The 72089-nt window shown below is 43.1% G+C and overlaps 2 protein-coding genes across 2 annotated transcripts in view; one reads left to right on the forward strand and one right to left on the reverse strand.

Moving 5' to 3' along the window:
* The first annotated feature begins 12079 nt into the window (after positions 1-12079).
* Positions 12080-46834, forward strand: CIMIP4 (ciliary microtubule inner protein 4). The gene is made up of 5 exons (XM_082265204.1): positions 12080-12200; positions 33370-33617; positions 33694-33847; positions 38106-38225; positions 46192-46834. Exons 1-5 carry the CDS (start codon positions 12182-12184, stop codon positions 46449-46451), a joined length of 801 nt encoding a protein of 266 aa, XP_082121330.1. The 5' UTR covers positions 12080-12181; the 3' UTR covers positions 46452-46834.
* A 17616-nt stretch (positions 46835-64450) lies between these two features.
* Positions 64451-72089, reverse strand: part of CSF2RB (colony stimulating factor 2 receptor subunit beta) — a 101903-nt gene continuing 94264 nt past the window's right edge. Inside the window, exon 14 of the mRNA XM_082265495.1 lies at positions 64451-65406. Within this exon, the coding sequence (XP_082121621.1) occupies positions 64659-65406 (748 nt within the window). The 3' untranslated portion in view covers positions 64451-64658. The remainder of the gene's footprint in view (positions 65407-72089) is intronic.

The following is a 72089-nucleotide window of genomic DNA, read 5'->3' on the forward strand; positions in this document are numbered from 1 at the left end:
TTCAGCCTTTGTGTATGGGGCTTAAGGGTCAGCTTAAAAATGAGGTTAAAGCGACATTAAATTCTGGTTTAAAAAAATGATTTAACCCCATGGAGCCTAAGTCTTTTTTTGACATACTGTATGTTACTTACCAGTTAAAATCAGTATTTTTTGCTAGAAAATTACTTAGAACTCCCAAACATTATATATATATTTTTTAGCAGAGACCCTAGAGAATAAAATGGTGATCGTTGCAATATTTTATGTTACACGGTATTTGCAAAGCGGTCTTCTAAAATGCAATTTTTTTGGGAAGAAATACACTTTCATGAATTAAAAAAAAAAAAAAAACAGTAAAGTTAGCCCAATTTTTTTGTATAACGTGAAAGATAATGTTTCGCCTAGTAAATAGATGCCTAACATGTCATGCTTTAAAATTGCACACACTCGTGGAATGGTGACAAACTTCGGTACTGAAAAATCTCCATAGGCAACGCTTTAAAAATCTTTTACCGGCTACCTGTTTCGAGTAACAGGGAAGGTCCTGTACTAGAATAATTGCTCTCACTCTAGCAATCGCAGTGATACCTCATATGTGTTGTTTGAACACCATTTAAATGTGGGTGCAACTTGCATATGCATTTGCTCGTGCGCGCAAGCACGGAGGGACGGGGCACATTACATTTTTTTTTTAATTTTTTTTTTTTTTTACACTATTCATTTAAAAAAAACATTTTTTATCACTTTTATTGCTGTCACAAGGAATCTAAACATAGGCAGTGACAGGTGCTCTTTATGGAGGGATCTGGGGTCTAAAAGACCCCAAACCCCTCTTCTGCACTTAAAAGCAGGGGTAGACCAATTATCGGCAAGGCCGATATAGTGGGGGGCTGATATGCACTTTCCCCGATATATCGGTATCGGCCCCGGAACTGGCTGCTATTGCCAATATTTTTGTGACGTCGTTCTGCCTTCTTAGACCGCCTCCCTTGCCTTGGACAGCCTCGTCTGGAGTCGGGACTATTCTCGCGGGAGTGTATCACAGCCATACACCCACCCACAGCAGCCCGGTGCCAGCCAGCCACCCACATCCACAGGCCCTGTACCAGACAGCCACAGGTACTGACTGTGCCAGTGAGCCAGCCAGCCACCCACAGGCCCTTTACCAGCCAGCCAGCCACCCACAGGCCTTGTACCATCCAGCCACAGGCACTGTACCAGCCAGCCACCCACAGGCCCTGTACCAGCCAGCCACAGGCACTGTACCAGCCAGCCAGCCACCCACAGGCCCTGTACCAGCCAGCCACCCACAGCCCCTGTGCCAGCCACCCACCAACCAACCACAGAGTGCCAGCCAGCCAGCCACCCACCACAGGGTGCCAGACAGCCAGCCACCCACCACAGGGTGCCAGACAGCCAGCCACCCACAGACAGGGTGCTAGACAGCCAGCCACCCACAGGCCCTGTACCAGCCAGCCACAGGCACTGTACCAGCCAGCCAGCCGCCCACAGGCCCTGTACCAGCCAGCCACCCACAGCCCCTGTGTCAGCCACCCACCTACCACAGGGTGCCAGCCAGCCAGCCACCCACCACGGGGTGCCAGGCAGCCAGCCACCCACCACAGGGTACCAGCAAGCCAGCCACCCACCACAGGGTGCCAGCCAGCCACCCACCACAGGGTGCCAGCCAGCCACCCACCATAGGGTGCCAGCCAGTCACCCACCACAGGGTGCCAGCAAGCCAGCCATTAAGCATTAAACAAAAATTAACATGTTCAGTACCAGATTTGTGTCAAAAATTGTCTTTATTTTTCAAAACTTTAAATGTACAAAATATCGGCCCATATCGGCCGATACCGATATGTTGTGACCAAAATATCGGTCTATCACTACTTAAATGCATTTAAAACGCCAAGTTTGGCTGTTTTGAATGCTATAATTTTTTTTTTTTTTAAATCTGGCGCCTTTAAAGCTTCAGTACCCAGAAGTGATGTCATGACATCGCTTTTGGGTTTTTACATTGGAGACCCGATCGGAGCCGAATTCGGCTTTCTTCGGGTCTTTGTCCAGCCGGCGGACATGCTGGCTGGTGGCTCGGGTCTCGCAGTGGAACAGGAGACCCTGCGAAGCCGCGGAAGGTGGCGGGGGGGGGAGGATGGGACGTCCCCTCCCACTCCTTGTAATGACAGCTGAGCGGCTGCTCAGCCACAATGGTTGTCATTACAAGAAAGCTCTAAACAATGGTACCGGGGTAATGAATCTAGCTGCAGGCATCACCCCAGTACAACCCCCTGAAGCCAAGGCCGCATATTTGCGTTCCGTCGGCGCTAAGGGGTTAAGTATACCTTCTTAACTCAGAACAATTCCCTCTATAGCTCTCACCCTCCTCCAAACCTACAAATATATTTAGTTATTTTTTTGCTGCTGTGATCTGACTTCCTGTTATTGGGTAGATATGTTGGTTCTCTATGGTCCCACTGTCTGTAGGAAGGTGGCCACCCTCTCTTGCTTGCTCCTGAGATGGACTATATACTATGGGATTTGTAGTGTGCAAACTTTTCTTTCCAAACAAATGCAAGCGAAGGGGGTAAAGGAGAAGTTTGGGAGCTCATGGAGGACATTACAAGGAGGCAGAAAAACACAATAGGAAACTATTTAATGGGAAATAGATTACAGGGCCATTAAGTAGTGGATGTACGAAGAGAATTAGGATATTTTTTATTGCCATGTAAATGTTATTGGCAAGGGCAAATGTAAAAACACTTTTTAAACAATTTGATTTTTGTGCTGAAATTAACATAGCTAAAAACCAAAGAACCATGGACTGACGTTAGCAGGTTATATAAAAGTATTCTTACATGGTGACAAGTGACCTTCTGACCGTTCCCTGCTCTATTGCAGTAATGGGTGACTTATACTACCATTGTGACAGCTGACTGCCATAGGTAAAGCAGTGAGCTGTAAAAGTGCCATACTCTGCCACAGTAACATGTTCTAAAACTGCTTCATAATGACATGTATGACAGAGTATAATGTTTTCAGACAGTGGGGTCTTCTATAATTCAAATTTACATATATTAAATGGAACCTGTTTTAACCCTGCATTCATTGATATGCCTTTAGTGTTTCATCATAATCACAATTATTTAAGGTTTCCCATTTTCCTTACTGAAAACACACACATTAGAATCAATACATTAAGGCAGCGGTGTCCAAACTGCGGCCCTGGAGCCGGATGTGGCCCTTTGCTTGCTTTTATCCGGCCCTTGAGGCATCATTCCTGCCACTGACACCAACAATGGGACATAATTCCTGTTACCGAACATCAAAAATTAGGCACTATTGTACAACAGACACCAACAATGGGACATACCGTAATTCTCACCACTGACAACCAAAGGTGGGCACTATTGCACTACTGACACCAACTATTTCTGCCCCTAATACCACTAGGCATAGTCTGGCCGCCCTAAAGTCTGAAGGACGGTAAACTTGCCCTTTCTTTAGAAAGTTTGGAGACCCCTGCATTAAAGGATAATTTCACCTTTGAATATAGATAAATAAATAAATGTACATATATTATTGCAGACAAAAAAAAAAAAAAAAAAATGTGCATTCAATTGTAGCACCCTCTAGTATGTGTGCTAGATGCTAGATGTAGTACAGGTTTCTGTTAGTGTAGGTACATTTATTTAGCTCAGGGCTAGGCCTGAACCGTGAATCTGGGTCAGGGTTCACTGACTCAGGGCTGGACGACTCATCTGGCAGCTCTCTCTTGGTGGGAGTTAAGAGGAGCTGCCATGCATATTTATGATGAGGCCTTGGCCAATCCCCAGCCCAGCAATGGGCCAGCAGGTGGTAGAGCTTACCTCATAAATAGACATGGGCCATTCCAGTAGGGGCAGTGGGGTGGAAGATGGAGATATAGTGCTGTGGAGACTTATAGATGCCCCCTAGTCTGGGGGGGGGGGGGGGAACCTTGGGCCAGGGCTAGGGTGCTGGAAGGATCTTGCCTTAGCACACAGAGGAAGCCCTTCCTGGAGGCACGGGAGCAAGTGTGAGAACAGTGCAGTGTGAGTACAGCAGCACTACTTGGGACTTACAAGGGGAAAGACTACCACATGCAGCCAGTACTCCAATCCCAGTTGAAGCCTTCTGAGGGAAAACGTATTGGTCGGAGCCAGCCGTGTTGTCACTACGCAGGGACCACACTGCAGGCAGCCGTGCTTCCATGTAATTGATGTCCGTGTTAAGAGTTTTAGTAGGTGTAAGTGCAATATTTTTAAATACATTATCGCATTATCGTATGCGGAAGTTTTATTCTTTTCCACCACCAAGCAGATATTCCCATGCTATCACAAGGAATGTTGCCCCCCCCCCCCCCCCCCCCCTTGTGATAGCAATAAAGTTGATAAAAAAAATTAATAAATACATATATTTCATTAGGTGTATATCAGTGTAAAAATGAAAAAGATTAAATAAAATAAAATATAAAACTTTTTTAAAGTGCCCCCCCCCCCCCATCCCTCCATGCTTGCAGGCAAAGGTGAATGCACGCATCGGTCCTACGTGCATATGTAAACAGCAATCGCACCACCCATGTGAGCACCAGATCTCCTGTCTAAATCCAAAGTGGTAACCTGTAAAGGCTTCTAAAGCATTGCCTATGGACAATTTAATGTGCCTTACTTTGTCATATTTAACGGGCATGAGCAAGTTTAAAGTGTAGGATGTTTGGTATCTATTTACTCAGTGTAACATCATCTTTTATATTTTTCCAAAATGGGTATTACATTGTGTTTGTGTGCATTAAAATTCATTAAAGTGTATTTTTTGTAGAAAAATGTGCATTTGAAAAAGCAGATCAAATACTCTGTGACATAAAATATTGCAGCACCCCCCCCCCCCCATTTTATTTTCTAGGGCCTCTTCTTAAAATAATATATAATGTCTGGGGGTTATAAGTAATTTTCCAGCAAAAAATGCTGATATTTACCTATATGTGAGAAGTGTCAGAATAGACCTGGTCGTAAAGTGATTCAGGTATAAATTGTAGTGCCGAAGCTGAGACAAAGATCTCTCCACCGGTTGCAGTGAAGGGAGCAGGTGCCTATGCACCATACAGTGGTGTAGAAGCATCAACTGAGAAAGCCGTCCCACATGGAGAGACATGGACTTAATAGTCCCTATAGCCCTCAATTAAAAATAAAATTAATTTAACCACTTTAAGACCAGCAGATAAAGGAAGGAAGGAATGAAGCTCACATACCAGTGCATGAATATGGGAATGAGTGTGGCCTCAGCCAGTGCTGCTCCAACCACGCCCTCCGACATGTTTCACCCCACACACTGGGGCTAGGTCACAAAGGTCACAGAGGTGACCAACCTCCAGTGTGTGGGGCGAAACATGTCATAGGATGTGGCTGGAGCAGCACTGGCTGAGGCCACACTCATTCCCATAGTCACGCACTGGTATGTGAGCTTCATTCCTTCTTTTCTCTGCTGGTTTTAAAGTGGTTAAATTATTTTTATTTTTAATTGAGGGCTATAGGGACTATCAAGTCCATGTCTCTCCATGTGGGATGGCTCTGCTGGTTTGTTCTGTTTTGTTTTTCAGGTTAGAAGCTGCCTGCTGTTGCTAAGAAGTTCTACCTCAGTTGTATATCGTCAGTCGTATATGTCCTCTGGACTCACCTCTGGATTATCTTTAGCCTTTTGAATCTTCTAATTTGCTCCCCCATGACCCTCCCCTTTCCTCTATTCTTTTCTCGTCGCAGTCAATCTTTATGGGGTAATGTCGCTCACTTTGTGGGTGGGAAAACTGTTATTTGGTTGGTGTAAGATAATGTTGCTTGAGTCTTGGTGACTAAGTATGTTGGTCTTTTAATGGTTAAAAACGGTTCTGTTTAAAATTAACCACTTCCGGAGCGCCTGCTGCATATTTACTGCAGCAGGGCAGCCCGGCTGCGCAAAATCACGAACATGAGGGGGGGGGGGGGTGCGCATGCACCGGAGCTGTGAACGCTTTGAAGCATTTGACGGAATGACAGAACAGCAGTCTGCCTATGCAAACACAGAGGCTAAGCTGAAAGCCACTCCCCCTACAGTTAGGGCTCTTTCACACGGTCCGCCTCCGTCGGCGACCTCCGTGCTGCTCAGCAGATCCCCGCTAAGCAGGCAAGTAACAGCTCCCTCTCCAATCTGTGCACAGAGAGGGAGGTGTCAGAGCCCCTTATTTGCCACTTATTGGCTCCCACTGCTGCCAGGGGGATGGGGGAAGAAGTGGGGGATTACACAAAGCTACTCGGATTGTCTGTACAGCAGCAGGAAAGAGAGATAGGGAGGGCAGGCAGGCAGGGAGAGTAGCACAGCCAGCTCTCCCAGCAGCACAATGCCAGCGAGTGGAGAGATGGAGAGAAGGAGGAACAGAGCGCACAGCCTGCTTGTCCATCAGCAAGCTACAGTATGATGGGTGTTAATGGGGTGTACAATCCAATGACATTCCCAGGACAAGCTGCTGCCGTGTACAGCCACCCATTGAGATTAGGGTTGCCACCTCATCCCTTTTAGGGATGATCGAACGGTTTGGGTCGACCATCGGTTCGACCCGAACATTGACTGTTCGAAATTCGGCCGAATTCCAAACTTTTTGCGGTAAAAGTTCGGAATTCGTCACCAGAACCGCCCAAAATGCAATGGGACAGGAACTGGGCTTTAAAAGCCCGTGATTGGACCAGAAACGTGAGTAAAAGCCAATTGAAGGGGCAGGAGGATGCTAGGAATGTGATTGGAGTGACTAGGGGGTCCAGAGGCCAATCAGTAGTGAATACGCCCCCCAGTATATAACATAGCCCCACCAAATCTCTAGCACTGTAATACAGGGGCTGTGGAAGAGAGTGGAAGCAGTTCTGTTACTCCTGCTGCTCCAGTGTCATTTAGCAATTATTAGTGTGAGGAAAGGGATATGCAGTGTACTGTAGATAGGGTACTATATACCACTATAGTTAGATTCAATAATCTAGTTTCTGTAGGGAAAGTGTCAAGTGTCAGGGTGACCGTAGTATAGTTTAGGGTGAACTGACTCTGACTGCTATGCCAGGGGGACCGAACTCATCCATGTCAGGGTGACCGCAATAAGAAAAAGATAATTTTTCTTAGAATTTTTAGCAGAGCAGGGATGGGGTTCCGCTCCTTTCACACCTGGGCATTTTTGTTTCAGGCGTTTATTGGGCTTTTTTGTGGACGTCTTTGGAGGCAGGCATGACATCTGACCTTCTGTGTAGGGGTATATATACACGCACACATATATGTATATATACACATACACACATATAGGTGTGAAAGGAGCGGAACCCCATTCCTGCGCTAATGAAATTATTTGCAGGGATGGGGTTCCGCTCCTTTCACACCTATATGTGTGTATGTGTATATATATATATATATATATATATACTGTATATATGTGTGTGTGTATATATACCCTATACAGAATGTCATGCCTGCCTCCAAAGACGCCCAAAAAATGCCCAATAAACGCCTGAAACAACACACCTGGGCGTTTTTGTTGCAGGCATTTATTGGGCATTTTTTGGGCGTCTTTGGAGGCAGGCATGACATCTGAACTTCTGTATAGGGGTATATACACACACACACACACACACACAGTGGCGTAGCGTGGGTTGTCAGCGCACGGGTCAAGTTAAGTAATTTGCGCCCCCCTACACAAACCTACTAGACCACTACACTGACACCTACACTGACCTACCTGACCACTACACAGACCTACCTTATTCCTACACTGACCTACCTGATTACTATACTGACACCTACACTAACCTACCTGACCACTACACAGAAACCTACTCTGACCTACCCTCTTCCAACACTGACCTACCTTATTCCTGCACTAACCAACCTGATCACTACACTGACCTACCTAATTTCTATACTGACACCTACACTGACCTACCTACAGAGACCTACCTGATTCATACACTTACCTACCTGATTACTATCCTGACACCTACAGAGACCTATCTGACCACTTCACAGACCTACCTAATTCCTGCACTAACAGACCTGATCACTACACTGACCTACCTTATTACTACACTGACCCCTACACTGAACCCTACACTGACATTCCTGATTCCTACACTGACCTACCTAACACCTTCACTGAACCCCCTACACTGACAACCCCCCTACACTGACACCTTCACTGACCCCACCCCCCCTACACTGACACCTACACTGACCCCCCTACACTGAGCCCTATAATGACCCCTACAATGAACCCCGTACACTGACCCCCCCTACACTGACCCCTTTACTGATACCCCCATACACTGACACCTACACTGACCCCCCCTACCCTGACCTGCCCCATACACTGCCACCTACACTTATCCCCCCACACACTGACACCTACACTGACCCCCCCCCATACACTGACACTTACACTGACCCCCCCATACACTGACCCCTTCATTGACACCTACACTGATTCCATGCACTGACCCCCCCTACAGTGACACCTTCACTGACAAATACACTGACCCCCCCCTACACTGACACCCCCTATACTGACCCCCCTACACTGACCCCCATACACTGACCTCCCCCAACATTGACCCCCCCATAGACTGACACCTACACTGACCCCCCTACACTGACACCCCTATGCTGACCCCCTCTACATTCCCACATACACTGACCCCCTACACATACCCCCCTTTACTGACCCCCTACACTGACACGACACTGACCCCCACACTGACACCAACACTGAACCCCACACTGACACCTATACTGTCCCCCCCATACTGACACCGACACTGACTCCCCCATACACTGACCCCCCCATACACTGACCCCTACACTGACACCTATACTGACCCCCATACACTGACACTGCTATACTGACACCGACACTGACTCCCCCATACACTGACCCCTACACTGACACCTATACTGACCCCCCATACACTGACACCGCTATACTGACACCGACACTGACTCCCCCGTACACTGACCCCTACACTGACACCTATACTGACCCCCCTACACTGACCCCCCCATACACTGACACCTACACTGACCCCCCTTCACTAACCCCCTACACTGACACATACATTGATCCCCCATACACTGACCCCTACACTAACCCCCCCTACATTTCCACATACACTGACCCCCCTACACTGACCTCCTTACACTGACCCCCCATACACTGACACCTACACTGACCTCATCATACACTGACACCTATACTGACCCCCCTACACTTACCCCCTTCACTGACCCCCCTACATTTCCACATATGCTGGCCCCCCACACTGACACCTATACTGACACCCCTACACTGACACCCCCTACACTGACCCCCCCATACACTGACACCTATACTGCCCCCCCCACACTGACCCCCCCTACATTCCCACATATACTGACCCCCCCTACACTGACCTCCCTACACTGACCCCCCCATACACTGACTCCCCTACATTTCTACATACACTGACCCCCCTACACTGACCCCCCTACAATGACACCCCCTACACTGACCCCCCCCCATACAGTGACACCTACATTGACCCCTCTACACTGACCACTGACCCCCTACACTGAACCCCCCCCCTACATTTCCACATACACTGACCCCCCCCTACACTGACACCTATACTGACCCCCCTACACTGAACCTCCCCTACACTGACACCTATACTGACACCCCCTACACTGACCCACCTCCTCCCCTCCCATGTCAGCTTCCCTGGGCTCCCGGGGCAGGCAGCACATCACTTACCTTGTTCTGTGTAAAAACACTAGCTACTCGAGGAGGCGATCCGGAGCGAAGGGGAGAGACAGCGGGCCGGCCCGAACAGCAGGGGGAGACTCCGGAAGCGGTGCTGCACATGCATCGAGCGACAGAGCATCTTCACCCACGACCAGCCCCGCCCCCTAGCCGCTGCTCGTCCTGCACAAAGTCAGTCACGGAGCCAAGAGGAGTGCGGGCGGGGGAGCGCTGGACACTATGATCCCGCGGATGGCGGCGTGGGATGCGCCCCCCTAAATGTTGCGCCCGGTGCCAGTGGCCCCCCCAGCACCCCCCACGCTACGCCACTGCACACACATATATATATATATATATATATATATATATATATATATATATATATATATATGTACACATACATACATACATATAGGTGTGAAAGGAGCGGAACCCCATCCGAGCGCTACTGAAATTATTTGCAGGGATGGGGTTCCGCTCCTTTCACACCTATATGTGTGTATGTGTATATATATATATATATATATATATATATGTGTGTGTGTATATATATACCCCTATACAGAAGTTCAGATATCATGCCTGCCTCCAAAGACGTCCAATTAATGCCTGAAACAAAAAACCCCAGGTGTGAAAGGAGCGGAACCCCATCCCTCAGCTAATAAAAATTCTAATAAGAATGATCTTTTGTTTCTGGTTCTGGACATGCTACAGAGCTGAAACTTCACAGGTACACTTTGTAGACCCCCCAGACACTAAATCCAAAGAAATCTCTTTTTTCAATAATTTTTTCAATAATTGGCTCTTCATCAAAAACGACAATTTTTAAGAACTTTTTTTGTGTGATTAATAGTCCATGGGGCATGACCCAGAACCCTAGGCCCTTTTTAGGGGCATTTATTTTTGATTTTATATATATATATATACCCCTATACAGAAGTTCAGATGTCATGCCTGCCTCCAAAGACGCCCAAAAAATGCCCAATAAACGCCTGAAACAAAAACGCCCAGGTGTGAAAGAAGCGTAGCCCCATCCCTGTGCTATTGAAATTCTAAGAAAAATGATCTTTTTTTTCTGGTTCTGGACATGCTACAGAGCTGAAACTTCACAGGTACACTTTTTAGACCCCCCAGACACTAATGCCCCATACACACGTGCAGATTATCTGCAGACTTTTGTCTGCAGACTTACCTTTTCTATGTAGTGCAAGGGCCTGCCGGATTGCATACAAATTGAAAGTGTTTAGGTTTGACCTCATATTATATAGTTTTGGTAAGTCTGCAGACAAAAGTCTGCAGATAATCTGCACGTGTGTATGAGGCATTAATCCAAAGAAATCTCATTTTTTTTCCAATAATTTTTTCAATAATTGGCTCTCTATCAAAAACAACAATTTTTAAGAACTTTTTTTTGTGTGATTAATAGTCCCTGGGGCATGACCCAGAACCCTAGGCACTTTTTAGTGGCATTTATTGAGTTTTAGGGCTTCAAAATTGTGTTTTTTGATTACCGAAGTTCGGGTCCCATTGATTTCAATGGGGTTCTGGAATCCGGACCCGAACTTTCGGGAAGTTCGAGATTTCTGGCCGAACCGAACTTTTCAAAAGTTCGATCATCCCTAATCCCTTTAAACCCAAACACATGTTATTAAAAAGATTCTGGGGCTAATTTAATGCAAATAAGATTAATTACCACCTTAATCAGCCACAGAACCCATGTAATTAATATGTGTTTGGGTTTAAAGGGATGAGGTGGCAACCCTAATTGAGATGCATTAGTAAAGGCAGCTGTATGTATTGGTGTTGAGGGGGTTGCATAAGGACACCCCATGGGCACTGACGTATGCTCCAAACATACACTATCTGCAAAACTCCCTGCATATTGTGCAGTGCTGCCATTCCAGCTGCAATAATCTACTGATTCTTGAAATTGCATTTTATTGAATGCAGCTAAATGGCTATGTGAAGGAGGCCTAGTAAAGCCAGTAAATCAGCCTACCAGCCAGTCCACTAGCATTCTCGGTAGCAGGTCAGTAATAGTGGTCCTGGGTTTCTCTCCTGAGAAGATTACTTTGAGCATGTTGAAAATAATTTTCACTGCATACCAGGTAAATAAAAAAAAACAAAAACAAATTATATTAAAATTGACTGCACTTTTAATAGACCTCAGGGCTGCAATTCCCCAAACAATCTTAAAGAACTGCATTAACATTTTGATTAATGACTGTGCTTTCTATTGCTATGTGACAGCACCACCTACAGGCTATACAGAAAAATGTCACTGTGAAGCCTTTTTATACTTTGCCATAACAACAACAACAGAAATGGTTTCTTAGCAACAAAAGACAGTTTAGACTAGAAATTTAAGTCACTCATATGTGTCTTTGAAGACTACAGATATCTTCAATGGAGGCTAGGAGCTCAGGTGAGAAAGCAACTTTTACAAACCTTTCTTGCTGTATACAGAACATTTTCTGCTGCTGGAGCACACTTCGACTACTGAAACTGATGTGGCCTCTATATTACTTTGTGAATTGAAATAATGCATCTTATTTTATGACTCAAAGATTTTCTGCTATGACATTTCCAATTCTCCTTTAGGTCCCTTTCACACTTGTACGGCCTGAAAGTCGTGCGACTTGAAGCAATGCCTGTGTAATCTTGAGGTCTATGGACCTCAAGTCGCATCAGAGTTGGACCAAAGTAGTGCAGGGATTACTTTGAAGTTGCTGCGACTTGAATTTGCCCATATATGAATGGTTCTTATTGGAAATCATGGGGTACGACTTCACAAGTGTGAAAGGGACCTTAAGCGAATCTGTTTTTACTCATGCAGAGCAAATAAAAGTTAGTTTTGGTGTATCCCTTGCCCTGGGCAAAGCTCTTGGGACAAAGCATTTTTTTTTTATTTATAGAGTACACAGGGATTAGAACACCTGTTAGGTCTTTATTCCTGTATATTCCCCTATTAGGTAGATCCACCCTCTCTATTTGTCTTGTTTACCCTTATCACCGAAACTAAAGCAAAATTCCACATTTTGGGTTGTCACTAGAACAGGAATGAAGGCGCAATCTTCCAATGGGGACACTAGTTTTGGTGACTGGTGACAACCAGTGATTTCCTTACATTGGAGGGATTTCTGCTCACTTCCTGTTTTGGGTATGGGACAAAAGGCGAAAGGACATCTCCCCAATGGGACACAGATGGCAAACATCTGATAGGGGTTATAACCCTCCACTACCCTATGCAAAATGGAAAAAAAGCTTGCAAATGCAAACAACCACATAGATTAGTACACATCAATATAAATATGCTTTTTAGAGGAAAGTTACATTAAAGTCAATGTAGCATGTCAGCTTCAGGATTTTCGAGACCAACATTGCAGTTGTTTTGTTTATGATTGGACTGGAGTGCAGAGAGGGAGAATTCCCTCTGTCAGGTTTTTATTGCTATGTGTGTCCTTGTTGCGGGATTCCCCCTACATCCTTTATGGCACAACAAGAAGAGGAAAGAAATCTTGCCAATGCAATGAAGACAGAAAAAAATACACACCAAGGATTCTAAATCTTCTAACGATAAAATCACAATCTGTGTTTTCCTTGGAGAGTTTCATCTAACATCCTGGTGGTACAACAGAAGTGAGAGGAAAGCTCTCTAACTAGTCATACAGATAATAATATAATGACAATAAAACAGCACATCCACCTTAAACAGTAATAGATGATATATTAAAGTGTCCATGTGCAAAAAAATATATATATACATTTTATATCCAGAATAAAGTGCTTAAAGTAGTATACTATATAAGTGCAACAGTGCTATAAATTTTCCACAAAAATTACATAAAGTGCAATAGTGCTCCAAAAATGTCCATAAGTGTACAAAAGTGCTTGAAAATGAACAAAGTGCTTTAGTGCTTCAGCCAAACCACCGGGTTGTATCACTCCCCTCCTGGGTCCCCACTGACCAGAAATAATGGACCCTCAGCTTTTCAGTCTGAGGGTCAAAGAAGCTCTTGAGTGTAGAAAGATGGATCCTTGTTCCACCTGTATGGTCTTTCCACTTGAACGCTTCGTTGGACCTTTAGCGGGATTTTGGGGCTCAAGCAAAAAGAATGGTAGACATAGTGAAGTCCATAAAATCAATGTGCGCTTAAAAGGTTATTTACAAGAACATGCAGAAAAAACGGCTTGTAAAATGAGGAAGTACAGCTTCCGGGAACGCAGGCCAGTGTGCAAAGACAGGAAGTGATTTCAGTGGTTCGATGCGACAGGGAATACGTCAACGCGTTTCGCCCCACCTCCTAGGGCGTCTTCAAAGGACATCATTGATACAAGCCAAGTGGAAAGACGTTACAGGTCGAACAAGGATCCACCTTTCTACACTCAAAAGCTTCTTTGACCCTCAGACTGAAAAGCTGAGGGTTCATTATTTCAAGTGAGTGGGGACACAGGAGGGGAGTGATATACCCCACACCACCTGATTTGGCTGAAGCACTCCAGCAATTTGTTCACTTTCAAACACTTTTGTACAATTATGGACATTTTTGGAGCACTATTCCACTTTATGTACATCTTGTGGAATATTTATAGCACTGTTGCACTTATATAGTATACTACTTTAAGCACTTTATTGTGGATATATAATTTATATCAGGGCTTTTTTTCAGCGGGAACATGGGGGAACATGGGGGAAAGCACTGAATGTATGTAATGGCAAGGGATGCTGGGGTGTGTTGGAGGGTTTATTGATGATGGCTGCTGGGGGATCTATTGTCACTGGTGGGAATGTATTTTTGCATTGGGGTCTATTGTTGCTGGGGGTTCTTATGTTGCTGGGGGCTCTGTTGCTGCTGTGAGGGATCAACTGTTAAGGGAGAGGTATATTGTTGCTGGCTACTGGAGGGTCAATTGATGCTGGTTGCTGGGAGATCTGTTGCTTCTGCTGAGGAAATATGGTTGTTGGGGTACATCTATTGCTGGGGGGGGGGGGTTATATTGTTGTGTGGGGGGATCTACTGTTGCTGGCTGCAGTGGACCTTTTATTTTGCTTATCATTAACACATTCCATACAAATGACTTAGCACCACAAAATTATACTTGGTTCTGTATTCTCTAAAAGGGACGGTGGGTAGGAGGTGGAACCAAGGGACAGTGCTTGGAGGTAGGTAGGGGGCAGAGACAAGGGGGTCGCTCAAAAGGTGGGGAGTTCCTGCACCTTTTCTCTGAGAAAAAAGCCCTGATTTATATATATATATTTTTGCACACAAACACTTTAATATATCGTCTATTACTGTTTTAGGTGGAAGCGCTGTTTTATTGTCATTATATATTTCTGAGTTTTTACTTAGTGAACAGCAGCTGCACTTATTAATTTTACCAATAGTTTTTGCATAGTGTGGGTTTATTAATAATTTGATCACTAGACAATAATAATAACCTGAAATGTTGGAAGGTGTAGTTCCTACTCCACCCAGCAGGTGTAATCATCTTCCTCTGGAAGCCTTTGTAGGTGTCACTAGAGAGCAGCAGTCTGATTGGACACTGACACCTTTTCGTGACCTTCTGCAGCCATCTTGGCTGGGGCAGTGATAATAAATAGCAGTCCCCTACTGTATGTGGAGCACATTTGCGAGTGATTAGTGTAGGGACCCAGTCTGGCAGGGACAGGGAGCTAGATTCAGGGAAAGGTTGTTGCCCAGAGAGCAAGGATAACTTGCCACAAATTTGTGTCTGGGTTGAATTATAAGTTTTGTTAACTTGCTGTACATTTTTACTGGCAAGTTGTACACTTGCAGAGCACTTGAAGCACAAGTTCTAGGTGACACTTTTCCAATTTGTAGCAAATTTGTGTAGCAAGTCTCTACTAAGAGCAAAGTTGCAGTGGTGAGTATACAACAAGAGCTCTGCAAGTCTACAGCATGAAAATTTAGCCACAGTGACCCCTGTGGTGGGATGACTATTGCGCAACATAACTGAACCAGAACTTGCATCAGACCTGTAGAATGTTTGCAAAGAAAGTTGATTTGGAATCATACAATGCGGACTTGTTGCAATTGTGCAACAAACTTGTGAAGCCTGGCAAGTCTAGCAATAGCTTAGTAAATAATTTTCAAACTTGCAGTTCAATTGCTTGCTATCTGGGTGTGTGAGGAGGGACAGGTTAAGAGACCCTGCTGTGTGCTGTAGCCAGCACAGACCTTCAGTACTGTTGCCGCCACTTGCTTTTGACCTTTTGAAGCCACCTGCCAGACCTCCTGCAGATGCTGCCTAGTGAGACTCACTCAGCCTGCATAGTGATCCTCTTCTATGCCTGAGGATACACCACTGTACGAATGTACTAGACTTCAACCTCCCGGTATCAGCCACCTAAGCCATATTGTTCTGCCACTCCTGTGTGTAGCATTTGGCATAGGACCTGCATTATGTCTGAGTAGAGGGGTTACTCTACCGGTTATGGACTATTACTGAACCTGTTACTGAGAGTTACTACACCTGTTACTGATTAATACTGAACCTGTTCCTCAGAGTTACTGCACCTGTTACTGAGTATTACCAAGCCTCCTAGCCCTCATTCACACTGAAAGTGGCTTTGAAATCATGCAAGTTTTTCTGAGTTTATCTTCAGGGGCAACTTCAAAGACATCTGTGCAGCTTCATGCACAGATGTCTATTGAAATCGCCCCCTAAATCAGCAAAAGTAGTGCAGGAACTACTTTTGGAAATCAGTGCAGCGCCGCAAAGTTGGCCTAGCACCGTTTGGGACTCTCCCATTGCCGGCAAAAGGCTGCAATTTGACATGAGATTTGACCTGTCAAATCTCATGTAACATATTATTTTACATGTTTGTTAGTATATATAAAGGAGATCTTACAATCAGATTGTATAGAGCAGAGATATGCAAACTGTGGCTCTCCAGCTGTTGTAAAACTACATGTCCCCATGTTCTTCCTCTGGGTGTCATGCGTGTGGTTGTCAAAGTCTTTCTATGCCTCATGGGACTTGTAGTTCTGCAACAGCAGGAGGGCCACAGTTTGCATATCCCTGGTATAGTGTATGACCAGCTTAAAGTGGAACTAAACCCATCAATTTCATGTTTCAAAAAATGATTACATTCCCAGTATGCCAGGAATGCTAACTGTCACATACACTTGTGCTTTCAACCAAACTGTCAAACCATTTCATGGCTGTTCATAACTGATCCTATGTGCAGCCCTGTTGCAGTTGCAAATCAAACAGAGGCCAAAATGACCTCCTTTGCTATAAAGGATTGGATATTCCACTTTAAAGCAGAGTTTTACCCTATTTTGTGTTTATTAATAAACACATTCTCACCTGTCCCATGGTCCAGCAATGCGGCCAGCGGGAGCCTTGGTTCTCTCCCTCTAATCCTCGCAGCGCCGGCATCTCTAGTGTCGGCACCCGGCTGTGATAGTTTGTCAAATCACGCAGATGTGAATGGGGGCTATCTGAGAGTTACATAGTTACATAGTAGTTGAGGTTGAATAAAGACAATAGTCCATGCAGTTCAACCTGTAACTGCACCTGTTACTGAGTATTACCGGAACCTGTTCCTGAGATTTACTGCACCTGTTACTAAGTAATAATGAACCTGTTACTGAGAGTTACTGCACCTGTTACTAAGTATTATTGAACCTGTTACTGATAGTTACTGCACCTGTTACTGAGTATTACCGGAACCTGTTCCTGAGATTTACTGCACCTGTTACTAAGTAATAATGAACCTGTTACTGAGAGTTACTGCACCTGTTACTAAGTATTATTGAACCTGTTACTGATAGTTACTGCACCTGTTACTGAGTATTACCGGAACCTGTTCCTGAGATTTACTGCACCAGTTACTAAGTAATAATGAACCTGTTACTGAGAGTTACTGCACCTGTTACTAAGTATTATTAAACCTGTTACTGATAGTTACTGAACCTGTTACTGAGTATTACCGGAACCTGTTTCTGAGAGTTACTGCACCTGTTACTAAGTATTAGGGAACCTGCTACTGATAGTTACTGCACCTGTTACAGAGTATTACTGGAGCTGTTCCTGAGATTTACTGCATCTGTTACTAAGTATTACTGAACCTGTTACTTAGTATTAAGCTCCATACACACACGCAGATCGTCGTCATACAAATGTTCGTCTTTTCTCCCCGGGATGTCGGTGTCTGTTGAAAAGTGCAAAGACAGCACAAGGACAGCACAAGAATTTTGTCCGCAGACTTCAGCTGACTGCAGAAGTGATGTCATGTAATGGTTAACTTTCCCTGTGTTTTTTATTTTCTGAGCATGCCCAGTCTTGCAAATCTGCGGTCTGTCGGCTGATTTCTGTACTGACAGGCGAACAATTGTCCGTTCTGGTGTCCGCAGACAAAAATTTTCATGTTTGCAAGAAAGACTCTTGTCCGCGGATTGTGTGCAGACATCTGTCGGAGGCACCATACTAACACGCGTACAATCGGCAGATCTTTCGTCCGCCGACGTTTGTATGACGACGATCTGCGTGTGTGTATGGGGCTTTACTGAACCTGTTGCTGAAACTGCTACTGAGTGCTACTGGGCCTGTTACCATGATAGATATTGCACCAGTGTAAGACAAAGCTGCTAGTGCTCACTTCTGCGCTCTGCTAGTAAAGGGGTATTTTTGGATCTGCAGTCAGCTAAATACAATACTGTGAAACTGCCTTGGACTCAAAGGCCTTTTTCTTTGTGCTGGGTACCATACAGCTATCCCCACCCACAGACAGGGGTTCTACCCCTCCACCATTCCTGCAGACATCTTGTGTTCTGGGATTTGGTCACTGGAAACATACTGACTTAAATGTTATGCCCTGTACACACGTGCAGATTATCTGAAGACTTTTGTCTTCAGATTTACCTTTTCTATGTAGTGCAAGGGCCTGCCGGATTGCATACAAATTGAAAGTGTTTAGGTTTGACCTCATATTATATGGTTTTGGTAAGTCTGCAGACAAAAGTCTTCAGATAATCTGCACGTGTGTACGGGGCATAAGTGCCACTAGTTGCACCATCCAGCTTAATCCAGCAGCAGCAGCTTTCATTCTCTCATAAAGATTTACAGCCAGTCTGCAATGGGACTGAACAATGTCCCTGTGCCTACAGCCTACATGAAACTGCCAGAACCTCATGCAGCAGAGCTAAATGCCAAGCGTGCATGAGGAATTAAAAAACATAATTTCCATGCACACTAATAATGTTCAACAAGCCTGAAAAGGCTGCATGCAATTGAAACTAAAGCCGTAAAAAAATTGAGCTGTTTTTGTGCTGTAGCAGTTCTGGATGCACGGTTTGCCCACGAATGCACGAATGATTTGCATGGCTGCTCCCACTATTCCAAAATGAGATTTGAACCATTATCATTTGCATTTATAAAAAAAAAAAAAGTGACCCCACACACTACAATTGAACAATCCCTGTACAATCTCATTTGCATGTACCAACACTGTGCAATGTGAGAACAAACTTAAAAAATCCAATCAATTTTGACTTAACTGCGCAGGCTCCTATATTACATGTTTGTTAGTAAATATAAAGTAGATTGTACAATCAGATTGTATAGCGTATGACCAGCTTAAAGCGGAACTAAACCCATCAATTTAACGGTTTCAAAAAATGATTACAGGAATGCTAACTGTCACATTTGCTTGTGCTTTCAACCAAACTGTCAAACCATTACATGGCTGTTCATAACTGATCATATGTGCAGCCCTATTGCACATATGATCCAAACCAAACAGAGGCCAAAATGACCTCCTTGGCTGAAAAGGATTTGAGCATTTAGTTTCACTTCAAAGCGGAGTTACACCCTATTTTGTGTTTATTAAAAGTCAGCAGCTACAAAAAGTGTAGCTGCTGACTATTAATAAACACATACAGTACTCACCTGTCCCATGTTCCAGCGATGCGGCTGGCAGTAGCCACGGTTCTCTCCCTTTTCTCTTTCCGAGGTGGCGGCATCTCTAGTGTGGGCACCTGGCTGTAACAGCTTGCGTCTTCAAAGCCGGGAGCGCTGCGCGTCCTGAGTGAACGGGAAATCTTCTGGGACCTGTGACGTGTCGCAGAAGATTTTAGGGAGGGAGGGGGAGAGGAGAACTTCTACTTGATCCACCTAGGCAGTCCGAGCCGAAGTGGGAGCGGGTAGCTGTCAAATCTAGGTACCTGATCCCCCCCCCCCCCCAAAAAAAAAGACATGCCAAATGTGGCATGTCAGGGGGTCAGGAGGCCTAAAGGGAAAGTTCCATTTTTGGGTGGAACTCGGCTTTAAGCCCTGGTTCACATTGATGCTACCTTGAAATCGTGCTACTTCACTTGATTTCAGGTACTACATGGAAGACATCTGTGTGTCTATTGAAGTCGTACCTAAAATCGGCAAAAGTAGTGCAGGAACTACTTTTGCAAATTGGTGCGACACAGCAAAGTCAGCATCGCACCAACTGGATTGGTGCTATTGCTGGCAATAGGCTGCGACTTGTCATGTGATTTGACCTGTCAAATCCCATGACAAATCACTCCAATGTGTACGAGGGCTAAAGTGGAACTTTATTCAGAAAATTATGTCTTGCTAAATTCTTTCAAGCTGGCCTGTTTTGCAGGTATTGCTATGTAAAAGTTTAAATATATTTGTCTATACTGTTGAAAACCCAGTAATACACTGTCTCACCCTGATCTGCACATGCTCAGTTGCTCTCCATTTTTAGGTATGTTTAGGCACTTCTGAGTTTGTAGAGGCCGATCTGCTGACAGCCTTAAAGTGGAGTTAAACCCTCCTATCCTTTACAGCTAAGGAAAGGGCTTCTGTTTGATCTGCAACAGTCATGGTGCCTGCACATGTGACCAGTTATGACACCAGCCATTTGATGGTTTGACAATTTGGTTGAGGCCACAAGCAAATGTGACTGTTAAGCCTAGTAAACACGCAACGAATTTCCGCCGACCGGTCCTCCATCTTTTGTCCAGAGTGGTGTTTTGTTGGTTGGAATGTGCCTAGACTGCACACGAATTTTCCCGCCCGACAAAATTCTACTTGAGAAGTGATGTCATGTGTTGGTTTGCTTTCTTTGTGTTCTTTCTTCTCTGAGCATGCCCAGACTTGCTCATAAGATTTTTCCCTGTCTAAATCTGTTCTGACTGCACGAAAATCAGACGTGTTTTGAAGGAGGACAAAAATTTTATAGCCTGCACACCAGATTTTTTCGGCCGAAAAGTCGGAATCGGTTGTCGGAAGCATCATACTAACATAACAAGCCAAAAATCGGCAGATCGGTCGTCGGACGAAAATTCCCGGCCAAATTTCGACTGGTGTGTAGGGGCCTTTAGTAACCTCGACCTTCCAGGTATGTAAATGTTTCTTGAAACCGTTAAATTTATGGGTTTGGTTTTGCTTTAAGATTTACTGCTCTTCAGGGGCTCTGGGCTTCAACAAAATGGCAGCCTCCAGCAAGAAGAAACAGGAACAATGCTGGAGGCAATTTACAGCACACACTAAGTGCCGGTTCACACTGATGCGGCTGCGGCGATCGCATGTAATGTCGGAGCGCACTGCTCCTTCATTACATGCGATTGGCTGTGCGGTGCGAGTTTAGCCATACACTTTGTATGGCTAAATTCGCACCGCACCCGCAGCAAAGACGCACAGGACCCTTTTTTGCAGCCGCATCAGGATCCGATTGCACAGCGGTTCACACTTGTGCAATCCGATCCTGTGTGAACTGCAAGATTGCACTGCGATATGCGATCAAACTGGGGGTGTCGTTAAGATTACATTGACACCCCCAGCGTATCGCATATGGCAGTGTGAACTGCCAGGGGTGCGTTTGCGATGCGGGAACAGGCTGCAAATTCGCAGCCTTTCCGCATCGCATAAGTGTGAACCGGGGCTAATTTTGGTAGCATAATCATTAAATGTGAAATGTATGTTCCTTGCTAAAGAACATTATTTTTTATCAAGTTGTTATGGGTAAAGTTCTCCTTTCAGGCATACAATCCGTTTCTGTTTTAAAAAGGCAATAATGAGCTCTGCCCTACAGCACAGAAAAGTGTTACTTGTTATGAGGGCCAATTGGATCTTTTTGGCATTCAGTAAAATGTTTTCAGTCCGCTCTTGGCCAGTCTTCTCACCAATGGCTGAGAAAGGCCCGTGTATGAGCAGCCTGCTTTCTTCTGGAGCACACATTTCTCAGAGCAGAAATCAATTGCATTAATGGCAGAAAATGTAATGTACATGTAAAGATTTCTGCAGAGAAATATCAAATATGAATTGAAAGAGTCCCTAAATGAGAAAATTGTACTTTAAAATTGCAATTACTTCATGCAGTTCGGAAAATGAATACCTTTTTTCTTCTAAATCTTTCCATTTACAAAGGCCGGTGCACAGCTGTTTTTAGTGAATGGTGCTTCTGATTTCTTTCCTGAATAGCTTATTCTAAGATGTGCACTTACTTTCTAATGACGGTTACATGTCTCATATAGAGTGCCAATTGATAACTCAATCTTCTGCTACCTCTTACATTACTGTTGTGTGTTTCCAATGCTTAGATGCGTACCTAAATGCTTGTATTCACATTTGGATGTTGATTAGGGGGAAAGGAGCTGCACTGCAGTTACCTAATACTCTGATTAGCTAAATGGCATTTAACCACTTAAATACCGGGCACTTCCACCCCCTTCCTGCCCAGGACAATTTTCAGCTTTCAGCACTGTCACACTTTCAATGACAATTGCGCGGTCATGAATCGCAGAACCCATATGATATTTTTATCATTTGTTTTTGAGACAGATAGAGCTTTCTTTTGCTGGTACTTAATCACCACTTGGTTAAGTTTTTTTTATTTTTTGCTAAACAAACGGAAAGAGACTGAAAATTTTGAAGATAAAAAAATGTTTCTGTTATAAAAGTTTGCAAATAAGTAATTTTTCTTCTTCACTGTTGTGTGCTGAAGAGGCTGCACTGATAGGCGGCACTGATGAGGAGGCACTGATGAGGCTGCACTGATGGACACTGATAGGCAGCAGTAATGGGCACCGATAGGCTGCACTGATGGGCACCGACATGCTGCACTGATTGGCACTGCTAAGCTGCACTGATGGGCAGCAATGGGGTTGCACAAATATTCAGGGTACTGAGGCACTATTTTGTATGTAATTCTTAAGAATGAGCAGCCCAAACCAACTATTTACATATGATTTTTTTTTTACTGTGCGTTCTTCTTTCTAACATCTTGGGTATGATAAAGTTTGAAACACAAAATCATAAATTATAATATAATAAAAAACTATAAATAAGTTAAAGTATGTATGTATGTATACATACATATATATATATATATATATATATATATATATATATATATATATATATATATATATATATATATATATATATACTCTATATATATATACATATACATATATATATATATATATATACATATATATATACGTACGGGGCACAGAGAGGATCGGGAGGAAGATCCGCCGCTAGACACCGCCGGAATACATCGCTGGATCCCAGTGATCCCGGTGACAAGGTAAGTAACCCACTTTCAGGATCCAGCGATGCTGTAGTGTGGCTCGGGGTTATCGCTTTTGGCTCTGAAATTTAACCCCGAGCCACGCTCGGGAATACCGCTAAGAAGGTTAACAGCTCTCCTTTCCTCACACAGACACACCATAGGAGGAAAAGGACTGCCAGTAACCGGAAAGTCTGTTTACATGTGATCAGCTGTTATTGGACACAGCTGATCAGATGGTAAAGGGCCGATGTGATTGGCCCTTTACCGCAATCTATGCACCACTGTTGTGTCTACCTACTGGGACAGTCATAAAAGCCTGTGTGTCACTGGCTGGGGTTTCCTCCACTGTCCAACAGGCTCTCCTATTGGACACAGTGGGGACACTCCCTCAGACCAGATGAATCACACATGGACACATGCAACAGGCCTAACTTCTGATCAGGCTCCCCTGTAAAGCAGGCAGAGCAAACTATTCTTTTTCCTAGCACCTACCTAGGAGGGTGCTGCATCACATTTTTTTTTCTTGGGTTAAGGTATAATTTAACGATTTTCTCTGCCAACAACATAAGGAGCACAGCAGTAACTAACAAGCTCAGTAAGCTTAAAGACTGATGCCCCGTACACACGTGCAGATTGTCGGCCGAAAAGAATCAGCCGACGACCGATCGGCCGATTGTAGGCTTGTTAGTATGATGCTTCCGACAGCCGACAGCGCACTTTCGGCCGAAAAGAATCTGTCGTGCAAGCATTAAAATTTTTGTATGCCGACACCAGAGCGGCCGATTGTTCACCAGTCAATACAGAATTCGGCCGACAGACAGCAGATTTGCAAGACTGGGCATGCTCAGAAAAGAAAAAACACAGGGAAAGTTAACCATCACATGACATCACTTCTGCAGTCGGCTGTAGTCGGCGGACAAAATTCTTGTGCAGTCTTTTGCACTTTTCAACAGACACCGACAGCCCGGGGACAAAAGACGGCCGATCGTTCGGCCGAAGATCTGCACGTGTGTACGAGGCATTATGCACACGGAGCATTTGAAAAAACAAGCTGCAGAGCCAGTTCTGATGCCAGGAAAAAGCAGCTGGAAAAACGTCCTTTTAGGAGCATCTTGTATTGGAGTTATTGCATGTTTTAGCCACGTTTAGCAGCGTTAGTGTTTAGCAGCCTTTCTCTGCCCTCTTATATTTTCCAATCTCAAATCCAACTACTACAGCTTAAAAAAGTCTGATGTGGTCTAACGCTGTATGCAGCTTTCGCAGCCTTTAGCAGCATCAGGCATTTTTGCTGTTTAACACTGCTGCTCCAGAATGCGCTGGCCCTGGGTTTTTTTTACAGATTAAAAACGCCTATGCCACCTACAGCTCCTAAAAGCCTGTGCATGCATGAGGCCATAGAATAACATGGGGGGGGGGCGTCTTTAGGCTCTGTTCACATGTGAGCGTATGGATCACGGGCAGAACCGCTGCGGTTCCGCCCGCGATCGGGAGATTTATTGCAAATCGCGGGACGCCTAGCGTTGCCCGTTGATTTGCAATAGCCCCCCAAACGCCGAGCGATGTTGCCGCGATTTCCGCCTGCCGAATCGCGGCAACATCGCGCAAACAAAATCGCGGGACGCAATACGCTCCAAAGAAGCTTCAACAGCGGCAACAGCGCTCGGCGTTTGGGGGGCTATTGCAAATCAACGGGCAACGCTAGGCATCCCGCGATTTGCAATAATCTCCGGATTGCGGGCGGAACCGCGGCGGTTCTGCCAGCGATCCAAACGCTGACATGTGAATGCAGCCTTAAGCTGCAAAAAAAAAAAAAAAACACCTGACGCTCCTAAAAGCAGTTGTAAAAATGCCCTGTGTGCATCAGACCTTAAGGCCCTTTTCACACAGGCGGACCGTTCAGATCTGCCTGTCCGTTTTATTGGCGGATCTGAACGGATGCCTCATGTATCTCTATGGGGCATCGGATGTCAGCGGAGACATGTCCACTGACATCCAATCCGATCCGTCAAATCTGGACGGATAGAAACCCTATTTTCCATCCGTCCAGCGGGTGGGATAGGATGAGAACGGACAGACGGTCTGTTCCCATCCGATTCCCCCATAGAGAACAGCGGGACCTGACAGCTGTGTCTCCGCACACAGCACGGAGACAGAGCAGCCATCCGCCTGCTCAGTGGGGGATCGGCAGATCGATCCCCCGCTGAGAAAAACGGAGTCCGCCTGACGGACTCCCTGTGTGAAAAGGGTCTTAGGGAGCTGAATTCTCTCGTGCTATAAGTTCATAGTTGTTTCAGCAACCATGAACATACAGTACCCTGTATAGATACAATTAATTATACCCGCGCTAGTGGTGCTAGAGGAATGTGCTAAAAAGTAAAAAATATGAAAAAAAAATTTAATATACAAAATAAAATAAAAATAAAAAAATGTATTAAAAATTGCAGCTGCTGTTCACCAGGCCAAAATTACCGGATATACTGTAAGCATGTAATGGAGAGAAGACAGCGCTTGCAAAAATACATAATAAATACCATATATAAACTAAGTAAAGTGCACAGTGCTTCAAATTAAACGTGAAGTCCTTTTTCAGTGAACAAAAGTGCACGAGTGCTTAATAATTAATCAAATTGACATATACAAACAAAGTCCAAAATTAGTGCAACTGAATAATCCAAAATATTAAAGTGCTGGAGTGCTGGTGCTGCTGAAGTGCTAAAATACTGGAGTGCAAAAAACGTGCAGAGTGCCTAGGATCCCTCTAAGAGCCGCACTTACCAGATATGGTGGACCCCTGATAAGGGTCAAACCAGTTTGAAATTGCAACGATCACACCGGACCACAGACCACTCCAAGAACTGTCTTTTCCTCTTCATATAATTCGAGTCAGACCCGGACACTAAATGACTCAAGGAGTGGACCACATAGTGAAGCCAGTATGTGCAAAGGTTTTTAATACAGTATAAATCTACTTACAGCAAATATGTGATTAAGTCGCATATGCAGGAAAGAAACAGGCTGGACGCCGTATTCACAATGACTTCCGGGAACACTCGCGCATGCGTTCCACGTGACCAGGAAGTGACATCAGCTGGCTCTGCCGCACCGGAAATACATTGACGCGTTTCGCCCTCCCACTTGGGCGTTTTCAAAGACAATGTCTCTTTTCTGTTTCAGGGACGAATCAGGCCCAAATTTTTGGCTGAATTCAGACCTGAAACGGACCAGAAGATGCACAGGACTCCGTGCAATTCTTTCCGTAACCATCCTGGAGCTGTGTGAACCGGCTCCACTGAGAGCTGGTCACAGTCTCCTGACATGGGAATTGGATGTGGAGAAATTCACATCCAATTCACACTAGTGTGAACCCAGCCTAACACTACAAATTGGGACATTGACAGACTTTTTCAACACTGTATGTCCCAAAGACAAGGCCCTACAAATGGATTCTAATAGGAAGGTTTTGGAGATGATCAGCTGGAATAACAGATGCCCTTTAAAGTAAACCCGTAGGGAAAAGAAATCAAATAAGTATGATACCATATAGCACCATCATGTAAAACGGGATTACATTCTGCAGAGTGTATGATAAGTGTATGTAAACCCTCACCTTGTAAAACAACCAATTTAGTTAAAAATAGAAATGAAAGGCAAAAAAATGTTTGTATAGATAGAAAAAAATATTATAAATACCCTTTTTTCCCTTTTTTATAATTGATTCACATACACATTCCCTCTGTTCTCAGCTGCATAAGAGCTGGGGGAGGAGAAGCAGCAGAGCATTTAACTTCCCAGTGAATGGCTGTGCAGTTTGGGCATGTCAGGACAAGTCTTATCATTGGAGGAGAGTACACTGACTTCCCAGCTATGATGGTACTCACCGTCACTGGGAGTGAAAGACAGGTTCTTAATGGACACTGAGGAAATGGATTGGATTACTTCAAATGGGACAGTAATATTTATTAACCATATATGTCAAGAAACATATAAAGACTGCTTCACACAATCAGGCTCATAGCAGATGCTAATATCATCAGCTCACCCACCTATCTTTCACGCATTATTGAATATGCTGATTTACTCACCCGTTATCTACAATGGGTTCTGTGTTTACACTTATGATAATGTGTTTTGTTTTTCATGGGCTCGAGGACAGCAGCCAACTAGTTAATTGGCTCAGATTGATTGAATCATTGTCACCTGTTAGTTGCTGAGTGGAAATATACTGTTTGTGTTGGTTGTTCCTTAGATTTGTTAATTATATTTCTGTATACAATTTCATCTGCATAGCATAATGTAATCAGGCACGTGACCTGGTGGGGTAATTTGATCAGGAGGGGGATGTCCTCATGTGTGTATAAATTGTGTGAGGCTGTTCAATAAAGGAGAAGGTTCCAGAATTTGTAAAAGCTAAGTTGTTGGCTAGTTTTGTATGGGGGCGGCTAGAATATCTGATGTCTACAGTCTTTTCAAGACTGGAGGAAGCAGTACACTGACGGAAACCCTTAAACACAGGGTGGGTCACAGTTCCATTACACCAGCATAGCTAAAGAACTGTCCACGCTGTGGTATCCTGCTTAGTGTGGTCAGTTTTTAATAGGAGAGCAGAGAGACTTGCAGGAACACCAGGGATTTCACATAAAGGAAGCAATACAAATGCCTAGTTTCCAGTGAGCGTAACGGTTCAGGTCAGTACAGTTTGAAAGGGTTAGAATGGTCCGGCCTTTTCAGGTGAGCGTTTCCACTGCAAGTCAGACCACCAGGGGCCATGCAGGGTTCACACCAAACGTGGTGTTTATTTTGTGCTTTCGTTTTACGTGAGCATTGACGTTTTCCTGTCCACCAATCAGTGGAATGTATCGTGTGACGCCAGTAGCTCCGCCCTAACCATACCGTACCATTTCCTATGGCCCTACATCTGAAGGAGGACCAGGAATGGTGCGGTTTGGTTTGTCTGTATGGGCCACTTTCATAATGGAAACACTCAAAATAGCGCACCGTACCGAACTGACCCGAACCGATCCGCTCAGTGGAAACGAGGCAAAAGAGAACAGGATACTTTGTGCTACAAGTACATGGTACCGCAGGCACATATCAGGAATATGAAGTGCTGGGGTAACAAATGCTTTAACTCCTTGGGGCCCATATCACATGTTTTTTCTCAGTTCAGGGCATTACAAGATCCATCCCCAGAACAATGGTCTCTCCTTCCCACAAATGTCTTTGGGGAGGCTCCACACCAAGAGCCTAACAGCAGCTTTGTGGGAATCTTGCTTGGGCTCCCCAATTTCAATTAATTGAGACTGAGACAGTGGCGGAACTATCAGTTTGCAGCAGTCACACTTGCGACTGGGCCCTGGTGTTCCACCACTGTAAGGGGGCCCCAAGACAGCAGGAAAGACTTTCTGTCCAGCGTCTGAAGTAGCGGCTGCAAGGAGGGTGAGCTCCAACACTGCTGGTACTCACTTGGCTCCAGTGACTTGCTGGCAGCTTGTGCGGGGTGTTTCAGATCCCAAACGCTGTGATTACTTTGTAGGGCAGCTGCACCTCTCCCTTTCTCCCCCTCCTGCCTCACATTGCATACACGGACTGAAGCCCCTCACCCTCCTTGGCTCGGATGTCTTCCTATACACAGACAGGAGGAAGAGGAGAATAGACACAGCATCAACGGGACTTTCTGATCTGAGGTTTGTTTTGAATCTGAAATGTAGAGCATGACACTTGCAGGGGATTTGGGGGGATAAGAGGATGTTGTATATGCTAGGGGGCACTTTGGGAGGGGATTTGTGTTCTCCCTTCAAAGTGCCCCCTAGCACATACAACATCCTCTTATCCCCCCAAATCACTGCGAGCATCCTTTTTTGACAACTTTTCCCTCTTCTTCAGAGAGATGCTGGCTGCTATTGAGGAGACAATTGTGGTGTCTGGGATCCCAGGCACCTCACTAGAGATTCAGGGCGTTTACCCCAGGTGCCCACACTAGTGCCCCCCCCAGTCAGGCAAGTTATTGGAGCCGAGAGCTGGAACTTTTTCGACACTAGGCTCCAGGACCTCATACCATGAATCACAAAGGAACGCGCTGTGTGTTCCTGTGTGATTCACATGCCTTCCCAGTGCTGTGCGATTTCCGCCCTTTGATTTGAATGGGCTGAAATTGTGCCCATCTTCATTAAGAGCTGTGCATGCTCTACTTTACAAAACGCACAGCAACTGGATCGCATGATACTTCTGATCATACAATATGGTGCAGGCAAAGACTGCATTTGCGACCTGCAATTGGGGAGTCATTAAGTTGACACACCAGCTGCAGATCACAACAGCAGTGCATTCTGAATACGGTGTGGAAAACACACACAAGATGCAGGTTTCCCTCACAGCATTCTGGAATGAACAGATCCTTAGTCTGGATAGCCAGGATTTAATTTGTATCTCAGGAAGGTCCCACCAAACTAGGACAGTTGGGAAGTATGGATTTGTATTAGAAGAGTAAAGGATGTTTTTTTTTTTTTTGGGGGGGGGGGTGTTTGTATTGGAATGGGGTATATGGGTAGTAGGGTTTGTGACAGAACTGGGGAAAGTACTTATGGGGGAGGGGGTTTTGCTGGAGGGGAGGACCTGAGGGAGAAGAAATGGGGAGAGGATTTTTGTTGAGGTCCCAGCATGGCTGTTGACAGTGTGTGTGTGTGTGTGTGTGGGGGGGGGGGGGGGTTGCATTGTGGAGAAGAGAGGGGTGGTGGGGCACCAAAATGCACCTTAACCTGTGTAGTAGACAAAAATCCCTGCACCAGCCTTGCTGGTATTGATATCCACCGCCTGACTTGGTCTCCCCACTGCTGCTAGCCCAATGCTGCCAGTCTGTTCATCCATCAGTGTCCCCAGCATGAGCAACTTGCTGTCAGAGCTCTCCTCCTGCACCACTGCAGCTCATATTCCTGAGGTTGGCAATGGCTATGCTGGTTCTCCTGTCATGGGTGATGATAGTTGTACTCTCTTGTAGTATATTCTCGTGGGTGATTGTGTAGGCAGGGGGCCCCAGTGCACTGCATTGCCCAGGGGCCTATAAGGCTCTTAAGATGGCACTGGGGTGATCCGCTCATCAGGGTCCGCTCACTGAGCTAATCAGTACCATCCTGTTTAAAAGCCTTTCGGAAGCTGGGAGTGCAGATCTTATATGTCAGTAAAATCTATAACATCTATAGCAGTACCTAAATACAGGTGGAACACAGTGGCGAAACTACCAGGGCCACAAAGGTTGCACTTGTGACTGGACCCTGGCATTCTACCAACGTGGGGGAGCCACTATTTTATCTGAGTTGGCCAAAGTTTTATCCTTTGTTGAGTCCTGGTGATGGAAAATGGTGCCCCCAAAACGTGTTGGCTGTGTTTATATGACTTTTTTTTACCAGCAATCAAAATTATCTTGTGCTCTTTATCCAGTTGTGGTCTGGTGATCCCTTCTGTATTTCTTTAGTTGGATCTGCTGTTGGATGCCCATCAGAGGAGGCCTTGCTGTGTGGGATTGAGCTTGTTTGAAGTTTTCCTTCATCTGACTAGACTTGCGAGTCTAAAAGTTCCCAGTGCCTTATTTGACTTGCAAAGGACTGAACAAGCTTCACCTTCCCAAACGTTGCAGTACTCATACCTGGCAACTGGCTAATCAATAAAATTTACCTAGAGGCTTTCTTTAAAGTGGTAGTAAAGTCTTTTTATTGCTTATGTTTATTTACTGTATACCTACAGGTAAGCCTATAATAAGACTTACCTGTAGGTACAGTAAATATCTCCTAAATGTGCACAGTTTAGGAGATAATCACTTTAGTAGCAGCCGGTAACATCACCAGGGCATGCGGACAGTGCCACGACCATGACTCCTGTGCGCATACGCGGCAGGGAAATTATCACAGTACGGGTATTCAAACAGCCAGAGCCTGCAAACCCAGAAGGAAGACCAGGTAAAGATGGAAGCCCTGTCAGTAGTGACAGCTCACCGGTGGAGGGATTTGTTATAAGTGTTTCATAATGTGCTAGTATATGATGCATGTATACATTTATACATTTAACTTGCAGGGGGGAAGATTATTTTTTTTCTTTGTTTTTTTGCTGTTTACTACTGCTTTAAATAGCAACGCCAGTAAAAAGATGGTGTTGGAACCCTGCCTCAAACAGGAGTGTTCCTATTTTTAATTTAGTAACCCAGCTAGGCTGTGGTCATTGTAAGCTCTAAATTGCTATTGTTTCTGTATTCGTTGGTTTCAAAAAATTGTTTGCTTTTGTCTGATGCTGGAGAGTATAATCAATAGATATAGCAAGAAGAAACAACGTTGTTGAGTTGAGAGTATTTATTTCTGTGTGGCAAGTCACTTGTGCACAAATAAGGTCCCTAAAGACATGGATGAGCAAGTTTGGGGTGGAGGAACTTGACTGACCTCAAACCAATAGAACACCTTTGGGATGAATTAGAGTGGAGACTGCAAGCCAGGCCTTCTCATCCACATCAATGCCTGACCTCACAAATGGGCTTCTGGGGAATGGTCAAACATTTCCACGGATACACTCCTAAACCTTGTGGACAGCTTTCCCAGAAGAGTTGAAGCTGTTATACTGTAGCTGCAAAGGGTGAACCAACTCAATATTGAACCCTACCGACTAAGACTGGGATGCCATTAAAGTTCATGTGTGTGTAAAGGCAGGCATCCCAATACGTGTGTTATGGTCTGGGGCTGCATGGCTGCTGCCGGCACTGGGGAGCTACAGTTCATTAGGGAACCATGAATGCCAACATGTACTGCGACATACTGAAGCAGAGCATGGTCCCCTTCCTTCGGAGACTGTGCCGCAGGGCAGTACTTCACCATGATAATGAACCCAAACTCAGCTCCAAGATGACCACTGCCTTTCTAAATAAGCTGAGGGTAAAGGTGATGCACTGGCCAAGCATGTCTCCAGGCCTAAACCCTATTGAGCATCTGTGGGGTACCCTCAAACGGAAGGGGAGGAGTGCAAGGTCCTTAACATCCACCAGCTCTGTGATGTCGTCTTGGAGGAGTGGAAGAGGACTCCAGTGGCAATCTGTGAAGCTCTGGTGAACTCCATGCCCAAGAGGGTTAAGGCAGTGCTGGAAAATAATGGTGACCACACAAAATATTGACACTTTGGGCCCAATTTGGGAATTTTTACTAGGGGTTTACTCACTTTTGTTGCCAGCGGTTTAGACATTAATGGCTGTGTGTTGAGTTATTTTGAGGGAACAGCAAATTTACACTGTTATACAAGCTGCACACTCACTACTTTACATTGTAGCAAAGTGTAATTTCCTCAGTGTTGTCACATAAAAAATATTTACAAAAATGTGAAGGGTGTACTCACTTTTGTGAGATACTGTATATCTATTGACACAATAATGATTACACGACTACAAAGTGCATCTAATGATATACATAGCAGGCACTAGGCAGGTGAAAAAAGTTTATACTTATACAAATAAAGTATGGGAATACATATTTTGCATTCACATAATTTTAATGAATGAATATAAATAAATGTATGGGAATGCAAAATATATACTTTTAATGTATTTTGAATGGGCTGCGTTAACTCAATGCTGGGCACTTACTGGTGGGAATGGAAGATTTTGGAAAAAACTTCCAGGCCCTGGTCTCTATATATTTGTCTGGAAAAAAAAACTAGCTAAGTGCTTTTGGGTTTCAACAACCCCTCTCTGGTTTTTGAAGGAAGAAAATTGCACAGTGCAGGAATGTGGCAAATGGACGCAGCCTTACCATCAACTTTGGGGAAAGCTGTTGACTCTAAGTGTAGTTATATCACACTAATAATAAATATACAGTAATTGGAATTTTGAACACAATTACTACAATGGCTGTACTTGGATTGAATAATTGTTTTAAAGTAACGTTTAACAATTTCCGGTACGTGTACTTTCTCATCAAAGCTAATCATTTTGCATAAAGTTTGTTTTCATTAATTTTGTTTCAAATACATTGAGAAGATCTGTGGTTGAAGTTCTAATGTGTTATACATATTCACGTTACAGGACCACTGGCTTGTTACTCTGCTCCACCTGATAATAGAGAGAAATGGAAGGCAACCATTATAGAGAAGAAAACAGGTCAAAGCTACAGGTACAGTAAGCATAATGATGTTCGAGCCTTAAGTAGCAGAAATAATATATCTCCAGAAGCTGTGGACATTTGCCAACCAGACATCAGGAACCTTATCCCAGCTAATATCAGACACAAGTATGGAAGCTCTTTGGTTGACCAACTAATTTCTCCGATACAGGTAAGAGTAATAATTAGTCAAAAATTGCCATTTTCAACATTTTAGTTTATGAAGATTTTTGATCTGTCGTATGTAGGTGAGAAAGAGCCTGGCAGATGTGGAGCAGAGAACAAGGAACATGCCTAGAGTCACTCCAACACATGTCACGCTGAAACCCTGGCTTATGGAGGAATATCCACATAGGCTATATTATGAGCTAAGTCACTGCCTCCGCAGTAATGTCTTTCCAGGTGATGGTCTATCTTGTCTTAGATTTGCTTTGTTTACACATTATATTTCTTCTGTACTAAGAATATACTGTACCATAAGCAAACATATACAGTATGCCACAACAGGAGTCTGAAATGATGACAGCTTCTCCTACATGTCCAGCCCAAGGGCCCCTAGTAGTGATACCAGTTGGCACAAGGGCACTAGAGTAGCTCAAATGTCTGTAGTGCATATCTGGACTTATTGGAATAAGGAACTGTTGGTGCATATGGCAGCAGAATTCCAGATTGCAGGCAAGTGCAGTGTTGAGGAACAAGAAAGGTCAGAATGGCAGACAGCAGAGATCATAGTCTGAAGGCAAATACATAATTTGAAGGTCCACAACAGGCAAGCATGGGTCCAGATGGGGTCAGCTTTTCCCCAGGGCTCATGACCCTCTTCTAATGTGTTATTAGGTTTACTTCCTTTTTGGTCTTTCCTCACAATTTAAAGTTCACACTGTAAAATTAGACTACTGTATATAAAATTAAAAATATATCCAAAATATGCCGAAAACTGTGTACACAGGGAGAAGCCATCTACACAATGGTGATTAATAGATTTCACAGTTTATTCTATGATCAAGAAGTATCTTCATGCCTAGCAAGGTCACCGGTGACTGTATGCCTGGAAAGCCAAGAAGCTTTCTGTACATTCCCGCGAGAAAGCAGCTGGAGCCAAAAAATATTTTTTGACGGAGAATCCAGAGTTAATAAAAATATAAAAAAAAGCATAAACTAAAGCATAACTCTGAGTGAAAAAGAAATAGCCGCACATCCAGGGATTCCAATAAGTTTCAAATACCTTTAATTCCAAAATGTTGCAAGTGATGACACCAAAGACACCAACATGAAGTCTCGTAGACGCGTTTCACACATACATCTTGTGCTTAATCATTACTCTGAGTGAAGCCCATTTACTCAGCAAGTTCAGCATTATCATGGAAAAGCACTTCCCACCTCAGAAGACAAACCTAACTCATCTCAAGTACATTATTACTTAGCTGATTTCTAGACTACAGGTTGCTGTGGGTTATCCATGTTGCCACCTCACATCCCCCATTCCACCTCTTTTCTTTATTGGTTCACCTTTGACCATCATCTTTTGTTGGTAAGATTAAATTGAGGCTCACATACTGCATCTTCTAGGAATGTGAAATCAAGGCATTGTGCTTTACAGGCCATGCCCCATATATAAAATCCCTATCTGTCTTTATACTGCATCCACCAAGGGGATTGAGGTGTAATGCTTCTCAGCTGGTCCTTTCCAGTTTGTACCATCGTTACAACTTAGTTATTTGAGTTTTGAGACAACAGACCAGTCATGGATGAGGGTGGGTTGGGGGAGGTTGGGCTGTCTCCCTCTCACCTGTTCCCCCATCCATTCATTAGCAGCCATGGGCTTCCAGTGTGGAGACACTAAATTAGGAGTGTTAGGACTGCAGATTTAACAGGGTGCCGTGAAGTGGCTCTGCAGCTTTCACATGCGTTTGCAAATGTGTGTCAACTAAACCCCTGTTCTTTGTATCAAGAGACAGGTCTACTTGGTTGGTGACAGACTGGAGGGTGAGTACATCAGACTGGGGGCTGGCTGACTTTCATGCACCTCTTATAATCCTTCAACCTCATTTTTTTTCTTGTTATAGGGATGGAGACGCCGGGCACTACCTGCTGGGGTCTCACTCAAAGTCCCACCTAGCCTATTATGTTTAATCAAGCCCTACCTTGCTTCAATATCAGATATTTATTTATTCAAAAGGGGGACAGGGCAAGCTAAAGTGTTTATACTAGCTGTTATCCTAATAGCATTAATTTCTTGCTTTGTAGGTAGTGTCAGATTGCTCAAAAATACCCACAAGAGCACCTAGCTTGTACATAGAGCACACCAGACTCCATGCATTCAAGGGTGGTCTCTTGCTAGAAATGGGACCTACATGCTGCTGGGGAACCACAGGAAAGAAAACTGTTCACTCAAACCTTTCCAGCAGACCACACTGAACTGTCACTCACTATAACCAATTACCTTTTTGCCCTCTCACTCTTCCCTCAAACCCATGATCAACCAGTAGTTGCATGCCACAGTCTCCTCCCAGATATATCCACCAATCAGAATGTTTCTAGAACCATCTAGAACAGGCATGTCCAACCTGTGGCCCGGGGGCTGCATGCGGCCCGGAAACCGCAAGCAATGCGACCCACTGCCCCCTGACTTTTTTTTTTTTTGCTGGGGAGGAAAGAAGTCTAGTTGCGGGCATGGCCCCAGCGGCTTCCAACTAACTGTAGGCAGAGGCTGCCAAATAGGATCATCCACTAATTGTGTTAAATTAGTGCTGGGGGGGCGTAGAAGCACGGGAAGGGCGCAGTGGCATTTTTTTACTTATATACCTAAACTAAAGTATAGAGAATTTCTCTACACTCAATGTGGCCCAGAGAAGCCAAAAGGTTGGACACCCATGATCTAGAAAGTTAACCCCTGGCTCTCCTAGTACCCCGGTAATATTGGACTGTGTCACTCCCTGCCTTGCCTTTTTCTCTCTGATCCAGCCTTAAAAAATCTCAACCAGAGTAGCTCATTAAACTACACCTCCAAACTCCTTTACATAGTTTCAAGCAAATGCATCCTTTTTGGTTCCCCAGAAATGGTTTAGTTGCTTTTGACATAATCCTGGTTCCTGTATTATCTTTAAGGTGTCATCAGAGGATGGAGTCTAGAAACAAGAAGAGCTGTTTAGCACAGGCAGTGAAGTGGTTCAAAATGTTGGCCTCGGCAAAGGAGCACCTGCAAAATGCTTGCTGTTAGTGCAATATCATTCAAATGGACTGGATACTAATAAATAGCTACAATCCAGTACACTATGTTCATACTATTAAATGCAATAATTTTTTAGTATAGTCTGCTCCAAATATTGATTTGATGAAATATACTCCTGGATGTTTGACTTCTTATGTTATTAGAGTATAGTGAGATCTCTAGTGTGGATATAAGGGGAAAAGGCCATCCTAGGTTGTCTGTTTTTTAAAGAATTGTCAATGTCAATACAAAATGTCATATTCCTGGTATGTGCCTGCTGTACCATGTACTTGTGTGAAAATGTATCTCCTTCTCTATTCCTATGTGTAAAATACCTGGTGTTCCTGCCATTTCTCTTCTTTCCTATTAAAAATGACCACAATTCACGCACATGCACATTCACACACACATTCACTGGGAATATCACTGTGCTGCTGTCTCTCTTCCCCCAGCTCTCTAAGATCCTTATGCAGCTAAGAACAGAGGGTATGTTATCACTTATTGAAAAAAAGGGGGTGGGGGGGTATTTATAATGTTTTTTAAATGTATACACACATGTTTTGCCTACAAGGCGAGGCATTACATATACTTTAATTGGTGGGAAAAGTGTGCATATAGTATTGGTGTTTATATTTTGATAACATTTTAATAAAAGTAACTTTATAAGGAAATATGTTATAGTGGTCCCTAGCTATCACCTAATTGTTTTCTATACAATTCGTAAACAATTACTTGGTACAGGGACCTGCCCTAAGTGGGAATGGGATTCCCTTATTTAAAAAATGTAGGGGTTTCTTGTTCCACATATTTTATTATTGATACAGTATATCATTCCCAGCTGACCTGTCTCACTGTGTTTATAGGATAGAGCTGCCTCTAGGTCTAGGTCCGAAAGATTGCCATGAAAAACACAGAGCTAAGAAAATATGTTTAGATAAAAGAAGAATGATGTGGTACTCAGTTTGTTACCTTAGGCAATTAAACTAATATAGCTGTGACTATTTTTCTGTTTTCTTTATTGTGTGACATGTCTAAGAGCCCATTCACACTAGCACGACTTGTGAGGCGACTTGTGTTGCCTCAGGTCGCTTGACATAACAAAAGCAATGTTAATCAATCAGTGCCGTCTTAATTGGCACTACTGAAGTCGCTCTGACTTCAGAAAAGGGTCCTGTACTACTTTGAGGCGACCTGTGATCCGACTGTCCCATATACTTCAATGGGAGTCGCCTCCTTATCATAATTGAAGCGACTTGTTATCAGACTTTCCAGGAAGAAGAAAGAGATTAGCCAGGCATTCCCCACAGACAAAGTCGCCTGTCTCTTCAAAGTAGTGCACAAGTCTCTTCCAAGTCTCTTCCAAGTCTCTAAACAAGTCTCTTCAAGTCACGGGGCGACTTTCTGGTCGTGGTAGTGTGAACCGGCTCTTACAGATATTTTTTCCTTCAGGGATGCCCATAAAACAACAAAGCCTGGTGCAGGACTCGTACACTGCAGAAGTAAATGAAAGAGGCAGACGAGATAAAGGCAACAACCAACACTGGTACGGAAGGAAGACTGATGACTTAGGTATTTATTGATTATTGCCATTATAGAGCCACAAGATTTCCTATAGCCTTAGCACTTTTTGTATTTGGTTAGTAGTGTTTTTTCCTGAAAAATCCATTGGAAGCATACAGTGTAAACCACATGTGTCAAACACAGGGCATGCAGGCCGAATCCGGCCCTCTAGGTCAATTCATATGGCCATCACACCTCTCCTGAAGCTGCAGTACTCTCCTCATCTCCACCACCCCCTGTCTCAGCAGTCAGCAGCAGAGAGGAGGACAGAACTACTCCTTCAGATTCTGCGCCTCTCTGTGCAGCTGCAGCACCCCCTTGTCTCCACCTCCCCTGGTCTCAGCATGCAGAAGAAGGAAGGGTGGAGACCCTTGGCATCTGATGTAAGAGGGGGGGGGGAATCTTGGCATCTGATGTAAGAGGGGGTGGTGCTCTGGACATCTAGTCTTACAGATACAACCGGCCCTTTGAGGGAGACCAGAATGCTGATATGGCCCATGATGAAATCAAGTTTGAAACCCTTGGTCTAAACTATTACTGATAAGTCCTAGCAAGTACAGCTTAGCTTGACATACTGTTTAGGGCAACTCCCACTTTTGCACCTAAAAACCTAAGGTGAAATATAAGTGTAGCACTACCCCCAAAAGAGCCGCTGAATTTCGGGCCTTTTCCCCCACACAGCGCCTACAGCCAGGCAACAGGAATTTTACCACACTCTCCAAATGGCTCAGGAAAACAGTCTAGGGATTTTAGTTTAGGTTGTTTATTCTGAGAATGATGAACTTGGATATGGGATGGGGTACATGAGATATCCAGAACTTGAAGAACTGTAAACTCCGAACAGCAAATGAGGACCTTCTAATGTCTCTGGATACTCTAATCCAAACTGTAAAACTGAGCTGCAACAGTGGTAGTGATAGTGCAGCAATAGCAAAGCAACACATTTCAAAACAAAAGTACATTGAATAGAGCAACTGGCTGCTCCAGACCCAAAGAATAGACATGATGGGGTGCTCCTGGCTGACTTGCTCTGCACCTAAGCTTCCCCCTGGTGAGGTATTGTACTTCACTGTCCTCTTTTTTCTTTGGGTGTATGGCTGGCTGGTATTCATTAATTTCCTTTTTGAAGGATTCCCCGAATCCAGAGTGACTGCAGTCCTGGCCTTTCTTCTGAATGCTGTACTGATTTTGTTTGGGGTCCACAGCTAAACCTAGCTGTGACTAAGACTGGGTGATGTCCTGAGATTTCCTCTTTTTCTCTCTCTCTCTTCTTGCTCTTACTCCATCTCTTCTTGCCCTACGGAGCGGAACCACCCAGCACAGGGGTCACCTCCAGATGGCTGGACCCTGGACTATGCTTCCAGACTGCAAGGCATCTAAGTATTTATGGGTCATCTTCCCACCTTTTTGGAAGCAAAGAGAGAGGGTTGGGACTTTGAGTGAGGCATAGGACTGAGTCTGATTGTAAAACAAGAACAAATAAGTGTAAATATTTATAAATTTTATTAGGTACAGCAATGGTGACAATGTTAAAAAATGTATGAATACAAGATAATATACATAAATAATACCAATCTGACCAAGACTTATAACTGGTTTGCAGTATAACAATGGTCTAAATGCTGGAATTCCAAAATAAAATGAAAAGAAAATAGCTGAGACAGACATAAGTAAATGGTATAGGAAGAATTTTCCATGAAGATTGTGTCCTGTAATGCTCTACGCGTTTTGTGTTTCTACACTCGTCAGGAGCAGAAGCAATCATTTATCTATCAAGGAATAATAAATGTCAAAACGTATGCCAAAATGTCTAATAGTATCTTCTCCAAAAATGGCAATGTCTGTCAACAAAGAATGGTCTACAGTACTTACAAATTGGTTCAAAATTTCGCCACATGGGGCTTATGAAGGAGGGTACTCTGAAACCGTCTTTCCACCATTTTTTGGGCCCTGCCTCCCCAGGGAATGGTGGAAACTCCATAAATATCCAGGCTGCGGCCTCTGTCCCTCCACACACTATGTTCTGGAAATATCCAGAGAGTTCCAGAAGACAGGGGGAGGTAACAGAGCCACAGCCTTTGAAGCACTGCCCAGTCTCCTAAACAAATTAACACATGGTCTACTGCCGACAGGGTAGCCAAACTAAATTTACCTACTCTAGCAACAGTGATGGTGCTACATAAGCAATGGCTTTAGTCAGGTTTGTAAGACACTATAATGTGCATTTCTGTATGTGGCGTCCTAATAAAGCAATGTAAAGAGCAATGGCAATATGCAAAGCTGAATTCAGATCTGTAAAAAAAGTTCTGATTGGTGCCTTTGTATATACAGTAGTTCTTTGCAAACTCCACAAAAGGATTTGCTGTGTTTAAAGAAACAGAGCTGCTCAAACATTATGCAAAATGTTGAGATTTAACATTAGGAAATATTACCTGAGCTTTACAATTTAATATATACAGTATCTCACAAAAGTGAGTACACCCCTCACATTTTTGTAAATATTTTATTATATCTTTTCATGTGACAACACTGAAGAAATTACACTTTGCTACAATGTAAAATAGTGAGTGCACAGCTTGTATAACAGTGTACATTTGCTGTCCCCTCAAAGTAACTCAACACACAGCCATTAATGCCTAAACCACTGGCAACAAAAGTGAGTACACCCCTAAGTGACAATGTCAAAATTGGGCCCAAAGTGTCAATATTTTGTGTGGCCACCATTATTTTCCAGCACTGCTTTAACCCTCTTGGGCATGGAGTTCACCAGAGCTTCACAGGTTGCCACTGGAGTCCTCTTTCACTCCTCTATGACGGCATCACTGAGCTGCGGATGCTAGAGACCTTGTACTCCTCCTCCTTCCATTTTTGGATGCCCCACAGATGCTCAAAAGGGTTTAGGTCTAGAGACAGGCTTGGCTAATCCATCATTTTTACCCTCAGCTTCTTTAGCAAGGCAGTGATTCTCTTGAAGATGTGTTTGGGGTCATTATCATGTTGGAACACTGACCTGGGGCCAAGTCTCCAAATGGAGGGGATCATGCTCTGCTTCAGTATGTCACAGTACATGTTGGCATTCATGGTTCCCTCAATGAACAGTAGCTCCCCAGTGCCGGCAGCACTCATGCAGCCCCAGACCATGACACTCCCACCACCATGCTTGAGTGTAGGCGAGACACACTTGTCTTTGTACTCCTCACCTGGTTGCCACCACACATGCTTGACACCATCCAAACCAAATAAGTTTATCTTGGTCTCATCAGACCATAGGACATGGGTCCAGTAATCCATGTCCTTAGACTGCTTGTCTTTAGCAAACTGTTTGCAGGCTTTCTTGTGCATCATCTTTAGAAGAGGCTTCCTTCCAGGTTGACAGCCATGCAGACCAATTTGATGCAGTGTGCGGTGTATGGTCTGAGCACTGACAGGCTGACCCCCCACACCTTCAACCTCTGCAGCAATGCTGGCTGCACTCACATGTCTATTTCCTAAAGAAGACCTCTGGATCTGACGCTGGGCACATGCACTCAACTTCTTTGGTCGACCATGGCGAGGCCTGTTCTGAGTGGAACCTGTCCTGTTAAACCGCTGTATGGTCTTGGCCACTGTGCTGAAGCTCAGTTTCAGGGTCTTGGCAATCTTATAGCCTAGGCCATCTTTATGTAGAGCAACAATTCTTTTTTTGCAGATCCTCAGAGAGTTCTTTGCCATGAGGTGCCAGGTTGAATTTCCAGCAATCAGTATAAGAGAGTGAGAGCGATAACACCAAATTTAACACACCTACTCCCCATTCACACCTGAGGCCTTGTAACACCAACGAGTCACATGACACCGGGGAGGGAAAATGGCTAATTTGGCCCAATTTGGACATTTTCACTTAGGGGTGTACTCACTTTTGCTGCCATTGGTTTAGACAATAATGGCTGTGTGTTGAGTTTTTTTGAGGGGACAGCAAATTTACATAGATATACAAGCTGTACACTCACTACTTTACATTGTAGCACAGTGTCATTTCTTTAGTGTTGAAAGAAAAATGATTCAGCACTGCTACTAGTTATCCAAATATCCAAAATACAAATGTGCAAATAAGCAAATGTGCAAATTTAGTAACAAACTTCAATAAATTATAGCAACGATATACTCCTTATTGTAGGTGTTAAAAACTCAAAGTCCAATCCGTCAATAAATATAGATATAAATATAGTGTCCATTTAGTGCAGAAACAAATATAAGTATAATGTCCATTCAATGAAAAAAATTAGTTAGTAAGCTGGCAGCAGATATATCTGATATATCTTGATATTGATCAACATAAGCAATTCAAACAGGCCATAAAAGATCCAAATATTTTCTAAGAACTGATCTAAATATCTAAAATATGTTCATGTGACTATGTTATAGTAATATGATATTCCATTTGTGATTTTGTTTTCACCTTCTGTCTGTGCTATGATCATGTACTTGAATCTTGATTTATAATTCAGACCATAGTATTTGTGTTAAAGGAACTTTCTTTCTATTTGCGGTTGATGCCAACACTGACCTATATCCCTCACTTTTCCCAGGCAGGTGGCATGAGAGCAACTTTAGATACATGGCTCTAAAGAAGTGTCTAGAACAGAGGGAGGCTGAGGGGAAGAAATAATTATCAATAAAACAGCTTGTATGACAATATGGCTCCTGTTTTGTAATGTTTTCGATTCAAATGTCTTTCTTAATTTTTTTTTCATACTCTACAAATAAATCATCATGTATTTTTCCTAAAGCTGTCCATTTGTGATACTGGAAAGTATACCATTTATTTGAAAATGACTGGCTACAAATTTATAGGCGAATACCTTAATAAACCTTAATAAAAACCTGAGTAAAAATAAACTAGGAACATGTTAGATTTTCTCTTTACAAAAAACTGATGTGAAAAAACCAATTAAATTAGTAAAAATGGTTTTGGTTTAAATAGTGATTTGTTTAAGGACCACAAAACTAGAAATGGTCTATGTAAAGGGCTTATGCCTAGCTGAATGCTGCTTTGGTTGCCAAAAGTTGTGTGCCTACTAGGGATGATCGAACGGTTCGGGTTGACCATCCGTTTGACCCGAACATTGACTGTTCGAGGTTCGGCCAAATTTAGAACTTTTTGCTGAAAAAGTTCGGAATTCGGCAACCAGAACCAACCAAAATGCAATGGGCCAGGAAATGGGCTTTAAAAGCCTGTGATTGGACCAGAACCATTAGTAAAAGCCAATTGAGGGGGCAGGAGAATGCTAGGAATGTGATTGGAGTGACTAGGGGTCCCTAGGACAATCATTAGTGAATACGCCCCCCCCAGTATATAAGATAGCCCCCGCCAAATTCCTAGCATTGTAATACAGGGACATGGAAGAGAGTGGAAGCAGTTCTGTTAATTTTACTTTAAAAGTGTCATTTAGCATTTATTAGTGTGAGGAAAGGGATATCTAGTGTAGTTAGGGTGTTATTTTCCACTTTAGTTAGATGCAAAAATTTCGTTTCTGTAGGGAAAGTGTTAAGTGTAAAGGGACTGTAGTGTAGTGTAGGGTTAACTGACACTGACTGCTATGGCAGGGTGACAAAACCCTTCCATATCAGGGTGACGGCTATAGAGAAAAGATAGTTTCTCTTAGGTCACATTCGGTGCACTAATATGGCTTCTCGCCGGTCAGCCTGCTTTTTGGCTGCAGGCGTTTATAGGGATTTTTGGAGGACAAGTTTGGAGTCAGGCATGACATCTAAACTTGTGTATTGGGGTATATATACACACACATGTCTGTATATATACACCTGCACATATAGGTGTGAAAGGAGCAGAAAACTATACTTGCCCTAATTAAATAATTAACACCAATATGGTTACGCTCCTATCACACCTATATATGTGTATGTGTAAAATACATATAAGTGTGTGTATATATATATACCCCTATACAGAAGTTCAGATGTTTTGCCTGCCTCCAAAGAACCCAAAAAAATGCCCAAAAAAAAACGCCAGCGCCAAAAAAAAAAACGCCCAGGTGTGTTTTTGCAGCAGGCGTTTTTTGGGCATTTTTTTGGGATCTTTGGAGGCAGGCAAAACATCTGAACTTCTGTATAGGGGTATATATATACACACACACTTATATGTATTTTAATAATACACATATATAGGTGTGATAGGAGCGTAACCATATTGGTGTTAATTATTTCATTAGCGCAAGTAGTGTTCTGCTACTTTCACACCTATATATGTGTATGGGTATATAAACATATAAGTGTGTGTGTATATATACCCTTATACAGAAGTTCAGATGTTTTGCCTGCCTCCAAAAAAATGCCCAAAAAACGCCTGCGCCAAAAAAAAAACGCCCAGGTGTGTTATTGCAGGGTTTTTTTTGGAGCATTTTTTTGGGTTCTTTGGAGGAAGACATGACATCTCAACTTCTGTATAGGGGTATATATACACACACACTTATACGTATATATACCCATACACATATATAGGTGTGAAAGTAACAGAACACTATACTTGCGCTAATGAAATAATTAACACCAATATGGTTACGCTCCTATCACACCTATATATGTGTATGTGTAAAATACATATAAGTATGTGTGTATATATATACCCCTATACAGAAGTTCAGATGTTTTGCCTGCCTCCAAAGAACCCTAAAAAATGCCCAAAAAACGCCTGCTGCAAAAACACACCTGGGCGTTTTTTTTTTTTTTTTTGGCGCTGGCGTTTTTTTGGGCATTTTTTGGGTTCTTTGGAGGCAGGCAAAACATCTGAACTTCTTTATAGGGGTATATATATATATATATATACACACACACTTATATGTATTTTACACATACACATATATAGGTGTGATAGGAGCGTAACCATATTGGTGTTAATTATTTAATTAGCGCAAGTATAGTGTTCTGTTACTTTCACACCTATATATGTGTATGGGTATATATACATATAAGTGTGTGTGTGTGTGTGTATATATACCCTAATACACAAGTTTAGATGTCATACCTGCCTCCAATAACCCCCAAAAAATGCCCAACAAAAACGCTTGCTACAAAACCGGCAAGGTGTGAAAATAGCAAAGCCATATCCCTGTTCTATAAGTGACCTAAAATAAACAATCTTTTTTTATGGTTCTGGACATGCTACAGAGCTAAAACTTCACAGGTACACTCGTTAGACCCCCCAGACACTAAATCCAAAGTCAAAATCAAAAAAAATCTCTTTTTTTTTTTTTTTTTCAATAATTGGCTCTCTATCAAAAATGACAATTTTTAAGAACTTTTTTTTGTGTGATTAATAGTCCCTGGGGCATGACCCAGAACCCTAGGCACTTTTTAGGGGCATTTATTGGGTTTTAGGGCTTCAAAATGGCGTTTTTTGATTACTGAAGTTCGGGTCCCTTTGATTTCAATGGGGTTCTGAAATCCGGGCCAAACTTTTGGGAAGTTCGGGTGTTCTGGTCCAACCAAACTTTTCAAAAGTTCGATCATCCCTAGTGCCTACAGGCCTGCAGGCTCCAGTGATAAAATTCTAGCCCCAACAGAGTTCCTTATTTTAGTTCCACATTTTATTTACCCATGCAGGGCAAAGCAAAAGGTTCGCTTTAATGACCCCACTTCAGCAGTTCACACTCACCTTTCATTCACCCCCTCGCTGTTCTATTCAGCTGATGAGAGCAAGAAAAGGGAGATCTGTGAGAGCCCTTAGTCAATCTAGTTGGACCAATCATCAAGCAGCACAGTCACATAAAAGCAAAGGGGAGTGAATCCCATGCCCCATCCATACCCAGAAATACTGGATAATTTAGAGCAGCTGGGGAACACAGAAAAGGTGAGTATGCTGCTGGGGAGGAAGACATGGGCAAAGTACAGTTATTCTTTACATTCACAGTAAAGTGATCTAATTTACTAAGCAGAAGTCTCCTAAGTTTCATGTCACTCATGTCTCATCTTGTTATGTAAGCTCTTTGGTCACAAAAGCTAATGGAGAGAAACGCCATTGCCAAGATCCTGGAGAGTCAACAGAAACCTTCCATCGTTTTTCCATTGCATATCCACCCTACAGTCCCCATGGATGATCCTCCACCTCCACCACCAAAAGCCAAGAAGCCAAAGAAACACAAACAGGCTAAAGCCAAGAAGCCGAAAGCACCAACTCCTCCAGATATGCAACCTGATCAAGATGATGATTTCTGGGATTTCTATGACAAACCCATTCCATGATGTCTTGTAGCCAAAAAGCTAGGGACCTCTTTGAGATACAAAAAGCAGATAGTGATGTAATGACTTGGAACTCCTGCCGTCACTGGTGTTATAAGTCTTGGGAATTTTTTATATGTACAATAGTACATATGTACTACGTGTGATAATACATGTGTGGAGCACTATCAAGAAATAGTAATGTACAGTATGTATCACAGCAGTAAATGCATCCAATTTTAAAACTCACCTTCATCAATTCCAGCCTTTTAAAATAAGACACCTTGCAGCCAGTGTTTGCTTGCCTCTTATGGAAGGTCAGTCCAGATTTCTAAAGGATTGTTCTTTTGTGATAATTTGTGCAGTTTCTTTTCAATGTGGGCTTAAAGTGGTTGTAAATCTAGCGCACCCCCTAAGGAGCTGCAAGTAGAATGGGGATTGGAAATTATGGGATGCCCACTTGGCTTCAGAACAATTTCAGGCACAACTTTTCATATATACAGTCTATATTTACTCCTCTGCTTCCTCCAGCACTCGATTGTTTGCAGTACTCCACTGGCACACCAATAGTTAATCTGACACAGCACTCAAAAGCCTGTTATAGGCAGGAACCGAAAGCCTCTTCGTGTGTAGCAAAAAGGTCCGTGTACAGTAGGGGTGTTGCTAGGTGGGAAAAAGACCAGGGGCTTCAGCTCGAAGATAGATTTGACCTCACGACACCCCCCTCCAACATCAGAAGGGGGAATGAAGATCAGCGCCAGGGAGCTTTGCCCAGGTTAACACCAATTATAGCATTTGATTGAGTGCCACCTCTGGACCCCTTTACATTACACAGGGTCCCCCACACCTCTGGACCCCTTTACATTACACATCACCCCCCCCCCCCAACACCTCTGGACCCCTTTACATTACACAGCTCCACACCTCTGGAAGCCTTTACATTACACAGCCCCCCCCCCACAGCTCTGGACCTCTTTACATTACACAGCCCCCCCCCCCCACACCTCTGGAGCCCTTTACATTACACAGCCACACCCCCTCCCCCTGCAGCTCTGGCCCTTTCTGCTTTATTTGGGCATGGACAACCACCTACTAGTTAACTTAAAAAAAGTTAACTCTGGCAGCTCCCACTGTCTATTCAGTGCTGGTGTGCAAACTGCATACTATAGCCCCATACCTCCCAACTTTTGAACTTCAGAATGAGAGACACTTGAGGAAGGAAGTGGCCTGCGGCACTCGTAGCGTGGTGAAATGGGTGTGGCCAAATGCTTAAAAGTGAGAGGGGCTAAAGGGTGTGGTTAAAAAAAAAAAACGCTTCCTTATACTTATAAAAAAGCTTTGATTGCTGTGCCACAAGCGGGAGTCTCAAGGACACAAACCCCCAGTACAATCATCAAAAAAAAAGTAAAAAGCTTCCATTACAAATGGTTTTGCACAAACTGTGAAAGAGTGCATTACACTACATATGCAAAGATTCAAGAGTGCATTTCGTACAGAGTGCAAGGTTAAGGAGTGCATTTTGTACAGAGTGCAAGGTTCAGGGGTGCATTTCATACAAAGTGCAAGGTTCAGGAATGCGTTGTACAGAGTGCAAGGTTCAGGAAAGCGTTTTACAGAGTGCAAGGTTCAGGAGTGCGTTGTACAGTGAATAGGGAATAGACCTGAAATGACAACCTCCAGACTGAGATAGTTTCAAATTAAAAGGTTTAGTATCAGACATAGCTAAGTGAGAGGGTGTGCTGGAGAGAACTTTACACTTCTGATGCTGAGGTATGTAGCCCCGAGTTCCCAGCCAACCCCAGGCCTTGGGTCTCGGGGCTAATAATTCTAAGGGGGCAATACAAGACCTGGGGATTTTTTGGGACCCACTAGGGGCTATAGCCGGGTGAGGCCCCCCTCCCAATGCTGCTGGTGTCCAGCATACACCCCTGTGGCTATTGATCCCAGCACCACCTCCTTAGGCACTCCCAATCTGCCTAGCTGCAGCTGCCCCTTTCACTAGCCCTGCTGGCTAACTTCTCCACAGTCCACCCAGACTGACACTTTCTCCAAAGTCCCCCAAGACTGAGCACTCACCAGCCCACCTGGCTGACTTCTCAGGAGATCTGACCTGCTCCTGCTGTTCTTTTTTTACTCTACTATGTAGATCCATTGATCAGTGTCCTTACAGCTCAAGCCACAGCCAATCACAGTAGAAAGCACGCCCCTAGGTACACACACAGCCCCTCCCTCCCAAATAAAGTTAACCCCTTCACTACCAGTGTATTTTTACAGTAACAGTGCATATGTATAGCACTGATTACTGTAGAAATGTCACTGGTAACCCCAAAAGTGTCAAAAATGTCAGTCAAAGGTCCGATCTGTCCGCCCCAATGTCGCAGTACCGCAAAAAAAATCGCAGATCGCCGCCATTACGCGTTAAAAAAAAAAAAACAAAAATGACAAAAATCTTTCCCTTTGTTAGTAAACGCGATAACTTTTGCGCAAACCAATCAAAATACGCTTTTTGCGATTTTTTTTACCAAACATAGGTAGCATAAAACAAATTGGCCGAAAATGTTAAAAAATTTTGATTTTTACATTTTTTTGGGGGGAATTTCATATAAAAAAATGTGAAAAATATTGCTATTTTTGCAAAATTGATGCTCTTTTTTTGTTTATAGCGCGTGATCAAAAAATCGCACAGGTGATCAAATACCACCAAAAGAAAGCTCTGTTTGTGGGAAAAAAAGGATGCCAAATTTGTTTAGGTACAGCGTCGCACGACCGCGCAATTGTCCGTTAAATTCACGCAGTGCCGAACCGCAAAATACCCCCTGGTCGGAATGGGGGTAAAATCTTCCGGGGCTTAAGTGGTTAATGCAAAAAAAAAAAAAAAACCTGTGTGCAGCTTCCCCCAGCCCCCCTTGTACTTACCAGAGCCCATTCTTGATCCAACGCTGTGCTTGAGAGCAGCGACTCTCTCCGCTCTCTCTCTCTCTCTTCACAGGACAGAATGATAGTAATGGGAGGTGCTGTGATAAGAGGATCAGGGGGTGGGACCGAGTTGCATTGTCTGTGTCAGTGAACCCAGACAGTGCAGCTCGGGATCAAGCACACGGGTGTGCTACCAAAGGAAGCGCTTCCTATGGTGGCATACTGAGAAAAGGAGGGTCCAAGAGAGCCGTCAGGGGACCTGAGAAGAGAAAGATCAGGGCTGCTCTGTGCAAAATCACTGCACAGAGCAGGTAACAATAACACACAGGTCTGGAAGGATTGTGCACAGGGCCTAATATTGTCCTTTGTTTAAAGTTTTTCAAATGTTCAGAGTAATGTATCATGTATGTTTTAAGGTCTTAAAACGGAACTAAACTCTTTTAATCAACATTAACTATTTTTAATCCTTAGGGCTCTTTCACACGGGCTTTCCGTATGTCCGCAAATCATCCTATTTTTTTGCGGATGATTTGCGGACATAATGTAAGTCTATGGCATTGCGGATGTCAGCGGAATGCCATCCGCTGACATCCGATTTCCTTCCTTTCAGTTCTGTTCCGTTTTTTCAAACGAAACAGAACCCTATTTTTCCTCCGTTCAAAAAACGGAAAGGAAGGAAAATCGGATGTCAGCGGTGTCATCCGCTGACATCCGCAATCCCCATAGACTTACATTAGGTCCGCATATCATCCGCAAACGGATGGGATGATATGCGGACCTACGGAGCGGATGACAGAAATGTCATCCGCTCCGTGAAAAAAAAAAAAAAAAAAGGACCGCAGCGGAGCTCTCACACGGAAAGCCCGTGTGAAAGAGCCCTTATGCTGCTAGCATCAGTAAAAAGATAGGAAGGTATATTATATTTACTTGCTTTAACTCTTATTTTTATATTTCCTCAGTTTCTTCCTGGTTTCTGGCCTAGGCCAAAAAGACATCATATATTCCATGAATTTTCATGGGCATTTATTTTTCTTTCATCTAGAAGAGGGGATGAGGGGCTTTCTCAGGTAAGCACACCCTCCCGCTTGCATGCCTGAGATAAGGACAGATGAATTCCAGGAAGTAAATGTTACATGAATCATCTGCTCTTATTTATGATGGCTATGGCAAGAAATGCAAAGGGGTGTTTTTCAAAGTGATTTCTGAACGAGGTAAAACTTGGACACATGAATAGATGGGTGAGTTTGCTTTGAATATTAAAAGGGTGACTTCACTTTTGTGGGGAAAAAATAGCAAATGAAAAAAAAAAAATATATAGTTACACAATTGCAACACAAGTCATATTGCAATTGAATGTTATTTAAAATGACCTTTCTTTTTCAATCTGCAGTGCTGTAATTTTCTGTAAAATGCAATACAATATGGCTACCTGGAGGTGTTCTATTTACAGAATGTGTACAGAGCGCCCCCCAGAAACATCATTTGCTGCTTGTGTGATTGGCTCACTGATTTTCCCAGAAGTCTGCACTAAGATACAAGACAGATCTTAGGCATCCCCTGCAACAAAAATGTAATTCCCAATAGGAAATCACATCTAAAGGGATGCGGACCCTGCAACTTTCCTCCATGGAGCCCTGCAGGTGCAGCAGCTGATTGATAATTATGAAACCACTCTCATTAGATTCACTTTGCACATGGACACAGAGAAACAATGATTTCTTCAGAACAACAAAGGGTAGGAATCTGCAACAAAGTTTGGTAAAATCCAGTGTTGGGGGTAACTAGTTACAAAGTAACTGATTACAGTAACTACATTACTTTTTTTGGTAACGAAGTCAAGTAACTAGTTACAATACTAATATTGGTAACTACACTACTTTACTAGGCTATAGGAACGCGCTTTCCTGCGTTACCCAAGCCGTGCGATACAATCGTTATTTCGAAGAATAGAGATGGATGAAGTTTATGACTTTTTGTTGCACTTTATGTTTTATTCTGTTTTTTCAGGTTTTGTTCTCATGTTTCCCAAAGCCTGTGTTTATACAATAAACTCTATGCAGAAAAAGTGTCATGTATCTTCTTCTACACGGTCAATTAAGAAAGAGTAGAGTAAAGTAATAAGTAGTGAAGTTACTTTTCAAATGCAGTAACTAGTAAAGTAATCTCGTTACAATTTACAGAAGTAACTAGCAACTAGTTAAATTTTTTGAGTAACTACCCCAACACTGGTAAAATCCTTGTAATGTACACAAATCACCCAGAGGGGGATGTTTTTTTCTCAACAAAATTGGAGTTACTCTTTAAAAAAAATAAAAAATAAATAGCTTTTTCAGTTTCTGGTATTTAGATACAGTTTAGTTCCGCTTAATGCACATAGATGAATTACAGTTTTCTTAATGACATGTTTATTGAACTTGGCTTGGCATTGAAAATAATAAATGAATACCTCTATGCTTACAATTATTCCAAATTAAGAACACGTGCAATAAATTTCCAGCTTAATAAGAGAGAATGTACACTGGAAATTCCTAGTATGAGACTTTCACAGTGCTTTGTGTGAAGCATAGAAGTGATATATTCCTATATTTTATCTATTCTCCATCTACCCATTCTGTCCAATGGTGGACATACACGCTTTGATTTTATTATCCATTTGATGTGCGATTAATTCAAAACAACCAAATTGCCAAACAATTAAATGGGATTATCCTAATTTCCAATTGAACTACACTCAATTTAGATCAGATTCAATTAAACTGAGTTGATTAGCAAGGGCAGATAATAATCTATTGTGTTGTCTCTATCAGTGACGCGGAGATGCTTTTTTCATGAATTTGATTGTACAGCTGAAAGAAAAAGTATGTGAACCCTTTGGAATGACATGGATTTCTGCTCAAATTGGTCATAAAATGTGATCTGATCATCATCGAAGTCACAACAATAGACAATCACAGTCTGCTTGAACTAATAACACACAAAGAATGAAATGTTGCCATGTTTTTATTGAACACATCATGTAAACATTCACAGTGCAGGTGGAAAAAGTATGTGAACCCTTGGATTTAATAACTGTTTGAACCTCCTTTGGCAGCAATAACTTCAACCAAACATTTCCTGTAGTTGCAGATCAGACGTGCACAACGGTCAGGAGTAATTCATGACCATTCCTCTTTACAGAACTGTTTCAGTTCAGCAATATTCTTGAGATGTCTGGTGTGAATCGCTTTCTTGAGGTCATGCCACAGCATCTCAATCGGGTTGAGGTCAGGACTCTGACTGGGCCACTTCAGAAGGCGTATTTTCTTCTGTTTAAGCCATTCTGTTGTTGATTTACTTCCATGCTTTGGGTCATTGTCCTGTTGCAACACCCATCTTCTGTTGAGCTTCAGCTGGTAGACAGATGGCCTTAAAGAGGTTGTACACCAAGAAATTTTTTTTTTATCTTCTTTACAACCTGAAAGAGAAACCCATAATGAGCTAGTATGCATCGCATACTAGCTCATTATGAAATACTTACCTTAGAACGAGCCCCCGCCGTGCCGTCCGCTTACCTGTATGACGGGCGACATGTATAGTCGCCCGTCTTCCGGGATCGCGGCATCCGGCCTTCTGATTGGCCGGAGCTGCGGTGACGTCACTCCCGCGCACGCGCGCGGGAGCCGACGGTCACGGCACGGGGCTCTGAAGGAACGGCACGATCTGCCGTTCCTTCAGAGCGCATGCGCCAGTGACGTCACTGGCTGCATTAAAGGTAAATATCTCCTAAACGGTACATGTTTAGGAGATATTTACAGTACCTATAGGTAAGCCTTAATATAGGCTTACCTATAGGTACAACTTCCTGAGGAGGGTTTACTTCCTCTTTAAGTTCTCCTGCAAAATGTCTTGATAAACTTGGGAATTCATTTTTCCTTCGATGATAGCAATCTGTCCAGGCCCTGACACAGCAAAGCGGCCCCAAACCATGATGCCCCCACCACCATACTTCACAGTTGAGATGAGGTTTTGATGTTGTTGTGCTGTGCCTCTTTTTCACCACACATAGTGTTGTGTGTTTCTTCCAAACAACTCAACTTTGGTTTCATCTGTCCACAGAATATTTTGCCAGTACTGCTGTGGAACATCCAGGTGCTCTTGTGCAAACTGTAAACGTGCAGCAATGTTTTGTTTGGACAGCAGTGGCTTCCTCTATGGTATCCTCCCATGAAATCCATTCTTGTTTAGTGTTTTACGTATTGTAGATTCGCTAACAGGGATGTTAGCATTTGCCAGTGACTTTTGTAAGTCTTTAGCTGACACTCTAGGATTCTTCTTCACCTCATTGAGCAGTCTGCGCTGTGCTCTTGCAGTCATCTTTACAAGACGGCCACTCCTAGGGAAAGTAGCAGCAGTGCTGAACTTTCTCCATTTATAGACAATTTGTCTTACCGTGGACTGATGAACAGCAAGGCTTTTGGAGATACTTTTATAACCCTTTTCAGCTTTATGCAAGTCAACAATTCTTAATCGTAGGTCTTCTGAGAGCTCTTTTGTGCGAGGCATCATTCACATCAGGCAATGCGTCTTGTGAAAAGCAAACCCAGAACTGGTGTGTGTTTTTTATAGGGCAGCTGTAACCAACACCTCCAATCTCATCTCATTGATTGGACTCCATTTGGCTGACATCTCACTCCAATTAACTCTTGGAGATGTCATTAGTCTAGAGGTTCACATACATTTTCCACCTGCACTGTGAATGTTTACATGGTGTGTTCAATAAAAACATGGCAACATTCCAATCTTTGTGTGTTATTCGTTTAAGCAGAGTGTGATTGTCTATTGTTGTGACTTAGATGATGATCAGATCACATTTTATGACCAATTTGTGCAGAAATCCATTTCATTCCCAAGGGTTCACATACTTTTTCTTGCAGCTGTATTTCCAATGATCCAATCATGAGATTGCATTGGGAAAAAGGAGAGGAAATTGATCACTTACAATCCTACCTTCCAAATATCAATTAAAATCAATTTCCTTTTGTGTGGCATATCGATTTAATAGGTTGTTGACAATAGAATGATTACTCCTATTGGGAGAAATTGATTAGAAAAGAAACTGGAAAATGTATCAAAGCGTGTATGCCCATTATAACATACCTAGAAACATTACTGTTCATTTGTCAACAGCTGACAAATTTGTCCAGGGTTCATGATTCTCCACGACTTGATAAAAGGATATAAAAGGAACAGGATATTAGAAATACAGCCATTCAATTATTTTCTATTCCGCATATAGAAAAAATGTAATTAAAGAATATGTAAACCCAGCATTTCAAATTCTTGATGTATGCCGGCTGTATCACATACTTCTAAAAAAAAAAGGTTTCCTGTTCTCTTTGTATTGCTTCCTTTGTGTGAAATCCTTTATGTTTCTGCCAGTCCCCCTGCTTTCCTATTACAAACTGACCATACTAGGCATGAGATCAAAGTGTGGTCAGCTCTGTAGCTATGCTGGGAACCCAGTTTACTCTCCTCCAATGATCAGACTTTTCCTGACTACCCCCCCCCCCCCCCACACACACACACACACTCACATCCCCTGAAATGTGATCACTTATAAAAAATGGAGGAAAAAGTGTTTATAATGTTTTAAACTGAATAGGTTGTTTTACAAGGTGAAGGTTTACCTACACTTAAAAATAAAGAGCTGGTAATAATATAGAAGTTGGAACAGTTCACTTGTTTATTTTTTCAGTCACGATGGTCAATATCACTAAAGGTGCAAGGATTGCCCTACTAAATAAGCCTGTTGAAAATGTCCCATGACATACCCAGACTTTAATTTACTTTATGTTCTTAACTACCAAAATCGCTATAGTGACAGCATGGAAAAGCCCTGTCATAGATATTGCGATAGTGAAACGGAAACTCACATTGAGCATGTTGAATGAAAAAATTGTGAGTGCCCAACGAGATAAACAATATTTTTTGACAAAATATGGTCCCCTTGGGGACGGATGAACGAAGTTGATCATATGGTTAAGTTACATAGTTACATAGTTACATCAGTCCATCAAGTTCAACCTATGATGTGTGTGTGTGTATGTTTGATGTTAACCGTACATTGTATACCCCTGTATGTTGTGGTCTTTAAGGTGCCCGTCTAATAATTTTTTGAAACTATCGATGCTCCCCCACTGATACCACTGCTTGTGGAAGAGAATTCCACATCCCCACTGCTCTGACAGTAAAGAACCCCTGCCGTATTTTAAGGTTAAACTGTTTTACCTCTAGTTTTAGTGAGTGACCATGTGTCTTATTGCAGGGCTCAAAATTTCAAGTCCTGAGCTACTAGCCAGGCCTTAAGGGTTACTCGCCACTACTTGCCCCACCTAACCCCTACCCTGCCCCGCCCCTAAATGCACCCTCAAAAAATTATTTTATAAAATTACACTGTTAAATGTTTTTGCATGACTGCAGAAGTTGCACAAATACATATTAATAACAGTGTGATTGTATGTGCGTTTTACCTGGATTTTAGGTGCATTTCTATTGAATTCTATTACACAGTGCATTTTCTGAAGCCGCATCAAAGATGCAGCATGCAGGGCTTTAAAGCGCTTTCATGAAAACACACTTTGTAATAGAAATTCAATAGAAATGCACCTAAAATCCAGGTAAAAAATGCACATACAATTACACTGGCCAAACCACAGTTCACCAGTTATTAGGGCTAAGAGAGTGAATGGGGGGGGGGGGGTCTGGGTTGTAATAATATATGTTAATGAAGAGCAGAGTGAAGGGCTGTAGAGAAAGTGCTAAGGCTTTATTTTGGGACAGGACAGGGTCAGCTATGGCTGCTTGGAATGCTCAGAGCTGGAACCAGAGGCTGCAGGACATACAGTACAGATTTATGGAGAGGACAGCTGAAAGATAGAAGTAGATGAAGGGTTAATGTGAACAGAGGAGTACAAGAATCGCTGCTGACTTACAATGTGCAGGGAAGATAAAGACATGTGCAAGGAGAAAGTGAAAGTAACCTAGCAAGTAGAACAAACCAACAGGGGAGGGGAGCTTGGAAGGAGAGAAGTGATTAATGGCTGCAGGAGAGATAAGTGGCTGGAACGGAGGAGTCCAGAAATCATGCATTGTGCTGCTGCAATAACAGGAGGGAGAATGACATTCACTCCTGTCAGGCAGGTGAAGGCAGAAGCTCCTAGTGCGGCCCCCCCCCCTTCATCACAGATATGGACACTGCCCACCCCTGCACGTCCAGACAGTGTTCTGTCTCTTCCTCTCCTTGCTCGCATTCAATCATTTTTCACTCGCAAAATGCGAGCAGGCGAGTGAAAAATTTGAGGGCTGTCTTATTGTATTCCCTTTCTATGAAAAGTTTGTTTCTTATGCTAGGGTCACCACCAGTACAGTATTTGTACATTGATATCATATCCCCTCTCAAGCGTCTCTTCTCCAGAGAGAATAAGTTCAATGCTTGTATTCTTTCCTCATAGCTGATGTCCTCCATTCCCCTAATTATTTTTGTTGCTCTTCTCTGGACTCTCTCCAGTTCCAGCACATCCTTTCTGAGGACCGGTGCCCAGAACTGGACAGCATTCTCCAGGTGTTTCCCGACCAGGGACTTGTAGAGTGGGAGAATAATCTCTTTATTTCTGGAGTGAATCCCCTTTTTTATACATGCCAGTATTCTGTTGGCTTTGCTTGCAGTGGCTTGGCATTGCATGCTACTGCCAAGCCTGTTGTCCACCAGTACCCCCAGATCCTTTTCCATCTTAGATTCCCCCAGAAGTCCCCCCCCCCCTGGTGAGTAGCTTGTGTTCGTGTTTCTGAAGCCCAAGTGCATTACCTTACATTTTTCAACATTAAACCTCATCTGCCATGTAGTTGCCCACCCTATTATTTTGTTCAGGTCTGCTTGTAAGGTTTCCACATCCTGTATAGAAGTTATCGCCCTGCTTAGTTTAGTATCATCCGCAAATACTGAGATTGTACTAGAAATCCCCTCCTCTAGATCATTTATGAATAAATTAAACAGGATTGGTCCCAGGACAGATCCTTGGGGGACCCCACTTTCCACACCCGCCCAATCCGAGTACTCCCCATTTATCACCACCCTCTGGACCAGGGGTCCTCAAACTTTTTAAACAGGGGGCCAGTTTACGGTCCCTCAGACACTGTTGGGGGCCAGACTATAGTTTGAAAAAAAAATATGAACGAATTCCAATGCGCATATTTTATTTGTAGTGCACAAAAAAACAGGAAAAACAATACAATATTTATTGTTTTATTTATATATATATATATATATATATATATATATATATATATATGACCACAGCGTGCCCCCCTTTCAATGCCAGAGTGACCACAGCGTGCCCCCTTTCAATGCCAGAGTGACCACAGCGTGCCCCCTTTCAATGCCAGAGTGACCACAGCGTGCCCCCTTTCAATGCCAGAGCAACCACAGGGTGCCCCCTTTCAATGCCAGATTGACCACAGCGTGTCCCCCTTTCAACGCAGAGGGACCACACCGTGCCCCCCTTTCAATGCAAAGTGACCAAAGCATGCCCTCCTCTCAATACCACCAGTGACCACAGCTATATCCTTTTAGAATGCTATAACGCCGTCACTTCCGGTGGCGGTACATCATGAAACAGCTGTGAGACTCGCCAGTGCACATGCGCAGACAGGACGGATTGCCGCTGTTACAGTCATCGACTCTGACAAGGTATACATAGCAGTTCATACAGGGGGTGGGACGGGGAGGAACATTTTGCAGAGCTCACTTAGCGGAGGCGGGCGGGAGGGTTGAAGGAGGCGGGAAGGAAGTTCGGCCGTGACATTAATACAGGCCTTCTAGCCATTAAAAGGCATAAAAAAAACAAAACATATACTTAGTATTTTATATAAATTGTATATAGGAGGAGCCACTTCGGCTTTAAATGGCTAGAATGCCTGTATTAATGTGACGGCTGAACTTCCTTCCCGCCTCCTCTCAGTTCTACCCTCCGGCCCCGCCTCTGGTAAGTGAGCTCTGCAAAATGTTCCTCCCCGCCCCGCCCCCTGTAAGGACTCGATGACGGGTGTTCTGACAGATACCCTGTCACTGCGCAAAATGTTCCTCCCCGTCCCGCCCCCTGTATGGACTGCTATACCTTGTCAGAGTTGATGACTAACAGCGGCAAGCCGACCTGTGTGCGCATGCGCACTGGTGAGTATCACAGCTGTTTCATGACGTACCGCCCCCGGAAGCGACGGTAGTATAGCATTCTGACAGGTTATAGCAATCTGTCAGAACACCGGCCGGCGGGCCGGGCTCAGGACCCTGGCAGGCCGCATGCGGCCCACGGGCCGTAGTTTGAGGACCCCTGCTCAGGACTCTCCCCTGGAGCCAGTCCTCTATCCAGGTACTCACCTTATGGTCCATACCTACGTACCTTAGTTTGTACAGTAAGCATTTGTGGGGAACTGTGTCAAATGCCTTTGCAAAGTCCAGATACACCACATCCACAGGCCTTCCTTTATCTAGATGGCAGCTCACTTCATCGTAGAAGGTTAATAGATTGGTCTGGCAAGAACGATTTTTCATGAATCCATGCTGATTACTACTAATAATACCGTTTTCATTACTAAAGTCTTGTATATAGTCCCTTAACATCCCCTCCAAAATCTTGCAGACTACTGATGTTAGGCTGACAGGTCTATAGTTACCCGGGATATATCTCTGCCCTTTTTTAAATATTGGTGCCACGTTGGCTTTTTTCCAATCAGCTGGCACCATTCCTGTCTGTAGACTATCCGTAAAGTGCAAGCCATCCGGTCCCGGTGATTTATTTATATTAAGTTTCTCTAGTTTAGTTCTAAGTCTTTCTTTTGTTAACCATGGGGGTACTTCCTGAGGTGTATTATTTAATTTAGCATTACAAGCTGGGTTACTGCAGCCCCCCATTTCTTTTGTGAAGACCAAAGAGAAGAAATAATTTATCACTTTCACCTTCTCACTGTCCTCTATGGCCAGATTCCCTTCATCGTCTTTTATGGAGCCAATGTGTTCTGGTCTCGCTTTCTTACTATTTGTATACTTAAAGAATTTCTTGGGGGGTTTTTTACTCTCTTCCGCTATATGTCTCTTGTGTTCTATTTTAGCCACCTTAATTTCGCCTTTACATTTGTTATTGCACTCTTTGTACTGTTGGAATCCAGCCAATGACCCCTCAGCCTTGTATTTTTTTAATTGCCTTTTCTTTGGTATTAATATGCCTTTTTATGTTGGAGTTTAGCCACCCTGAGTTTATTTTTGCTCTCTTAAATGTATTCCCCTTTGGAATGCACTAGCCAATCCCTTTGTTTAGTATGTTCTTGAAGCACTCCAATTTTTCCTCCGTGTTTTTTGTTCCTAGGGTTATAGCAAAGTGCGCAGTTTTGGGAAATTGACTCTTTTGAAATTCAGTGTCCTTATATTACCCTTGTGTTTCTTATTACTATGATTAATACTGAAACTAATTGACCTATGGTCACTGTTTCCCAAGTTGCCCCGTATTTCTGTATCCATAATCAGGTCTGTATTGTTGGTTATTAGTAGGTCTAGTACCGCATTGTTTCTTGTCGGTGCGTTCACCATCTGACCCATGAAATTTATCCTGTAAAACATTTAGGAACTGCCAAGCCTTGGATGAATGTGTGGTTCCTTCTGCCCAGTCTATATATGGATGATTAAAGTCCCCCATTATAATTACATTTCCCATCCTTGCTGCCATTCCAATCTGTGAAAGGAGGTCTGCCTCCCCCTCCTCCCTCTGGTTTGGGGCCTATAGCATACATCCAATATTACTTTCCCCATAGGGCCTTCCCTTTGAGTTCTACCCATAGGGATTCTACCTCCTCCTTAGCTCCATTATTAATATTGTCCCTCCTATTTACCTGTACACTGTTCTTACGGACATATACAGACATACCCCTCCCCCTTTTTTACCTTCTCTGTCTCTGCGATAAAGGGAATACCCCTGAATGGTCACCAGCCAATCATGAGAGCTGTCAAACCAAGTCTCTGAAATCCCCACAAAATCTAAGTCCTCCTCATACATCAGCAGCTCCAGCTCTCCCATCTTGTTGGCCAGGCTTCTAGCATTGGTATACAAACCTCGTAATTTTGTCTGGTGGCATACTATATCCTCATTTGATGTTGTTTTTAGGCTGCTCTTGCGATTTTTCCCCATACCCACCTTGGGCTTAGGAACTCCGAACACCCTCCTGCTAATGTCCCCATTTGTACCTGCTGAACCTTGCTCCCCGGTGGCTAATTCTACATCTGTACCCTCCCCCCTATCAATTTTGCCCCGTTTCCACTGAGCTTTCTGGTACGGTTCGGTTCGGTGCGGTACGCTATTTATGCCGTTTCCATTATGAATGGTACCCTAATTCCCAACCGTACCGTACCATTTTTTTGGTACCCTTTCGTTGGGGTACCAAGATAATTAGTACCGTACCAACTGGGTGGAGCTACACTCTGCAGAACTTTGATTGGTTGACAGAGAATTCTCTATCACAGCTTTCCTGCTACACCACGCCTATCATGAAAGGGTACTATTGGCAGTGGAAACGCAATGTGTACCGTACCAAACCGTACCGAACCGTACCGTACTGAACCGTACCGTACCGAGGCATTAGTTTAAAAGCCCCTCTGATAGAGGATCCCTGGATGGTTTCACTTCCTTTTTTTTTTTTTTAACCTTCTCCTTTTCTATTGCTTCCCTGACTCCTGCCAGCCTTGGCATCATCCTCCAATAGATTTCTATTTCCTTTCTTACTCAAGTTATTTATGTTTACATCTGGGGGTCTGGAGTCCCTCACATGGGACCATTATAATGCTTGGTAATGGGTAATACTTCAGAAGCTATAACCACTGGATAAAGGTTTTCCCATTTTCTAGGCCTATTTACAGTGATTACGCTTTAGGGTGCTCTAGACCTCAAGTTCTTTATGTTTTTTTGTTCCATATTATGATTCAATAGGCCTTCGTCTGGATGGCTACCTCCCAGTGTTTATGATGTTCTCGTTGCAATATACCCAATCTAAAGTGCAAAGCTTGTTTTCACTGTTTACTTCTGTTGGTGGCCTTGTGCTCATTTGTGACCTTAGGAAAGACCTAACCCGATTGCCAAGATTTTCTTTTGACCTGTTTCCCTCCACTTATATATCATTTCTTGTTGTATGTACAGAGCATGTGACGATTGTTCACTGCTCTGCACAGTGATCATTTTCTTCTTACTTTTTTCAAAATATTAATAAAAACGTTTGAAACAGAAGTTGGAACCAAAGGAATAAGATTTTAAATGTTCTATCCGGAGATCTAACTGCTAGTTTCCAATAGATATGTTTAATTAGTGAGTCAACCCACATGGTGCCTATATTTGGCATCCACCCACCAGAATACTAATATGGGGGCAATGGGTGTGTTCCAACCTGGGTGCAGGCAGTAAGGGGTGCATTGTATTTATGCAAGTTGTTTGTGCAGATTGATCTCCTACAACATTGTGCCTGTATAGTTTTAATACTGACCAGTGGATCATTTCTTCTCTCTGTAAAGTAAGTAACCACTGACAAAAATTAATCTTTTAGCTGTATGTAATGGGCAGTCAGCGTATCGACTTCCATTATAACAAGCCCATTAACTTCCCATTAACCACTAATGAAAGTGGAGACTTTTTCTTTGACCACCAATGTAAGGAAACACTTCTCCACTGACCACTAAAATAAGGCTGGCCATACAATATTCAACTGGCTTGCACAATTTTCCAAAACCATATAATATGAGGTTAAACCTAAACACTTTCAATTTGTGTGCAGTCAGGCAAGCCCTGCACAACATAGCTGAAGGTTAATCTAAAGGAAATTTAATAGGAAAATTGAATAATGTGTGACCAGCTTTCACTGACCACCAATGTACACAGAGATTTTATCACTAACTTCCAATGTAATAGGGCACTTCTCCACTGCCCACCAATGTAAGGGTGCATTGATCCACTGATCATTAATGTAAAGAGACTCTTCTGTCACTGACTATCAATTTAAGAGGGCTGGTCTGCCATTGACCATCAATATGAGGGGACACTTTTCTTTGCTTGTTACTGGGAAAAATGTTGTCGTATAGAGAAGTAAGAGTGTTAGAAAATGACCCAGCACACCACTGCATACATCTGAAGGTGTGCAGTTTGAACAGCATTTGTAAACAATATCTTTGAATATGATATATATTGAAAAGCAACCAGACATAAAGTATCTCACAAAAGTGAGTACACCCCTCACATTTTTGTAAATATTTTATTATATCTTTACATGTGACTGAAGATATGACACTTTGCTCCAATGGAAAGTAGTGAGTGTACAGCTTGTATAACAGTGTAAATTTGCTGTTCCCTCAAAATAATTCAACACACAGACATTAATGTCTAAACCGCTGGCCACAAAAGTGAGTACACCCCTAAGTTAAAATGTCCAAATTGGGCCCAGAGTGTCAATATTTTGTGTGGCTACCATTATTTTCCAGCACTGCCTTAACCCTCTTGGGCATGGAGTTCACCAGAGCTTCACAGGTTGCCACTGAAGCCCTCTTCCATCCCTCCATGATGACATCACGGAGCTGGTGGATGTTAGAGACCTTGCACTCCTTCACCTTCTGTTTGAGGATGCCCCACAGATGCTCAATAGGGTTTAGGTCTGGAGACATGCTTGGCCAGTCCATCACCTTTACCCTCAGCTTCTTTAGCAAGATAGTGGTACTCTTGGAGGTGTGTTTGGAGTTGTTATCATGTTGGAATACTGCCCTATGGCCCAGTCCCCGAAAGAAAGGGGATCGTGCTCTGCTTCAGTATGTCACAGTACATGTTGGCATTCATGGTTCCCTCAATGAACTGTAGCTTCTCAGTGACGGCAGCACTCATGCAGTCCCAGACCATGACACTCCCACCACCATGCTTGACTGTAGGCAAGACACACTTGTCTTTGTACTCCTCACCTGGTTGCCGACACGCGCTTGATACCATCTGAACCAAATAGGTTTATCTTGGTTTCATCAGACCACAGGACATGGTTCCAGTAATCCATGTCCTTAGTCTGCTTGTCTACAGCAAACTGTTTGCGGGCTTTCTTCTGCATCATCTTTAGAAGAGGCTTCCTTCTGTGATGACAGCCATGCAGACCAATTTGATGCAGTAGGCAGCGTATGGTCTGAGCACTGACAGGCTGACCCCACCTCTTCAACCTCTGCAGTAATGCTGGCAGCACTCATATGTCTATTTCCCAAAGACAATCTCTGGATTTGACACTGAGCATGTGCACTCAACCTCTTTGTTGGCCTGTTCTGAGTGGGAACCTGTCCTGTTAAACTGCTGTATGGTCTTGGCCACCATGCTGCAGCTCAGTTTCAGAGTCTTGGCAATCTTCTTATAGCCTAGGTCATCTACAGTATATGTTAACCAACAATTCTTTTTTTCAGATCCTCAGAGAGTTCTTTGCCATGAGGTGCCATGTTGAACTTCCAGTGACCAGTATAAGCGAGTGAGAGCGATAACACCAAATTTAACACACCTGCTCCCCGTTCACACCTGAGACCTTGTAACACTAACAAGTCATATGACACTGGGGAGGGAAAATGGCTAATTGGGCCCAATTCGGATATTTTCACTTAGGGGTGTACTCACTTTTGTTGCCAGCAGTTTTGACATTAATGGCTGTATGTTGAGATATTTTGAGGGGACGGCAAATTTACACTGTTATACAAGCTGTACACTCACTACTTCACATTGTAGCAAAGTGTCATTTCTTCAGTGTTGTCACATGAAAAGATATAATAAAATATTTACAAAAAAGTGAAGAGTGTACTCACTTTTGTGAGATACTGTATTATGTAGTGGTGTGTTTAGATATGGACCAATATATAATTTATAGAAACCTTCCAATAATCTATCCTGTAACCAAAGTAAGATAAAGACAAACTCAAAGCAAGGTAGACTCAATGTTTTGGGCCATGCATTGTGTCAGAAGACAGTCTGTGACTATAAAAATAACAAAACACGAGCAAAATACAACTATTCCAAAGTTATCAGCTGGACTAATTTTATTAAGACATTACTAGCTTTCTGCTATCAGGTTTACCACAGCAATGCATTGATTATGGTGATTGGTGAGACAGCTACAAAAATATTATCTATAAACACTGAAAATCCTGAAACTTCAAGCTTTGTGGTAATATTCTTACAGTACAAAAAAAAATCTACTTTCACATCTATTGCAAAGTACTAAAAAGCAACAAGTGTAAGTTTAAGTTTGTGGCAAAGCAAGGTACCCTCTTTGCATGACTTTGAATGCTTGTACAGCAGGTAGAGGTGGGTCTTCTGGTGCATTTTGCTGGTTTTGTTCACTGGCTGGTGTCATTTTTCTTTCTAAATTTTCTTGGCTTCCACAAAGTCCAGGGAAAAAACAGTAATCTCCAACTTGCTTTAGCAAAATCGGCCCAGCCCCATCCGGGTTAATCATCATCAAGGGTCCTTCTGGTGATACCCGGAAGTCGGAAGATGCAGGGATTGCAAAGTATTTGTTAACAGGAGCACATTTCTTGATATCATTCTGCATTGGCGGAACAGAAAGTGGTTTCTCCATAGTAATCACATAACCCATTTGATCCCCTGGTGGCTGAGGTTTACTTGATTGGGTGGTTTCCTTGGGAAGATTAAATATCTCTGCTTGGCATCTAGGGAGGCTAAAATACCCCGGATGCTTTGCTTCATTTGGAACTAAATTTGACATTGACTGTGCACCAGTGAACATCAGATATGGCTCAATAAAGCTCTTTGTAGAAAGATCTTTCTTATCCTCTGATGCAGGCATTGTAGTAATGTCACCTTTCCCTCCAGTGTCCAGAGATTCACATTTGCTCTGGTCAGGCATGGTCTTCTTCTCTGCTAGTGGTGATAATAAATTAGATCGGAACAGACAAACACCAGAATTTGGAGATTTCTCTGTCACCAATTCTTCTGCTGATTCATACGTTGACTGTGGTGCTAATGGACTGCAAACGTTCAAAGAAAGTAAAAGACATAACAGTCAATGACAAAAAAAATTACTTGAAAATTAAATATCCATTCAATAATTATAACATGATAAATGACATATGATATGAATATGAAAAGAAATCTGCAAGGTAACCCTCTATTGTGGCGTAGTCTTGCCATTTGCCAGTCACTGTTCTAAAACAGCGTTTCTCAACCTTTTTTCAGACAAGGCACCCTTTAAAATTATGGACAGTTTTTTTAGAACCCCATTCTAAAATGTAAAAAATGATTCTAATATTTTTGAACAATGCAGCAACATCCCAACGTTAGCGGCGATTTATTTTTCCAAAGCAAATACACTTTTGCACACTGGTACTGACTGGCACTCCAATGTTTCTCTTATCCCTCAATTTCTCTCCATCAGTCAGCTAATGTGACCTCAGTGCTGAAGTAGAGGGGCAGAGGAAGGTCAAACACAGACATGGTGAAGACAACTTCCTGAAGTTCAAACTGAGCATCAGAATGGGAAAGAAATGGAATTTAGGTGACTTTGAACGTGGCATGGTTTTTGGTGCCAGATGGGCTGCTGATCTACTGGGATTTTCACGCACAACCATGTCTAGGGTTTACAGCGAATGGTCCAAAAAAGAGAAAATATCCAGTGAGCGGCAGTTGTGTGGATGAAAATGCCTTGTTGATGTCACAGGTCACAGGAGAATAGCAGACTGATTTGAGATGATAGAAAGGTAACAGTAACTCAGATAACCAATCGTTACAACCAAGGTATGCAGAACACCACCTTTGAATGCACAACACTTCAAACCTTGAAGCAGATGGGCTACAGCAGCAGAAGACCACACCGGGTGCCTCTCTTGTCAGCTAAGAACAGGAAACTGAGGCTACAATTTGCACAGGATCACCAAAATTGGACAATAGAAGATTGGAAATACATTGCCTATTCTGACTAGTCATGATTCCAGCTGCAACATTCAGATAGTAAGGTCAGAATTTGGCATAAACAACAGGAAAGCATTGATCCACCCTGCCTTATATCAATGGTTAAGGCTGATGGTGGTGGAGGTAAAATGGTGTAGGGCATATTTTTTTGGCACACTTTGGGCCTGTTAGTACCAATTGAGCATAATTTACCTGAGTATTGTTGCTGACCATGTCCATCACTTTATGACTACAGTGTATCCATCTTCTGATGGCTTCCAGCAGGCTAATGCACCATGACACAAATCTCAGATCATCTCACCACTGGTTTCTTGAACATGACAATTTGTTCACTGTACTCCAATGGCCTCCACAGTCACCATATTTAAATCCAATAGAGCACCCTTGGGATGTGGTGAATAAGGAGATTCACATCATAGATGTGCAGTTGACAAATCTGCAGCAACTGGGTGATGCTATCATGTCAATATGGACCAAAATCTCTGAGGAATGTTTCCAACAACTTATTGAATCTATTCTATGAAGAATTAAGGCAGTTCTGAGGGCAAAAGGGGGTCCAACACGGTACTAGCAAGGTGTACCTAATGAAGTGGCCGGTGAATATATATATTTGTCATTTCTAAAAATTCATATTTGATCACCTCCTGAATTTAGTTATCTCCCACTGTTCATTCACTTTTAATTGTTAGTGCTTAGGGAGGCCCTGGTTCTTTCAGAATCATTGAGAAGATCATGAGCATGAAACCACTAGGAATACACTGATTAGACTGCAGCCAATTTGCTGCAAGCTGCTGCTTCAAGTAGGTTTTAAACAATCACATTCAACAGAAGCCAATCTAATGAGATCTAACCAGAAGGACTACACATAGATCGAAATTTGGTCAGTCACTACTGTATTGGACAAATTTTGATCAGTTTGTACCCAGCTTAAAGCATTTGTAAAGGTTTTTCTTATTTTATTAAAACAGTAAACATGTTATACTTACCTGCTCTGTGCAATGGTTTTGCACAGAGCGGCCTGAACCTCCTTCTCTAGCGCTTGTGATGTGGAGGAGATCAAGCCCCCGAGGAACGGCAGAGGATCAGATGAAACATTCCTTCCTCTCAAGATAACAGCTGTCAAGTAATCAGCAGGCCCTTCAGTAGTGCCCGCTGGTTACACAGTGTAGATGCAGCTGACAGCTGTGGGGTTTGGCTCCCCTGGACTCCCCCTCCTAGAGCTCAACAACCCCCAAACATTGTACTCATAATACATAAGATATAAAGCATGAAGCTGCTGGGACTATTGAAATATTATGAATGAAATGTTGTCGTTTTTTATCTTTAATTAGGCTTATTTGTACAAGGTAGTTGGGTTAGATATTGGTATTTACCAGGAGCTCCTACCTCACTTTCAACTGATCTCTGAGCTCTGCATCACTTCCTACTGATCTCTGAGCCCTGCATCACTTCCCACTGATTTCTGACCTCTGCATCACTTCCCACTGATCTCTGACCTCTGCATCACTTCCCACTGATCTCTGACCTCTGCATCACTTCCCACTGATCTCTAACCTCTGCATCACTGCCTAATGATTTCCAAGCTGTGCATCACTCCCTTCTGATCTTCGAGCTCTGTGTCTATTCCTACTGATCTCTGACCTCTGCATCACTGCCTAATGATTTCCAAACTCTGCGTCACTTCCTACTGATCTTCGAGCTCTATGTCTATTCCTACTGATCTCTGACCTCTGCATCACTTCCTACTGATCTCTGACCTCTGCATCATGTCCTACTGATCTCTGAGCTCTGTAGCACTTGCTACTGATCTCTGCATCACTTCCTAATGATCTCTGAGTTCTGCGTCACTTCTTAGTGATCTCCAAGCTCTGTGTCACTTCCTACTGATCTCTGTGTCACTTCCTACTGATCTCTGACCTGTGTGTCACTTCTTACTGATCTCCAAAAACTGCATCACTTTCTACTGATTTCTGCATCACTTCCTACTGATCTCTGACCTCTGCATCACTTCCTACTGATCTCTGAGCTCTGTAGCACTTCCTACTGATCTCTGCATCACTTACTAATGATCTCTGAGCTCTGCGTCACTTCTTACTGATCTCCAAGCTCTGTGTCACTTCCTACTGATCTCTGCGTCACTTCCTACTGATCTCTGACCTCTGTGTCACTTCTTACTGATCTCCAAAAACTGCATCACTTTCTACTGATCTCTGCGTCACTTCCTACTGATCTTTGACCTCTGTGTCACTTCCTACTGATCACTGATCTCTAAACTCTGCGTCATTTCCTACTGATCACTGATCCCTAAACTCTGCATCACTTTCTACTGATCCCTGAACTCTGCCTCTCTTCTTACTGATCACTGATCTCTAAATTCTGTGTCATTTCCTACTAATCACTGATCCCTAAACTCTGCATCACTTTCTACTGATCCCTGAAGTCTGCCTCTCTTCCTACTTATCACTGATCTCTAAATGCTGCAGCACTTCTTACTAATAATTGAACTCTGCATCACATACTACTGATCTCTGAACTCTGCCTCAATTTCTACTGATCTCTGAGCTCTGTGTCACTTCCTACTAATCTCTGCACCTCTACGTCACTTACTATTGATCTCTGAACTCAGTGTCACTTACTACTGACCTGTGAACTCTGCATTACTACTGATCTCTGAACTCTGCATCACATCCTACTGATCACCGTTTCCCTTTTAGCCCCGACAAATCTTTAGCACAATAAAAACCACACCCAATATTCTTTTCCTGAAAAAAAAGCAGTATGCTACTTCTGTATCTACAGCTATATATCTTCAGTGTGAGATCTAAGGTTCCGTTGCCTCTGACTACTAGTTTCACCAGATCTGGAATGAGATTTGGCAGTGTCACCATTGTGATGCTCACTGTTCTTGTTGGAGGCTCTGATAAGAGGAGGAGAAATTGTGCCTCAACTAAGATTCCCATCTTCAGAGACACAGTGCAAGACAAGGCTTGCCAAGTCAGTAATGGAGAAAATGTTTTAAAAAAATGAGTTATGCCACCTCAGCTTAATCAGCTTAAATCCTGCCAACAAAGTTGGATATTATACAGAAATAATTCCAGTTTTTAGCAAGAACATGTTGAACAAGGATGTGTCAAACCAGCCAGAATGGTTGGCTAGATGCTATTGTCTGCATCACTGTTTGTGAATGTCCTGCTCAGTCTTACACTAGGAAAATTATATTGGGCTCAAATAAGGTAAAATGAAAGAACTTTTGTACAGTGGCAATTTTTTCAGAACAGCATTAGCAGTTCACCAAAAGCTTTTTACTTGATGCTTGGAGTTGATTGTTAATATATTGTTACACACAGGCAATAGGTTAGCTTTAATGGCATTACTGCTGATTTATTTAATCATTCTGAACATTTCAAATCCCATAGCAAAATGCACTTTATTAAATTTAGTTACTATTGATTCTCTATCATTTTAAAATACCATTGCTGGAAAACCTCCACCTTGCACAGAAAGACTAGCTGTTAAATCGGTGACCTTGTTTAAACTATGAGAGATGCCTCTTTCTGATTATGTTGTCTTTGCTGTATCAACCCACCAATTAAAACTCAGAGAAATCAAGATATTAGCCACACCAAAATCTATTTTAAGCAGTGCCGGTGGCAAGGAAGAAGGGCACAGATTTATAACTGACATTTCTTTGTGGCAGCAACTGTAGATTAAAAGAATCTAGTTTGAAGTGTAGTTGTAGTGTAAATGGGATTTTCCTATGCTGTATTGCAGTTAAACTTTAATGCGTTTCTCCAGACAAAAACGTTTTTTTTTTAATTTTAGAGAAAATGGAGAATGTTTTTTTTTTTTTTTTTACTGCTGCCCAGGGCTATAATTGGGATTTATTGGGGAGACAGTGTTGTCATCAGACCAGGAAATTAGGTATTTTCAATATGGGGAGCAGACAGCAATAAAATGAGTTTGGTAAGGCTTAAACCTCTGCTATCTTTTTATGCGCCCCCCGTTGCAGATTTTCCTTAACTTCCTATTCTGGTGACAATATTGTCATTGGCGCAAGCAAAAAATAATCCCGAAGAGATTATTTAAAAGTTAAAACAAAACAACAGGATGGACAGCACTCAATGGATTAGATGATGTCTTGAGAAAAAAAAAAGAAGGGCACAACGACCTTGTGCATTACCACTAAAAAGTTTATTAATCCAAAGACGACATACATTATACTCACAAACAAGTGATTTTAAAGCACATAAAAGACAATGGAACCGATCTTAGGCACTTTTTGGCTCTGAGGAAGAGGGTCCTTCCTCGAAACACGTCAGCCCAGCCATATAGTTGCTGACACCAGCACATCATCCAGTACAGGGGTTCCCTGGTCACCTAGGAGATGATCAGCTCCATTGTCTTTTATGTGCTATATCTTCACTCAGTGAGGAGATGCTGCTAGCCAAATGGTAAGCCAAGCCGAAGTAGGGCGCGCCTGGATGGTGCAACTGCTCAGTGCCAGTGGGAAGAGGGATGAATGCCCCTAACCATCGTGGAACGCAGGCTCATCTGTTGTCGTGACGTCAAGTTTCGCGCACATACGCTTTGTCAACAGAGGAGCATGCGTTCCATGCTGGTTACGGGCATTCATCCCTCTTCCAGCTGGCACTGAGCAGTTGCGTCTTCCAGGCACAATGTACCTTCAGCTTGGCTTCCCATTTGGCTCGCAGAATCTCCTCAGTGAGACCTGATCGTTCAGCCTCTATCCCCAGATGGCTTATACCATCCTGCAGCCCTTGGCAGCCACAGTTTCCACACACGACTATGCTCTGGGGTCTCCCAGGCACTCCCCCCCCCTTCCTTGGACCAAGCTCCCATCTTCACAGCATGGATACCGGTGCCCCTCCATGCCACACCAGCTGGTCTGTTGAAGGATGTCAATCTTTTATATCTATATTTTTTGCTCATTGAGGAATAAACATTTGTCTTTCCCATATCAGGATTGACTCCTATGGCTTTTCTCAAGACATCACCTTATACCATTGAGTGCTGCCCATCCTGTTGTTTTGTTTATGCTAAATTTTTCCAAATGTTACTGGTCAGCTGCACTGGTTCCAGGTGGTGATCTTTAAATACTCTCTGATCCATATGCTTTAGCGCTTGAGGAACAGTGTATGTTTTTTCTTGCTATCCATTAGTTAAAAATTGACTGAGGTTCTAACAAGTCCCTACTCTATCCAATCTAAAAAGAAAAACAGTGCCTGGATTCATACTTTAAATATTTATCAGACACAGTGGGTGTACTGTATTCTTGGACAATGCTATGTTAAAGTGGTATTAAAGTCACTTTTTTTTCTTAAATCAGATAAAAATAACAAAACTCACATGTATTTGATATTTATATATATCTTTAAATTTCCTCCTCGGAACTTGGTTTTTCAAATTTCCCTTGTCTGCGATGCTTGATGCCCATTCTATCGGTTCCCCCTGTGCTGTGGGGATATTTTGAGTCCTGTATGATTCTCTGTCCACATGCGTGCTGTAACTCTTCATCAAATGCAGCTGCTCAGAGCACCTCACACACAGCCAGCATGGGAGGGACATCCACAGAGAAAAGCCATGCTTCTCCTCCTCCTCCATCTCAACGGTCAATCACCGATGTGAAGGAGGAGAAGCGTGGCTTTTTATCTGTGTGTCCTAATTATGGTGGTATGAGCTGCTGCACATAGACTTGGAGTAGAGAATTGGAGCACACACATAA

This window comes from Pelophylax lessonae, assembly GCF_965119305.1.
Source record: "Pelophylax lessonae genome assembly, chromosome: 8".
NCBI lineage: Eukaryota > Metazoa > Chordata > Amphibia > Anura > Ranidae > Pelophylax > Pelophylax lessonae.

Bases quoted from the DNA above. Each gene is read 5' to 3' on its own strand.
- CIMIP4 (XM_082265204.1), top strand. The intron at 33,848-38,105 runs GTGATGGTCTAT...TTTTTCCTTCAG, and splicing joins CCGCAGTAATGTCTTTCCAG to GGATGCCCATAAAACAACAA. The intron at 38,226-46,191 runs GTATTTATTGAT...TTGTTATGTAAG, and splicing joins AAGGAAGACTGATGACTTAG to CTCTTTGGTCACAAAAGCTA.